The following is a 72,089-nucleotide window of genomic DNA, read 5'->3' on the forward strand; positions in this document are numbered from 1 at the left end:
AGAGGAAAACTGGTATGACCAACTAGTCATTAGGTAATAAATGCAGTTTTAATATAGTAAATGTAAAATGTTTTCTAGTGATTGAGCAACACAAGTGATTGCTATATGAAGAAAAATTCTATTTTGTGGTAATATTTTAAATATGCGTTTCTGTTGTCCTGTCAACTTAGTGGGTTATGACTCGATATGCAAATTAGTTGATGGTTGTTAGATTAGGGAAAGCTGATTTGATCGCACAACTGAATAGATTATAATAGAGAGTTGAATTAGTGGAGACTAAAAAGACTGAGTTTCTTGTTTTGGATGCATAAGTGAAGCTTGCACCCAGATAAACAGACCCACATGAAAAAAAACAAAAAAACTTGCTTGTAGAATATATGACGGTATGTCACATGCTTTATCTAGGAAAAAGAATAAAGCTAAGTTAAATCTGCAAGCAGTGTTATGAGGGCCCTCACACACCTGCACATCGAGCCACGCCCAACACCTATACCCAGCATGTCCAATCTGATGTCACATTAATGGAATTCATGCATAGAACCACGAGCTAAAATTTCATCTCGTTCAATGATGATTATAGTCGTTCCACTAGGTGGCGCTCTAACCATTACTGACAAATCGCACATCAAACATTTTCAAGCTTGACTCTGGACTCATTCCTGCGACGTTTGGGAGAGATTGGACACTGTGTTTTTGAGTGACAGCAGATTGCTGCTTTTTGGCGAGTGATTGAAACTCCACGTGCCGCCGTGAGCACCCCGTTTTCCTGAATGTAAAAAGCTACGCAATTTAACATAACAAAGGTCTTTAGAGTCCATGCACTGGAGATCGTGTCAATCTGATGAAATCCCTTGGAGAAGTTCGTCAAAGTATGAGACCTGAAAATAGTAGGGAATGTCGCCAAAATCACACTTTAATTTTAAAATGGCTGACTTCCTGTTGGATTTGGGATATTGCTACAAGAGACGTTTTTGTACATGTTGATACCTAACATAAGCTTACCAGGTTTCAGACTTATAGATGAAACACAGAGCAGGGGCTGATGTTTTGAAATTTTGTAGGGGGTGCTGTGGCACCATTTTGCAATATTCCATAAAGATCATTACATAATAAGAAAGCCTTCGTCACGTTGGAGGTTTGGGCCAAATTTTAAGAGTCACCCACCACGATACTGTACCCCAAAGTGTAAAACATGACATTTCCATTTCCCACTAGGTGGCGCTGTCACTGATGTCAAATATGGCTGTTGAAATATATTCAGAGGTGGAGCCTTATCATATGTGTGCACTTTGGTCCAGATCGTACAATGTATGATGGAAAAAGAGCAAAAAAGATTTTCATGGTGAATCATTGAAATTTGCCGTGGCGCCACAGCCACACTGTATCCCGAAAATTCAAAAGCTCCACAAAAGCCCATGAGTGTAGTTGACACTGACGAAATATGAAGCTTATACGATCAAATCCCAAGGAGGAGTTCGCAAAAGTACAAGGCATGGAAATGGCAAAATTGGAGCCAAAATGTCACCTTCAATCCAAAATGGTGGACTTCCTGTTTGGTTTAGGACATAGCCATAATAGACTTTTTTGTGCGTCTCCTATTGTTAGATATGTGTACCGACTTTCATACATGTAGGTCATACCCATCACTGGGGCTCGCGTTTTTCATTTTTCTAGATGGCGCCACTGAGCCACTTTTCCTCAGCCCTGTCTGAGGACATTAAAATACGTATAGTCTCACCAGACCTGACACGTGTGCAAAATTTCATGAGTTTTTGAGCATGTTTATGCCCTCAAAAAGCCAATTAATTTGCAGAAATAATAATAATGATAATAAACGGAGCAGATACAATAGGGCCTTCGCACTCTCAGTGCTCGGTCCCTAATAATTAAAGCTGCAAGTAGTCTTAAGAGGGACCTCGCACCCCGGCGCGTCGAGCCACGCCCACCACCTACACCCAAAAGGTCCGATCTGATATCACACTCATTGATTTCATGCGTACAACCAGGAGCTAAAACTTCTTCTCGTTCAATGATGATTATAATCACGTTGTATTTCCTCTTCCCACGCTCTAACGCTCTAACCATTGCTGACAAATTACATATCAAACTTTCCCGAGCTCGACTCTCATCATACTTGTGAAGTTTGGGAGAGACTGGACAATGTGTCTTTGAGTTACAGCAGTTTGCTGCTTCTTGGCGAGTGATTGAAACTCCAGGTGCCACTATGACCACCCCGTTTCACACAAAGCAAAAAGCTTCGCAATTTAACATCATAAAGGTCTTTAGATTCCATGCAACGGAGATCACGTCATTTTGATGAAATCCCTATGAGGAGTTCGTTAAAGTATGAGGCCTTGAAAAGAGGGGAAAATGTCACCAAATTTACACCTTAAGTTGAAAATGGCTGACTTCCTGTTGAGTTTGGGATATTGCTCCAAGAGGGTGTTTTGTTCATGTTGATATCTTACATAAGCCAGCCAGATTTCAGACTCATAGATGAAACACAGGGCAAAACATCAAATCTCAAGGAGGAGTTCGCAAAAGTACAAGGCCTGGAAATGGCATAATCGAAGCCAAAATGTCACCTTCAATTCAAAATGGTTTTTATCTTCTCGTTTCTAAATTATGACCGTGTTCTTATTTCTGGTCATTTTAATATACATATGTGCAGCAAGGGGGACTCTTTAGCCAATGATTTCCTTGTCTTGAGTGCACCGGCACATGTTAAAGGCCACATGCTGGATCTGGTCTTCTCATATGGCCTGGATATTAGCACTAAGGATATTGAGAATGTTGGCATCTCTGATCATATTCTGGGTATGTTTAATACCGACTTATGTAACACATATGAACACTGTTGATCCCTGTCGCCCTGTACGTGTAATCACCTCTGAGACTGTGGCTAATTTCACCGCTGCCTTTCTAAATTCTGTCTGTCTTGATCCTTGACCCCAAGTGTTGCACTTCCTCTTCAGCTAATGAAGCTATGGATGCTATCTTGTCCACATGCTCCACCACATTGGACCTAGTGGCCCCCGTAAAGATGAAGCGTCTCAGATCCTCCCCTCAACTCTGGTTAAATGACTCTATACGAGATTTACGTCGTATTTGTCGTAGATCTGAGAGGAAGTGGAAAAAAGATAAGCTTCAAGTATCCCTTGACATTTTATGCAGCAGCGGTACTATATTTCAGGATGCTGTTAACGCTTCTAAAGCGGCTTTTTTGTCTGACATTATTGTGACTAATAACCATAACCCCCAGGTCCTGTTTAAAATTTTTAACTCTGCAATTAATCCTTGCCCTGATAAGCTGGACTTGGCCTCCCCAACCCTCTGTGAGCAATTTTTAAATTATTTTACGAAGAAAATTTCACTTTTAAAAACCTCACTCTTGCAACTTCCAGTGGTGAACCCCCCTCCTTTTGAAGAATCTCTGTTCAACTTTTGCCAGTTTGAACCAATTTCACTTTCTACTTTTAAAAGCCTAATTGACCAATTGAAAAGTTCAAACCCGCCTCATGATTTCCTCCCATCCCGTATCTTAAAGGATAGGTTCGATGTTATTGGGCCTCATCTCTTATCATTGATAAATTTCTCTTTATTGCAGGCCATGTCCCATCTGCATTTAAACATGCAGTGGTCCAACCTGTCTTAAAAAAAAGTAGCCTCTATCATAGTGACCTTGCGAACTATAGGCCAATCTCTAAACTTCCATTTTTATCCAAAATATTAGAGAAAACTGTCCTCTTACAACTACAGGCCTACTTAAACACAAATAAAATTAACAATAAATTTCAGTCTGGCTTTAAACCTCTCCACAACACTGAAACGGCTCTGCTGAGGGTTTTTAATGATATTCTTTTAATTACTGACTCAGGTTGCCCCGCCATTCTAATTTTATTACATCTGTCCGCTGTTTTTGACATGGTAGACCATAACATTCTTTTAGACAGACTGCAACATGTTATAGGCATTAAGGACACTGCCCTCAATTGGTTTAAATCCTACCTCTCCAGTAGGACCTTTTCAGTCATGATGGGTTGCAACTCGTCTGCCACTGCTCCACTTTGTTGTGGAGTACTGCAGGGTTCTGTGTTGGGTCCGTTACTGTTTGCCTTGTACATGTTATCTTCGACAAGTATAGAATGTCCTATCACTTTTATGCTGATGACATTCAAATCTATTTCAAATTGTCTGATGACCTGCCAGGCTCTTTGAATCACCTATCTGACTACTTGAAAGAGGTCACAGAGTGGCTGTCAGCCAAGTCTCTCATTTTAAATGAGAAGAAAACTCAGATCATGGTATTTGATAGTCATACTCCATGTGATCAGCTAGCTGCTGGATTTGGTCCTTTTGCTAGCTTTCTTACCGGCAGTGTAAGTAATCTAGGTTTTCTCCTGGATAGTTCATTTAAGCTGGACAAACAGGTTTCCTCTGTGGTTAGATCTGGCTTTTTTCAATTGCGCCAAATTTCTATGGTCAAACGGTTAATACCTTGAAAAAAGTATTGAAAAAATTATCCATGCCTTCATGACCTCCAGGCTTGATTATTGTAACTCTCTCTACTCTGGACTCCAACTCATTCACCTCCAACGATTACAACTCGTCTAGAATGCTGCAGCTCGCCTCCTAACTGGAACTAGTAAATTCACCTCCATTAGCTCCTGTGCTTTCTGATTTACACTGGCTGCCTATTAAATTTCGTATCGATTTCAAAGTCCTGTTGGTTGCTTTCAAATGCCTAAACAACCTCACACCAGACTATCTTACTGACTTCCTCAGTCTTTATACTCCCAGCCATTCATTGTGATCATCTGGACAGTTACTCCTGGCTCAACCCAGCCACTGTCTAAAGACTACAGGCGACCGTGCCTTTGCCTCTCTAGCACCTTACCTCTGGAATAGTCTCCCTGTTACCATTCGTGCCTCTGACTCCATTCAATCCTTTAAAGCATGCTTGAAAACGTACCTATTTAACCTGGCTTTTCCCCATTGTTAATTCTCTCTGTTTCTTAATCGCTGCATCTTTCCCTAGATTATTATGTATTCTCCCTATCTCTACTCACAAATGATTTTGTTTGTCCTTCATTTTACTGTTTTTAATTTTTCATTGCTTAGTGTAATCATTTATTGTCTATTGCTTTGTGAAGCACTTTGTGTGCCCCTGGTTTTAAACGTGCCATATAAATAAAACTGTATTGTATCCCCACAAACTGCATGTCTTCGGACAGTGGGAGGAAGCCGGAATACCCAGAGGGGACCCACACAAACACGGGGAGAACATGCAAACTCCACATGGAAAGACCCCGGCCTGCTGGTGGAATTGAACTCAGGACCTTCTTGCTGTGCAACAACAGTGCTAACCACTGTGTCACTGTGCTGCCATTCTCTTTTGCTTAATAAATTGAAAGTTGCATTTTAGCACAAGCCTATCTCAGCTGTCACATGTCAAAACAATGTAGAGATATTTGTGAGAGGCGCTATAGAAAGGTAAAACTTATAGTATTTTTCAAATGACCACAAATATTGATTCATTCTATTTATATTGTTTTTAATTAAAGTGACATTTGTTAGTTGGCTCAAAACTAGTTGCAGTGCATTACAGAATGACAAAACAACCCTCAGAGTCAAACAATGAAGACCCATGAATGTCTTAAAAGTGGATTTATGTGTCCTTGGACAAAACGTTGTTATAAGTAGAGTTGTTTTGTTAATGGAATGTAAAGAAAGTGTCAATATAAAAATTATGATCTCCACTTAGCAAACAAATATTTCCATAACTATCATTTTAACTGAAAACTGACACAAGAACAACACTTTACAGTGGTTGCAGATGAAACATGTATCCATTCATCCCTCCATCTGTTACAGGGTTTCATGTAGGGATAGAGTACCTGGAGAGAACCCATGCAGGAATAGGGAGAACTGTTCCCGTGTAGGAACAGAACACAAGAAACTTAACTTATTTGTGTAACATTTATCTGTCACGGTTCTGGGTTATTTTGACCCAGCATTTTGAGTTCTTATGTTTTGGTTTGATTTTGCATTATGGGTTGTATTCTGATTCTCTTGTCGTGCTTTGTTGATTATTACTATAATTCTATGTTTCAGTTTATTCTGGTAAAGGGTTTAGTTCTTAGGTTTTGTTCTTGTGCCCTCATGTTTAGTGTAGGTTTAATTCAGTGTCAAGTCTGCGTCTTTGTGAATTGTTTCTTGTTTCCTGTTTTACTTTGAAGGTCCATCTCTTAAGTCAGTGTATTCAGTGTATTCAGCCTGCATTTTGGGTCCTCATTTATTCCTCCACACGGCTCACTCCGCTAGCCGTGACATTATCTCCATTATATAATTAATACAAGCCTCAGTTGTCTTTATATATACCTCAAGTTGGGAAATTGGCTTTATCATTAAAAAAGACAACTGGGGCAAAAATCAGTACATCCTTGCTTGATATATTGCCTGTATTAGATAGATGTAATTAAATAACAGGAAGGTAAGGAGAGCGGAGTAAGGTAAGTGTCACTTTCTGTAGAAACACAGTGATGTTGATATAGTGTTGAAAAGCCAAGACTCACTCACAGTAACTGTAACTATTGTTTAATTCTTAATCCTTTTCCTTATTTATCTATTACACCAGGTGGGACTAAAAAGCATATTTACAGGATCTATTGTGCGTCACAATACTGTCATATAACCAGATCATCCACTTCTGTCACTTAGGACAGGTTTTGTCTGACAGCAAACAAGCTGTGCTCAAAAGTGCTGCACAGCAAAATCACCAAAATAATTGATATGAGTAGCCGAGAAGAAAGAGGGAAAAAAAGGAAGATATTATTTCTTTTTAAATGCAACACTGTCTATTTTCTATTTGATATGTAGTTAAAATCAAACTCAATCTTATTTCTAGCTAGGACATAAGTGAACTGGTGGGCATGTATGCTGCCATGACAGTAAGCAGTCTATTTCTGAGCCATCATCAGGTGTTCACAGTCTGTGGAGATTTTCACATTAGTCAGATTCGAAAATAATTTAATTCAGCTACAAATTACAGGCTGTCTGGACATCCCTTGAAGTCAATCTGAGACATAAAGATACAGTAAAAATCAATTTATTTTACTACAGGTAGGGATAATTTTTGTAGAGAACCAGCTGATTTCAATTCATGAGGAGGAAAATAGTGGCACATTCTACAGCGTGGATATGTACAATATTTTGTTTTGTCACCTTTTAACAAAGGGGGAATCCCTCCAACATGTACAAACATTTGAACACACAGCACCCAATTAATTTTCATGTTAGCAATTTCTTTGATATGCTGATATGCTGCTTAGTGATGGCTCACAGTGGAGCTAATGAGAACCCAATGAGAATCAATAAGGAATCAAATTGCTAAGTGATATTGATAATGTTCAATTCTTATCAATTCCCCTCCCTCACTACAGATACAAGTTACTTGAAGGTGCCTGTAAACATCACACGGCAGACCAGTCCACATTTCCATGCTTTTCAGCATCTCTTTACTGCTATAACACACACAGTTTCAGCTTAATGCTCAGATCCCGACATACACACCACCACCAACAACATTCAGAACCTAGTTCGCTCTTATAGGCAGAGGAGGTGTGATGAGTTGATGCGGATGTGTCGCACAGCCACGCCCCGCGAGCGGGAGAGGGAATCAGCCCAAACCGTCAGCACCCCCCTCCCCTGGGCCAGCAACAGGGATGTGTCAGTTCTGGGGGCCGGCCGCGACTTTGTGGCAAGTGATGGCGGCGTCGCAGGCATGGTCGTCAGCTGGGCTCGCAGGTGGCTGAGCATGTGTCTGGCATGGGCACCGGAACGCTCCGGACCTCCTCCCCTGCCACGTCGTTGGGGAACGCCGGTGGGGGTGGCAGACAGGACCGGATCAGAGTGGCCAAATTCTCAATTTCCTGCAATCAATCCAGTCCTGGAGTTCTAGATGCTGACACCACCGCCTCTATTGCTATCATGTTTTGAATGTTTATGGATGAATCACCAAATGTGCTGGTGGAAGATTCAAGATTCTTTATTTGTCACTTGCATAGTTATACGAGTATAACACGCAGTGAAATGTATCCTGAAACGCTCCTTGACTGTGCAAAAGGGAGAGAACATTATACAAATTATGTGAATATATACAGGGGGTCATTATGTGCAGTAAAAAAAATTTAAGTAGCATTGTATAGAGCAAATTGGTGAATTATGTACATCAAATAAATTAAATAAAATAGACAATCTGGAAATTTTGAATGAAGATCTAAAAATGTACAGAGGGTGGGGAGGTGGGGGGCGTGTTCTGGTTTGGGACGAGGATGGCTTGGAGAGAAGCTCCTCTTGAGTCTCTCTGTCCTTGCCCAAATGGTGCGGAACCTTCTGCCTGATTGCAGAAGTTGGAACAGATTGTTGCCGGGATGGGTCTTCAATATCTGCTCTAGTCCTGCGTCTCCTGGTGTAGATGTCCTGAAGGGAGGGGGGAGCAGTCCTGCAGCAGTGTTCTGCTGTACGGATCACTCTCTGAAGAGCTTTTTGATCCTTGACACAGCTGTTCCCAAACCAGGATTTGATGTTTTGTGTGAGGATGCTCTCCACAGCACCTGCATAGAAAGTCTTGAGGATCACTGGCGAGGCTCCGAACTTCCTCAGTTGTCGGAGGTGGTACAGGCGCTGCCTAGCCTTTTGGACTGGAACTGAATGTAGACAGACCATGTCAGATCTGAGGAGATGTGGGCACCAAGATACTTGAAGGTCTGAACCCTCTCCACTGGAGCTCCATTGATTATAATGGGCTTGTAGTTTCTGTGCTTACTCCTTCTGAAGTCCACCACTGCTGGCTGTACCTTTCATGTTTAGCAGCTATTTCTTCAAGGCAACAGCAGGAAGGAAAAATTCAATTTCAGCATGAAAAAGAGAGTCAGAGTTTAATAATTGCTTATAATTCAATATAGTAGCAGTGTATGAATGCCTGAAACAGAAAAGAAATGACTGATGATGGAATGCTCAGTGAGAAGCCCTTGGCAGTCTAAGGCTATTGCAGCATAACTAAGACATGGTTCAGGGTCACCTGACTTGGTCTAAGGAGCTTGGAAAGAAAGCATCTGGACTTCTTTAGGTTGCTTGAAGACGTTTCACCTCTCACCCGAGAAGCTTCTTCAGTTCTAAGGTCAAATAGCCGAGAGTCCCAGATTTAAACCCAGTGGGAGTATCCCCCCAATGAGGGACAAAGGACCCCCTGGTGATCCTCTAATCACATGCGCCAAGGTGTGAAAGCGGGTGTGGGACCTAATCAGCCAGGGTTTCGGGTGAGCCCATTGTGAAACCTGGCCCCACCTTGTCATGTGAATTCCTGAGGTCAGATGGCCCAGAATGTGAGTGGGCGTTAAGGCGTCTGGGGAGGGAACTCAAAACTGGATTATAGGTGGCAGACAGTTGGTGTCGTAAACCACCGCCTCTGTTCAAAGATGGTCGCTCACAGTGGACATAGATGGCCTCTTTCACTCCTCTTTCAAACCATCTGTCCTCTCTGTCCAATATGTGAACATTGGCATCCTCAAAAGAGTGACCTTTATCCTTAAGATGCAGATGGACTGCTGAGTCTTGTCCTGTGGAGGTAGCTCTCGGCCATTTGACCTTAGAACTGAAGAAGCTTCTCGGATGAGAGGTGAAACATCTTCAAGCAACTTAAAGAAGTCCAGACGCTTTTCTTTGCAAACTCCTTTGACTGCCATCTATAATCCAGTTTTGAGTTCCCTCCCCAGACGCCTTAACGCCCACTCACATCCTGGGCCATCTGACCTCAGGAATTCACATGACAAGGTGGGGCCAGGTTTCACAATGAGCTCACCCGAAACCCTGGCTGATTAGGGTCCCACACCGCTTTCACACCTTGGCGCATGTGATTAGAGGATCACCAGGGGTCCTTTGTCCCTCCTTGGGGATACTCCCACTGGGTTTAAATCTGGGACTCTCGGCCATTTGACCTTAGAACTGAAGAAGCTTCTCGGATGAGAGGTGAAACGTCTTCAAGCAACTTAAAGAAGTCCAGACGCTTTTCTTTGCAAACTCCTTTGACTACGATGACCTGGATGAATGAGAACCTTCACAGACAGACAAGACGAGTCCATTTCACTATAGATGTCCACCAGAGCAAGATTAGCCAGACTCTGCAGAACCTGAAAACCCTTCTCCCCTCTCCCATCCTAGAAGAGGTTAACAAGTTTGTGGACAAGACTCTGCGGGCCCAACACTCTAAAGGAAAAGAAAGACAACGCAGGAAATTCCACACCTTGCTTTCAAAAACAGTCACTCCTCATTCTGAACCTACACAACTCAGAGAAGAACACACACCTGAGGACAGTCAGGAAAAATAGGTGAAGAACTTTTCAGACCAGAATCTCACTCAACCTGAAAAGAAAGTGTTAGCCAAAGGACTCAATTTTGCCATTTCTCCTCAACAGTTGCCCATAGTGGACCTCATCACAGCCACAGTAACCGCCATACGGATTAATAAATTACACAGACTGAAGTAGACCAAATCAGGATGAAAGTCTCAGCCACCCTCTCCAGTGCCAAAGTCCCTCCGTCTAACCTCACAACACAAAAAAAGAAGGCCGTCGCTTCCCTGAGCAATGACTACAACATCACTATATTACCAGCGGATAAGGGAAGGTGGACTGTGGTCCTAAACACTACGGATTACCACACAAAGATCACTGCTCTCCTCAGTGACAACAATACCTACGAAGCCTTAAAGCGAGACCCCACAAGCAGCTACAAAAAGAAAGTTATAGCTTGCCTTCAAGACCTTTAAAAGCACAAAATCATTGACCGCCTTACATATCACTGCCTTTACACAGGGGATGCCATACCCTGCATTTACAGACTTCCTAAGATCCACAGAGAAGGTGTTCCACTCAGACCCATTGTCAGTAGCATAAACTCAGCTATTTACAACATTTCGAAACACCTTGCTACCATCCTAGCACCACTTGTGGGGAACACCCCACACCACATCAAGAACTCCACCGACTTCACCAACAAGGTCCAGAAACTTACCCTGGATTCAGATGAATTCAGATGGTGTCCTTCGATGTAGTCTTGCTCTTCACTTGCATACCCACTGTGACAAAGTGGGTGAGAACACCATTTGTCCATATTCTTAGTAAACATTCTTGTTTTGATTTATTTATATTTGTGGATGCTTGCAAAACAGGTCTATACAGTTTAGTGTGACAATACATACTAATAATTTTTAAAAACATATTGCAGTAACAGTCATAATTGTCTGGGAGAGGGGCAGTGGTGCTTTATTTACTCAGTATTCTAATGGCCTGTGGGGAGAAGCTATTTGAGTTTCATGTTCCTCTAGTACTCCCATGCTGTCTTACCCTCTTATTTGTCTCTTACTTTTCTTTGTTTTTGTCTTTTTTCTCTGTGTGCGAACACCTAACTGCAGGACTTGTCCTGGTTTCCCACACTTGATGAACTCACCTGTTATGAACATATGATTCTCATGCTGCTATGTAAGATGGAGGATGTCACGGCTGCCGGGGCGAGCCGTGTGGTGTAGGAGGAAAAGGACCCAAAATGCAGGCAGTTGACTGGTGATGAGAGTGACGTTTATTTACAGAAGTGGCAGTGACAAAAACAGGCAAAGAACGGTGGGAAGCTAACCGAGACCTAAACTGGAGGAAACTAAAGAACAGACCTGAACATGGGACGAAGAACAGAGACTGCAGAGAGACGTAGAACACACGGCGTTACACAGAGAAACACAGACGATCCGACGATGAACAGAGGCAAACACACATTATAAATACACACCAGGTAATGAGGAGATGACATGCAGGGGTGGACACAGCTGAAACTAATGGATGTAACGAGAAGCAGACCTACAAAGTAAAACAGGAAGCACACAGACTGTTTAACAACACAAAACTCGGGGACACGAACAGAGCACACAGGGAAGACACGGATAGGGATGATAAACACGACAACCAAACCCAAAGAACTAATACAAAATCAGAATAAACACCAAACCCAAGATGAAACCAAAAGGAAACACAAAAAGCTCGGTCAACGACCCAGGACCATGACAGAGGAAGTCCATTAGTCCTCACCTGAGTGTTGAACTAAGTGTTAGTGAAGCCGGATTCTCATGTTTGTATGTTTGCTCTGTGCAGGAAGCCCTGGCCCGAGACCACAAGACCAGACTGACCAACCTGTCAGTGGAGAATTAGTCAGCCACTTCCTCTACATGGATGAGATCAAGCTGTATGCCAAGACTGAACAAGACATCAGTTCACTAATCCACACCATCAGGATCTACAGAAATGACACTGGAATGCTATTTGGAATGAAGAAGTGTAGTCAGAGGTAACGAAGAGAATGAAGGTAGTCAGAACTTAGGGGATCAAACTACCAGAAAGCAACACTGCAGACACTGAGTACCTGGGAATCCCACAAGCAAATGGGAACCATGAAGATCCTGCTAGGAACGCTGCAACCACCAAGTACCTGCAGAGGGTCAGGTAAGTCCTGAAGAGTCAGCTAAATGGTAAGAACAAGGTCTGGGGTATCTACCACACCAGGCAAGACCCCAGATGCAGGCTGTGTAAAGATGCCCTTGAGAAAATCCAGCACATGACAGTAGAGTACAAGATGCTCGCATAACCAAGTGGCCGGCATAGTATACAGAGACATCTGTGGCCAGTATGGCCTGGAAGTCCTGAGGTCAGACAACAAGCACTGTTTTGGCTCGCCCAATGCTGCCTGGCACTCACCAGTCTAAACAAATGTCTGGACACCCCTTGTATATATAATGTAATCAAGGCAGACAAGGAGTATATCAAAACTGAGATCTGCCAGCACCATACCATCAGCCGTTGTCATGTGTCTGAAGCGTTGCATAAGCCGAATGGCATCCGCGTCCATTCAAACAGGCCAAATGGTGTTGCGATGGCTGTTTTCTCCCTGTCCGCCTTGCTCATGAGCACTTGGAAGTAGACAGAGGTCAGATCCAGGGTTGAGAACAACCATGCATTACCAAGTGCAGGCAGTGCCTCCTCCATGCATGGAGGCGGATACGCATCTTTGCATGTTACTTGGTCCAGCCGCCTATACAGTGGTCCCTTGCTATCTAGTCTTTAAGTCTGACATCATTAGCCGTGCCTGGGCCCAATGGCAAAGACATGCATGTATGGCTGCCAGTGGAACCAAGCCACCAGTGTTGTCAGCGATATCACTGCTGATTTGTGAATTGTAAAGGGCAATCTGTTCAGATTCAGGCAAATGTTGCAAAACTGATTGGACAATGTAAATTGATAATTACCTAAAGCATGCCACAAAAGAAACCTAAGCGTTTCAATAGCCAGCTCAGTCACCTCATCTCAGTCCAATAGGGCATGCTTTTCAGTTACCGAAAGCAGAGAGACCCACAAACAAGCAGCAACTGAAGGCTGCTGTAGTAAAGGCGAAACAGAAAGAAATGTAATTTGGTGAGGTCTTTGGGTCCTTGAGTTCAGACTGACAGACTGTGAATGACTGTAAAGGATTTTACTCCTTGTATCAAAAATAATACATAAAATAGTGTTAGCTTGTCCAATTACTGTTAGGATGCCTGGGTCGTTGACCCAGGGCTTTTGAGTTTATTATATTATTTATCTTTTCTAGTCTTTGGTTTCTTTCTTAGAGTTCCGTCTTATGGTTTATGTCTCTGTGTTCTATAGTTGCTCTGTCTCCCCTGTCGGCTGTATCCCCTTGTTAAGTTCGCGGCTCTGTGTTATGTTTCCTGTTTTACTTTGAAAGACCGTGTTTCATGTTAGTGTATCTGGTTTTGCTTCCTTGTCTCGTTAGTTCTGATTTCTCCCAGCTGTGCCCTCCTTCTGTGTCTCATTCCCCTCATTACTTCCCAGTGTACTTAAACCCTGTGTTTCTTTGAGTCAGTGTTGCGTCGTCCCTCATGCTGTGTGGATCTCCCTGTGTTTCCCGTGAGTTTATGTTGTTTCCCAGTTTAGTTTAGTTTAGTTTGCTTTGTATGCTCGTTTTCCCGTGCCAGCGAATAAAGCTGAGTATTTTGAGTTCATCCCTTGAGTCTGAGTCCTGCATTTTGGGTCCACCACTCCTCTTTGCCTGCCTGCCACACAGCCAACCTTAACAGAACGACGCGACCAGAACATGGACCCAGCAGCACTCGCCCCGTCTGATGAGCTCAGGGAGGATATAATTTATTCAGTGGAAAAATTATGTGACCTGTGGCTGAATCATCCAGGGGAGGAATTTCAGCGTGCTGTAGCGAACCGGCTACAGCGACTGGTTTCTGGTCTCCCCTGGCTTTTGGACTCATTTCACCCACTCATACAGGAGTACACAGCCAACCTTAACAATTACTTGTCCAAAGCCACAATCTTAAAGATGGTGGTTTATGTATAAAATTGACTTTAATCCCTAATCAGCTAGTGCAATTTTTTGGGTAAAATACATTGATAGGTTGCACATCAGTCTCATCTTAATTGTTTGGTTTAAAATCTAAGATGGTGATGCACAGCAAAATTACAATGATTGTGTCATTAACTAAATAGATGTAACTGTGTGGACAATTTTTTATTTTTTTTTATTTTTTTTATTTGATAACAGCAATGAAAGATAATGGATACTTCTATGCTGGCAAAATCATGGCAATATCATTTGGCCATGGGGAACAGAGTCCATGTTTTTTGTCTGAACTCTTGTATGGGTGTCGTCAAAAGGGTCTAGACAATGTAATGGTCAACACTGACCATATTACTGATGAAGAAACAAGGTCACAGGTGCATTCAGTGAGCATTTTCCTTCGGCCCTTTTGATTTCAGTGTAGGTCTTTTCTGCTCGTGTCACATTTTTACTGACTCTAGGCTAATTTTTCCCTACATTTAAAAATCCTGCACCTCTCTGGTAAAAGACTAAACATATTATTGGCTACCAGAAGGAAGAACTCGAAAATGTCTTTTGTTAAGAATAATCAGAATCAGAATACTTTATTAATCCCTAAGAAAATTATGTACGTATATGAAGCCATAATACCCAGAAATGCAAATCTGTGTGTCAGGTTATGGTCCTGTTACTTAGTGGCCCAGAGACCCCATACAGTGTTGCAATGATCACCAGTTTATATAAAAACAACACACTTTGGTGATTTATTTAGGAGTAAATTAATTGATTTTGACAAAATACCTTAATTTTAAATTTAATTTTATCATTTTTCTCATTAAAAAACATCACACATTTTTGTTCAAGGACTATGATAAATTTCAGTATTTAATGATTGGACTTGTTTTCCAGCTTAATAACTTAATACCTCAGACTCCTGATGGGTTATGGGGGGTTTCAAAGGTTAATGTACTACCTAAACACTGAAGCAAATAGTTGTGTATCTTCTTCTAAATAGTAGAGTCAAATATTTACTATTTTAATTTCCTGGTATGGATTTTAGATGTTACAGGTTGATAATAAATCACAACTGCAAGATGCAATTGCACAGAGAGCCAGCTTGATCAGTCTTGGTGGTTACAATCTTTGCATAACACTGGAAGATTGGTATGTCCTCCAGCAGACCTGTGCACCTTTTTGTTATATCTCTTTGGAAGATATTCTTGTTTTCTGCACTATATGTGACAGCATTTCACCCTGAGTTTTTCTCCAAAGCCAAGCCTTGAGTTCACTAACTGCAGATTTCCCACGGCCAATACTTGTGAAAATATCCTTCATATACCAATTTGTGCAGTGTACACCACTTTCAAATCGGAAATGGATTTTGTAATATGGAATTCACCAGGATTTGGAAGAGCATGATGTATATTCTCAAGAATTGCAGACATGGTGATTTAGTTTTTTTCTATTTTGGGTATCCTTTTTATTATTATCTTGTTTCTTGTTAATGTTATTAACACTATGTCCAGGGTGTACTCTGCATCTCATACTATGGTAGCTGGAATAGGCTCCAGCCCCCCAACAGCATTAATAAATGTAAGGCATTTCTTTTTGGATTGTAGTCTGTTTTCCTGCCGATATGGCATGTTTTGTCTGTGTTCTCTGATATGACCCATAGTAACACTGGATTATGTAGCACCCGTGTAGGGAGCCAGAGAATGCCAAAACCTTACTGAAGACCATCACAATACCATTTTCTCAGTGGGACTGTGTCCCACTATTCCAGACAATGTGAACTGTTAGTGGTGCTAAAACCAACGTAAGCACTGGATGCAGAGAGAAGTTATACAGCTTTGTGAGTCACGTTTTGTGTTTCAGGTACTTTTGTTTTTTTAAAGTATTACCGTAACCCTACATATTGAAAGGGGGACTGACAGTATCTTCAACAATGCCACCAAAATTATCTATAATTGTTAACAGACATAGTTGACATTAGTTTTGTCGACCTGGTTTCATCAAAGGTTGAAATATGAACATTATATGATCATCATACTATATGCCACTACAGAGAGAAATTGTTACATCATAACATGATATGTAACATAAACTAACATTTTGTACTGTGACAATTATGGTTTGTCATCAAAGAAAAGTGTATTTTAAACACTTTATTTGCCCACCTTTGTGATTTAAATGACACAACTGAATATGGGAATAAAACCAGTCTTATCAACCTTTTGATAAATAATAGCCTTGGAACTTTCTCAACATGATATTTCACAATTTTTTGTGTCTGGCACTAAAATACATTTTATAATCCACACAAAATCACTAATAACTTGGAACTTTTTTTCATGCCACATGTTTTAGCTATCCGATGATTTCTATCGTCACTCAGGGGATTGATCTGCTTCAAGTCAGCAGTCAACTGCTGGCGATCATAAGAACTATGTCTGAAGTGCACATGACTGAGCAGTCTGTGATGTTGAGGAAGTTGCAACATTCCAACTGTCCACAGTTGCAGTGGGGAGCTATTTTCCCATTGTCCTTGACTGTGGTGGTTCCACTGATTTACAAAATCATTCATGGATCTGTTCATTTTTGGACGGTATACACAGTGAAGAGCCCTAATATGATGTGGGACATCTAAAATCCAAACATTTTCCATAAAGAGAAAAAGGTCTTTAAGGTATGCTGACCCAACTCTGTTTAATTCACCCCACAATCTTTCAATTCTTTGATTATATACACTTTGCCAACCATAAAGCTTCCTTTTTTTGGACCTTGATGTTCAGCCATATACCAAATAAATAGTACAATATCAATATTCTCAATGCCAGCATTACTCCTGACATCTTGTGGGACTCCAAAGAGCTCAACAGCACTCTGGAAAAGTTGCATAGCAGCTCATGCTTTGTTATCTGTGCAGCATCTCAGGTGGTTAATGCAGTGACCACTACCATCCACTCCTCCATGAAATGAAAACCCCATTGGATTTAACGTATGGTTTGGGTCAATATCCCTGACATAAGAAGAAATATATTATGAAGATGACACTGGATGTACATCAAAATAAATTATGACTTTGACATTGTACTTCTTCTATCATGTGGAATACTTCTGGACATAAACAATAATTCAACCCAGACATCATACAAAAATGTGTTCATTATAACAAATAAAATATTATATTACTGCAATGTAGGGATAATTAACATCAATCAAATAGAAAAACAAACAAAGAAAATACCACACTTGATTTGGGACAGTGATATTGTAGACCCTCTGCTGAATTCCTGCCCCAATGTTCTTAAACTTTCTTGCACATGCCACCACTGAACTGTGATCCCTCTTCCTCTCAAACAGTTGTGTTCAAAATAATAGCAACGTGTTTTAAAACATGAGTAAAGCTCAAAATCAGTATAATATTTTTTATTTCCATTCATTGGGAACCTTGCACATTATATTTTACATCAAAACATGAAGAAAAAAGTATCAATATTTCAATTACTTTACAGAAAATGTGCATGTGCAACATGTGCTGGCTTCATCCTTCAGTAAGGGCCACATGAATGACACCTGTTTCTTCACATAATGAATGACCTCACTGATTGGACTCCACACTGCTATTATTTTGAACATGCCCCTTCCATTTAATTATTCAATTACACAGACTCAGGTGCATTCATATTATGAATGTTGGGTCTGTTGGTTTATCTGACTCTACTACACCTACTGGAAAATTATTTGCCATGTAATAATATGATTTATACCAAAAACACTGATTGATCTGGTTAGTCATGCTGGACTGCTATTGTTTTGAACACAACTGTACCAGTAATGTAGGAGTCTCCTGAGACAGGGGTTTTTGTAAGAATCTCAGTAACGAGATGATCAAGATCAACATTTGAAATGTTAGTAAAAGCTCCGTGGTCCACAAACCCTAGTTGTATCCTCTGGTTGCACAGTGTTTGAACATTTACTGACAACATTCGAGAATGGACATCCAACTAAACCCTAAAGTCTTGCATGTCAGTCAAGCTGAATAACTGGTATGTTGTGCCTAAAAGAATAAGAAACAAAACAATAAACAAGTTGTGTGAAGTGCCATGCAAGTTATGAATGAATTTGCTTCCTTTTTTAATCACTTACCTTGGCCTTCCTCTTTAAGATGTAGAATGGTATAATGACTTCATACCATGTGCTTCAAAATCCTGATCTTCACATACAAGGTCTTAAATAATCAGACCCCATCTTATCGTAATGATCTTATAGTACCATATTGCCCTATGGTAATATGGTACTATAACTGCAGGCTTACTTGTTGTTCCTAGAGTATTTAAAAGTAGAATGGGAGGGAGAGCCTTCAGTTTTCAGGCCCCTCTTCTGTGGAACCAGCTTCCAGTTTGGATTCGGGAGACAGACACTATCTCTACTTTCAAGATTAGGCTTAAAACTTTCCTTTTTGCTAAAGCATATAGTTCACTTGGATCAGGTGACCCTGAATCCTCCAATAGTTATGCTACAATAGGTGTAGGCTGCTGGGGGATTCCCATGATGTCATGAATATTTCTTATTCAGTCACCTTTCTCACTCACTATATTTTAATAGTGAATTGAATTGCATTGAATCGTACCTGTTATTAATCTCTCTCTCTCTCTCTCTTCCACAGCATGTCTTTTGTCCTGTCTTCCTTCTCTCACCCCAACCAGTTGCAGCAGATGGCCGCCCCTCCCTGAGCCTGGTTCTGCTGGAGGTTTCTTCCTGTTAAAAAGGAGTTTTTCCTTCCCACTGTCACCAAAGTCCTTGCTCATAGGGGGGTCATATGATTGTTGCGTTTTTCCTCTATATGTATTATTGTAGGGTCTAACATACAATATAAAGCGCATTGAGGCGAATGTTGTTGTGATTTGGCGCTATATAAATAAAATTGAATTGAATTGAAAGTATTTACCCCAAGTGGTACCACAAGTCAGAATGTTGACTCGGGAGATGACCTGAAACAGTGCCACACTCTTTGCAGAAATGGTGCATAGTGGCAGTGCTTCCGGGTATCGCGTTGTATAATCCACCAGAAGTAATCAAAGCGATAGCTGCGTTTCACTCCTGTGAAACGGCCCAGTGAGGTCCATGCCAATGCGCTCAATTGGGACCTCCATTAATGTTAGTGGGCGCTAAAGTGCTTTTGGAATTGCTGGCAAGTTCACCAGCTGACATTCTGGGCAGGACATGCACCACTGGTGCACATCCCCTCGGATACCCGGCCAATAAAATCATATCCCATATGCCCTGCCAAGGGTTGTAATGAGCCGCCTGGAAAATCATTTCCCGGCAGCTTTTAGGCACCAACAACTGAGTGTGTGTTTCATTTGTGCAAGCACCACGACTCACTCCGTATAACCTATCATTCAATAATACAAAGCGTGGGTAGGTCTGCACAGCTTCAGGTGACCATCAATTTCTAACACTTGGTCAAAGGCTGAGCATAGGGTGTCATCATGAGACTGCTCCAGCTGGAAATCTCCCATGGCGAGAATTTCTTGAGACGGTCCCGCCGTCTCAAGAAAAGGTTATTAAACCACAGCCAATTCAGAGATTAAGGGATGTGACGGGTGAGGGCTAACTGCAGCCTTTACGCAACGTGTTCTGCCCTTGTATTTTAATATCAGTGGCAATATGAGATACTTGTGAATTTCAGCATGAATCACACTGTTCCATGTTGCTTAATAGTCTTTATTGACTCAACACTCGTTTTATTGTTCTGTGGTTTTAAGGATATATGTCAGTCAGCTTTCCAGCTGTCTCACACACCTCCTGAGGTTTCCGACCTCACTATAAAAAGGGGAGAAGCCTTATTAGTTGTCTCTCCAACCACCCTGGCACTGCACCTTGAGCTCACTGCACCATCACTCCCCTGCAGCTGACCCAGGGACCACATCCATACATGTTTAAACATTTTAAAGTTAATGACAGGCGTATGTTAAAAAAAATGGGATTGGGGTTGAGAAAACAGCTGGAAACAGATGTGGTACTAAAAGAAACACCTGGAGGAACATTTTGCAGTTAATTAACATAACTGGCAACATGTCAGCAACATAATTTGGTCTCAAAACATCTTAAAGATGCAGAGTTCATTTATCAGACTGCATTCATATTTAACGTTTTTTTTAACAGTTGTCTGAATTCACTTGAGATATTGAATATTAATCAGTTAACATCTTCGAGCTCTAAATAAGTGATACCTGCAAAAGAAACAATTAGATAAATTAGCCAGAGAGAGATTTGAAACTCATTTTTTATTTACATTTGAAATTTTGTTTTGTCAAATGAGAAAGAAAAGAACACCCTTCCAGGGAAAGTGAATTTACACTTTATTATGTGTGTATACTTCTGGAGGTGTGGTTGAGCTCCGGTTCTGGATCCTTGCTGACACACCTGATGACCATTATTATCAGTACATTTGCATCAGCTTTTCCACCCACTCTCTGCTAGGTTGTCTTTTTGGATTAATATGGAAAAAATAAATATGCATAACAGCTGCACACAGTAAGGTTATGATTATCAACCTAAGCTTTCTGTGCTATAACTACACAATTGTTATATGTTAAGTGAACACTGCACTTGTGATTTACTTTTGTGGTTATTGTTACGTCTTGTGTTTATTTTAACTTCCCATTATGCCATTTTGATTATGTTAGTTACCCTCAACTGTGTTCCCACCTGTTCCCTCTTCCCTTGTTATCATAAGTATTTATTGTCCTAGTCTCCCCTCCTTTGTCACATTCACCCTTCTTGGTTGTGTCTTTCCTTGTTCTGCATTCCCTGTGTTCTCTACTGTTTTTGATTACCTGCTCTGTATATGTTGTGGATTTTTCTACAATGTAAAAACGTTTTGCATGAAAGCTGCCCTTTATGCTGCCCTTTATGTTTACATTCTGTCTGTAAAGCCCTCAGTCTGTAAAGACCTGCATTTTGGTCCATATTCTGCCTGCCACAAAGTGAAACCTTAAAGTTATGGTCAATCTTCAAAGTGTGTAGATTCCCTGCAGAAGCTACATCACCCTTTCACTGTGCATTTTATGATAATGGCTGTGGTTATATGCTGGTAATATTGCTACTCACACACTTTTAACAGTTTTATTAATAGTTTTACAAAAAAAACACAATGTGTTTTTAGTAGAAAAATCCAGACTAAATCGATCTTCTTGGTAAGTGATAATCATTCCGTCTTCTGCATTCAAGCTGCATTGAGATGGTTGTTTTTTTTAATATATTCGAATTTGTTGTATCTTGTTTTTAATTTAATAAAACCAAGTCCCTAAAAATCATCAGTGGCAACTGTCAACCGTTCTAGCTTATTATTAGCAGTATTCTTGTGGAACATGTTTTTGAGCTCAGGTCTTGAAACCTTATGATGCAACTACAGCCACTGACTCACGTTTTACGAGACAGTGCTTCTTACGCACTAGTGTACTGTTGTGTACAGCGCTGTGGGCCACTGGGTTTTTTGTTTTGTTTTTTCAGAAAAACTTTTACAAATCTTGCCAAATTGCAAAACACATAGCTCCGTCTCTAACAAAACCTCTGTAACTTTGCTCTGCTTCACTCCAGCAGCATCAGGTAATGTTCATATGCTGTTTCATGGTTTTCTTCACTTTTTGATCTACTACAGAATATTTTTAAGGGGGTTATCTGCTATAAAAATCCAGGACAGGAAAATCTCCTTTATGTTTTTCTGTGTTTTATGCTCAGTTACTTTGACACAAAGGCATCTGCTGTGATGTTTTACACCTCGGATGAAGTCTCACAACTGTCAGCTTTATTTTTATGCATAGATGTATGGATATGTGCTAATAAATTATCAGAATGATAATATTTCTGACTGAATCAAAATAGAGATGAATTGAATTGAATCAAATAGGGACCTTGTGAATTGGAACTGAATCAGGTATAGAAATCAGTGGCGATACCCACAACTGTATGTAACTGCTAGGTCTTTCAGATCAACTCATCAGTGCTTCTTGACTGTACATAGTTCTAGAAAGACAAGAGGAAACTGTGCTTTAGAGGTTTTGGTTCACTTGCATTGGACTTAAGTTTTTTTTTCTATTTTGTTTTTTTAAAGGTATCAAAACTATCCACAGATCTTAAGACCCACCCGTGTAGGATTGCCCTTAAAGTTACAGTATGTAAATCTCACCCCTAGATGTTGGTAGATTATAGATCGCAGTCAAATCAATTCTGTTTTTTAACCCCTCCCAATTCAAGTACATAGTCCTATTTACAGTGGCCACTGTAAGACAAGCAATTCTGGCCACTATTCAGCTGTGCTGAGTGTGGGCTGTCAGTCTGTTGTTTACATCAGCTGTCCATACACCGGATGTCCACATCCATTTAATCTGGAAGAGGCTATAAAACATTGTGAAACAAGTCTGATATGAATTAATCTAGTTGGTGAAGCTGACTTTTTTCCCGATCACAGCAATCCTAAAGTGAGTTGTTGAGGATATCTTGAACTTTTCTGTTGGTAAGTGCGGCTGTTTACACTTAGCCAATAAAGTCATATGTGTGCTTCCATAAATCTGTGACTGGTTATATGTATTTTTATTGGATTAATTAAAAATTTAAGAGAGCTAAATTTCTTGTAAGACATAAAAAGACTTATCACTGTATACTTGAGCACAATTGAATTAATAAGAAATGATAGGTACATTAATACACTGAAAAAATGTTACTTTAAACCAACTTAAAAAAATACACTAGTTCGTTACAGCTAAATTTATTAGTTTTACTTAGACTATAATTTATGATTTGACTGAAACTGTAAAATTGCTTTTATAATAAGTCAAAAATATTAATTTTTCCAGAATTATAAATGTACATTGAAACAAAGCAAAAGTATAATTTAGTAGTAAGCACCAAACCATGAGAGCTCTCTTGGAATCCTTGAGAAAGTAACTTTAACCTCTTAAGACACGAAGTCTTTCATGGCATGTATTTTTAATTTCTCTTTGCTATTTTGGCTGATTGGGAACTGATAAATGTAAAAAAAACAAAAACAAAAACAAAAACAAAGAAACACCGTTTTGGGGGTTTTGGTTTTTTTTGTTGTTGTTTTTACCTGACTTTTGTTTCTGAGAAAAATGAGATCCGCATGTGAGGACGTTCTCTTTAAATCTTGATAGAATAGTGGCAGTGTAATGTCCCCGTAAGTAGATATCAGGCCCTTGTAGAGCAAAATTTAGTATTTGGTCTAGACAACCCAAAACGTCCACATATGTGGACGTCAGGTCCTCAGAGGTTAAATATCTGCCAACATCGCGTAGCCTTTCAACTCTTACATGGGCAAGACAAATAAGAAAGCAACTCAACCTCTAGAAGAACCAGAGGGAGAAGAAAATCCTCTTGCATGTCGAAAGACTAAGGCTATTATATGTTTCATTCCATAAGTGACTGTTGTGTCTTTAGTTCATTCATTCATGTTAATAACTTAGTTCAAGGAGGTATAAAGTGTTTAGTGGGTCTGACTACAGACTGCAAAAGCCTGCAGAATCATTTTTCAGTTCATTTTTTTTAATGCTCCTATGATATTGCGTCATTCGCAGTCATTCTTCCACATTACCTTGATTCCAGTTCTCCGTGAGATATTAGCACTCATAATGTCCATACGGTGAATATCATGAGACAAAGCAAAAATCACTTTTGTCTCTTTAAATGAAAAATGTGTTTATAATATGGTGAAGAGACAAAAAAATGACGATAATCTTCGTCAGTTAAACGTGGATGTTGCCTTTCTCTAGGAAAGACATCTGAAACATGGTCAGATAAAACTCAAAAAACAAAAGTGAGTTGGTTAGATTTTCCATTCCAATTTTACTGCTAAAGCCAGGGGCGCTGCGATTTTGGTACATAAAGATGTGCTTTTTCAATCAGAGGAAATAATTTCAGACCCAGCAAGGCGTTTTGTAATAGTTCGGGGTCACTCGTTCTCAACTGCCGTTATTTTAAAATCAGTATACGCTCCAGATTGGGATGGCTAGGATTTATTTCACAAAGCTTTTCACTACTTTGTCCAATCCTAACAGTTACAACATCACAGTAGGAGGTGACTTTAATTGCGTCTTTGTATATAAACAAATGAGGCTTTTTTTTAACAGTTTTATGAAACGCTGTAGACATCTGAAAGTCAAAGTGATTTCTCCCAAAAATAGTTTTCTTGACAAATTAGCTTTTCCCACCGTTATAGATTATGTGGTGAAAAGTGGTCTTCATAGCTCATTTTAAAAATTATTTTATATATCTTCTTTTATTATTGTGTATGTATTTTTTTATTTGTACAATTATGATTGTTCCATCTCTCCATGTTCTCACTGCCTATTAGTCTTTTAACGGATTGTTGTATCCTTTATGTTTTCTTAATAATAATAATAATGGATTTTAGAGACCCTCAAAGCGCTTTACAATTCCACTATTCATTCACATACTGGTGGAAGCAAGCTGCAGTTGCAGCCCTGGGGCAGACTGACAGAAGCAAGGCTGCCATATCGCGTCATCAGCCCCTCTGCCATCACCAGCAGGCAGTAGGTAGGGTGAAGGACACAACGACCAAGACAGACAGAGCTGGGGAACGAACCGGGTGTTGTGCCAAAAAGTGATTGCCTGCCAAAAATTGATTTCCAATGTTTCTGTGTGTTTTTTTATGTGTAATATCTTTACGTATGTTGGTAAATACACTTCAGTGAACAGGGTTTACAAAGGGGTTATATATAGAATTAAAAAATTATCGGTTTTTCAAGTATCTACATCTCTGTGTTATTGTACTTACATTATAACCAATCCGGTCCTTTATCCCCACGTAAAATATTTTTACTGAACTATTGTAATATTTGCTGCCATTTCTGCTGTCCTCTTGGCCATCTTACTCTTACAAAAGACATTTTAAATGTTAATGAGATTTTTGTAACTGCATAAATAAAGGTTATATAAAAGTCACTGCCAAAAACTGATTGCGGCTTCTACCTTGTTACACAAATGTTGTTTGTGGCTCAAGATGACTTTATGTCATGCATGAGGGATTCATTTGACATATGTTTCACATATTATAGCCCAACAAGTTACTTATAGCAGTTTAAATACAAGCAGTCAGTTTTTGGCAAATACCGGAAATCCGTTTTTGGCAGACAATCACTTTTTGGCACAACACCTGACAACACCAGCAACCTTCCGGTAGATGAGCGTCCCAACCCCCTGAACCACTGTCGTCCTTACCACTTCAGAAACACTCAACTGTAAAAGTTTTGTTCATCATTAAATAAAAACTGAAAACACAGACACACACACACACACTTTGGTACAACTCGATTTTTGACTTTGGTAAAACCTGATAGTTTGAGTTCCAAGTACAGTTGTTCTTTGATTTAGTTAATTTTGTTATATGCAATTTTGTTAACTTCTTTTAACTTGTACTTTTTAGTCATCCATCCATCCATCCATTCGCTTCCGCTTATCCTTTTCAGGGTCGCGGGGGGTGCTGGAGCCTATCCCAGCTGTCATAGGGCGAGAGGCGGGGTACACCCTGGACAGGTCGCCAGTCTGTCGCAGGGCTAACACACAGGGACAGACAACCATTCACACTCACATTCACTCGCACATTCACACCTAGTGGCAATTTGGATTATCCAATTAACCTATCCCCTCAAACTGCATGTCTTTGGACGGTGGGAGGGCAGCACGGTGGTTAGCACTGTTGCCGTACAGCAAGAAGGTCCTGAGTTCAATTCCACCATCAGGCCGGGGTCTTTCTGTGTGGAGTTTGCATGTTCTCCCCGTGTTTGCGTGGGTTCCCGGGTACTCCGGCTTCCTCCCACCGTCCAAAGACATACTTTTTAGTCAGTGTAATAAAATACAGTTTCTACCCAATTGCAAATTGGTTTCTCATGTCCTCCTTCAAATTAATACTTAAAAAAAACCAAGGTTATATTAGGAATAACTCGAGTGGATCCACGTAGCAGATCATACAGACACGTTTGGCAGTAGTGAAACAGATTTAATTACATTGAAAGAATATTGCAACAATTCAATACAGGGAACAGGTCAAAACTTTTAGGATAGGTTTGTAGTATTTTGTGATAACTGTTTTGCAATACTGACTTCTTAAGGAGAAAACTGTACTGGCGGACATGCACGAGCGTTCTACGGGGGAAGGAAAGAGAGAAGTGGCTAGTGCACGGCCACGGTGAGAGGGAAGACAATAGTTACACGAGGAATAGAGTTGTAGAGCGTACTTGTTACACGTTTATTTACACCCTCGGACAGGGGGTGCGTGGAGCTGGTGGCTGAGGCTACTCAAGTGCCGGTTGATGGCAGTGCGGGTTGACTGCGGTGCAGGCGGACGGGGGGAGTTTTGCGGCCAGAGAAAAGGGGGCAAGCTGAAGGAAGGAAGACAGGCAAAAAGGGATCCCTTGACCGTCGTAGACTTGGACACTAAGCACAGCTGACACATTAGTAGTTGTGGGTGACACATAACTCCAACACCAGACGACAGCTGCGCCGCTCCGTAAATAGCCCCGGCTGATAACGCCTGATGCTGCGCCTGTGTGTCGGGGAGTCCCGAGGATCAAAGCCCCGCCCCGCTGCTCCGAAAAAATGAAATGACAAAAATCAACAACAAAAAAACACGCCATCCCACCTCCTGATAGATTGTGCCACAAACAGCTTGCTAGAAATATACATGCATTTATTCGTAATAATACCCAGATAGCAAGGAAACATTGAAACAATGTTGAGTCAGTATCAGGCGACATCATTGAATCAACGTTGAAGTGTGACGTTGACCTAACGTCACTCTTGCACCCATTTTTAATGTTGAAACAACGTCAGGTTTTGATGTAGAATCAATGTTGAAACCTGACATTGATTCGACGTTGTATTTTCTAATACTGTTGACATTGAAACAATGTCAGATTCTGATATTGAAACACTGTTGAGCTATGGTGTTGATTTTCCACCTCTTTTGCACAGTTGCTTTTTATTAGAACAACAGTTAAATCATGACTGGAAATCTACCTTTCTTTATAGGTATTTTAACCAATGCTAAACTACTGCATGTTTCCATCAATACTTAAACCACCTAAACACATAACTGTACTTATTCCTCAAACTGGACACCCTTTATAAAAAAAAGTCTCACAATGTAATATCCTAAAATAAGAAAGCATTGCATGTGATGTAACAGAGTAAAAAACTAAAAAAAAAAAAAAAAGGGGTCAATAGACATGTTTCGTTTGCTAAATACTTTATTAAAAGACATTTCCCTATTTACATTTATCTTTCCCTTTTACAACTATAGCCATTTAAACTGGCTAATGTAAAATATTTCTCGGCAATTAACACATGAAGACAAAGGGCAGTTTCTACAGTGATAATTTTTTTCAAAGAGGTCATGAGATATATCTGGGGAAAAACTTTAAACCACACTAAAATATGACAGATTTTCTGACATTACACATTTTCTTTTTACACCAAAATGACTAGTTAATAAATTTTTTAATATTTTGGCAAGCAGACTGGAGCAGACGGGGATCGAATGACCAGCCTCGCAATTAGTGGATGACCTCATCTATCTCTTGAAGTATAGCCACCCACTGAGTTTGAAGGTATAGCTGTTGCTTTTATTTTGGATTTTGCCATGCTCCTTATGTTGAATGCTTAAAATGAGTGGATCTCAAACTGCATCTATTGTTGGGAAACCTGAAAAGAATAAAAGATTAATTGTTCTCACTGAGAAAGTACTTGCAAACAAAATTGAAACCATCCAAGCAGATTGAAAAAAAGCATGTAAACAAAATGAAAAGTGATATTACATCTCTTAAAGAGCCAATGAAAAACGATAAAAAATATTCAGTTAAATCACAGTTTGATGACTTAACGCACCAGTTTAAGGATGCCAGGGCATTGCATGAATCGCTGCTTTCTTTAATGTAATTTGATAAGAAATATAAGCAAAATACATTCTGGGGAGACAATAACCCAATGGAGCAGTTGCAGGAACCCAAATCATGGTAGCTGTATTTTATCATGATTCATATAATATTGATGACGGATTATTGGGCTAATAGTTAGGCTAACACACTTACCTCTCATATTTTCTTTCCTCACAAAACCGATAGATCTTCAACGTCTCATAAGTGTCTCCCAGCGCAATTCTTAGCATATTTTGGTTCCTTCAACTGGTCCGTCGGGTTATTGTCTCCCCAGAAACACCTTCCTTGTGCTTTTGGAAATCTGTTTTTTCCTATTTCTGGTGTCGTTTTTCCTATTTCTGTTTTGTTTTGTATGCTTTTGCAGCATTTTTCTTATTGCTGGTGTTTTCTTAAGTTGCAGTCCGTTTGGCCTCCCAAGGCCACCGTACAGAGCAGATAAATGTTGGTTCAAAGACAGTTTTATTAGTAGATGGGAATGAGATTTGGAGAGCAGATGAATGTCAGAGGAGAATGACTGAGTCCGGAGAAGTATAGGAGATGAGTGGCTGACTGTTATCAGAGTGAACAGAGGACATACAGGCTGGGACTGGTTGATTAGGAGCAGAGTAACCAGAACAAACTGTGATCTTGAGTCACAGACAAACTAAAGTTTCTTTATTTGTTTCAAATAACACAAAGAGTTGAAAAAAATAAGGTGGCTGTTGCATAGCTACCAGCGGAGTGGGTACAACAATCTGGTTAGAGTCAAGCAGACCGACACAGTACACACAAAGAAATGATAAGGAAAGAAACAGTGTTGTTTCCATTCTTTTCTCTGCATCTCACTCAATACAAGTAAAAGATAGGTGTGGCTGTTACCTTCAGTTCAAAAATGTTTGTAGACATTGTCATTTAGAATATGAATAGAGTTTAATACAGGCTGAGGTATTTTGAATATCATTGCAGTAAAAAAGTGTTTTGTTTTCTGAATGATAATGTGATTCTGCATGATCACGTGTTGTCACATGGGTAATTCCTGTGTTTTCTAATGTATCTACAGTATGGATCAGATCCCCATTCAAGAATATCAGGGTGCGAAGATGCTTCCAAGGAAACCATTAGTTTTCTTTGTCTTGCTGTGCGTCACTACCATTGGAGTTTTTTCTAGAGCTTCATGGATTTTAACTGTGTACCAGGATTCCTTCTTCCCTCAGAATGGAAGTGTTTGTGCCTGCAACAAATGTTTAATGGAATATGACCAATGGCTTAGTGAACGTACGAAAGAATCTCCTGAGCCATTTTTATCACCCACAAACAATATCTCAGAGGATACATTTAACTGGTGGAAGGTAAATGTCAACTTTTATATTTTAGAACACGCATAATTGTGAAGTTATAATTTATATTTCAGTTGCTCTTAAGAGAGACACTTGAATTTATTGTAATTTATTTAGAATTATTTATCAGAAACACGTAATATATATATTAAATATATTTTGCTGAAAAAAGCAAAAGAAACTATACAATGTATTCGAGAAATCTGTACAGGCAAATTTATTTTGCATAACAGAGTCAAACCTTTTCCAATATCATGACTGACTTCAAAGACAATAAGTGATTGTCATCTTTTTACTCTATGTACAGTGCTAATGGGAAAAATATTTTTTTTAATAATCTATACTCTCAGATTAATCTGGTTTTACAAAATAGCTAATGAAATCAACAATTTAAGTAATTTCTAGGTGATGTGTTACAGTGTTTGTCATTCTATTCTACAAAGTTAAAAAATATACTTTTGTTATGTCAGCGCATACAGTATGACAGACGCAACTTCGGTTTCTATAATAAAATAGTGGACAAGGTGTTTCAGATCTTCCCAACCAAAGTCAATTTTACAAGATCCAGCCCTGACCTTTGCAGGACTTGTGCTGTGGTTGGGAATTCTGGCAATCTCAATGGATCACATTATGGACCACTGATAGACTTTCATGATATTGTCATAAGGTGAGAGTAAAACACAAACACAGTAAAAGCTTTAAACCTTTTAAAGTCTTCATGCATGCATTACCTCTACTTTATATGTATCAGAGAATACATGATGAATGTGTACAATATATTCTCTATCCTATTTAGAATAAACCGTGCCCCTACAAAAGGCTTTGAAAGAGATGTTGGAAACAAAACAACATACCATGTGATGTACCCACACAGTTATAGAAATTTGGACAACACCACTCATCTTTTGTTTTTTCCATTCAAAATCTATGATTTACAGTGGTTAATCCGGTTCTTTACTCAAAGGTATGTGTATTACAGACGAAATATGTTTATTTAGCTTGTATTTGGATAAAAAATTCTTAAATTTAACATTTATGATTTTGACAAATACCTGTACGGGAAAATACAGCTTGAATGTACAACTGCAAGAATCTGTTTGAATCCTGAATTTTCTATACTTTTATATACATATGACCTAAAACATCAGCTGATTTTCTAAAAATAAAAATGAATGAAGAAAAGACAACCCAAAATAACCAAATGTAATATGTAATATTACATGCAGTTATGCTCACAAGTCTACAGAGAATTATACTTTTTCTTAAAAATTATTTTACCTCTGTACACCACCACAGTGAACTGAGCAGCCTCTGTCTACACTTACATGCAGAAGTACAGAGTATGAGGCTTAATTTGAAGGGTTTAACAACAGTATTGTGTCTGTGAAGGTTCTCGGTCATCCAGGTCATCGCAGTCTAAGGAGCTTGGAAAGAAAAGCGTCTGGACTTCTTCAAGTTGCTTGAAGACATTTCACCTCTCATCCGAGAGGCTTCTTCAGTTCTAGGGTCAAATGGTGGAGAGTCCCAGATTTAAGTCCTAGGGGAGTGTCCCCCAAGAGAGTCATGAACCCCCTGTTGATCCTCTACCTAATCACACGAGCCAAGGTGTGTGTTACGGCCTCTGGCCTCAGGTGGCCCCGCCTTCCTCTATGGAAATCACAGTGTTCCAGGACTCACGGGGGATTGGCTGGCCCCGGACCTATGCCCGCCTCAACTACATGCAGACCAGAGTGTGCCAGACCACTCACACCATTGGCTGCTGCAGGAGCCTTGAACATGACGGACCAACTGACCAACTGATTGTCTGCACCTGGGAGGATAAAAGGCTGATGATCCTTCACTCTATGGGGAACTGCTGCTCTGAAGTGAACATGCAGTGTCCTCCTCGTCTGCTTTGCATGTGAAGCTCGTGTGTTAAAAACCTGTTTGCTGTGTTGAACCTGGTATACAGCTGACCCTAGTTTTACTAGAGTCTTGTTTGATTTGAACTGTGTTTGTAACCTCTGATATTCAGCCGACCTTAGTTTTATAAGAGTCTTGTGTTTGCTGGCTCACCTTAGTTAACCCTTAGCTTTTATTTTGTGTCCCGCCAGCCTACCTTAGTTAATCCTTAGTTTTATTCTTGCCTGTTCTTTTATTGTGTATTAATTGTTTGCCCAGCGGTCTGTTGAACAGCCCTGTCGGTTTTCTGTTTAAAGTTTGTTATTAAAACCCTTCTTTACTCAGTTTGTGTTCGGGGCTTGTGTATGTTACTCCTCCCTGACGCCTAGCAGAGGGGTCGTAACATAAGTGGGGGCTCGTCCGGGATCCCCCATAGGGGTCTTTGTTCCTAGGAGGGGGAGAAAAAAAAAAGAAAGGGGATGTTTGTTTTAGAGTAGCTTTATCACTTTAGGCGCTATGTCGGCTGCGTTTTGTTTACAGCACTTTATAGATGCCCCATCTATTGAGATTATTGATAGTTGTCATAAGATTGATTTGCTGCAAATTGTGGATCACTTTCAGCTGCAGGTTTCAAAACCCTTCGTAAGCGTGATTTAAAAGCTTTAGTGGTGGACAAGTTGGTGGAAGCTGGTGTGATTCAAGCGCCTGTTTTGCCTGTGGTCTCTGGTGTGCCAAGCCAAGCTGCCGTAGTTGAAGAGGGCCAAAATGGTTCTTGTGGGGATGGTGAGGGGGATGAGCGGGGAAAAACGCCGCGCACGCTTCCTCGCTATGATCCACTCTCTTCTGGGAGTTCAGAAGGCAGAGAAGGAGCTCGGCTGAAGGTGCGGCTGGCACGTCTCCAATTGGAGGCTGAGGAGAAGGCCCAGAACAGGCGGGCTCAGTTAGAGCTTGAAATAAGAAGGCTGGAGATAGAGGCAGACAAAGCCATTAAGCTGCGAAAGCTTGAGCTGGAGTCTCAGGCTCAAGCCTCATCTGTCTCTGCTGACAATTCCGGTCCCACCTCCTCGTCCGCGTCTGCTTTTAAAATCGATAAGTGCATTTCTTTAGTGCCCACTTTTAGAGAAACTGAGGTTGATACATACTTTGCAGCATTTGAGCGTATCGCTGGGGCGTTGCAGTGGCCTAGTGATATTTGGCCTCTTTGTTACAGTGCAAACTGTCCGGCAGAGCCCAAGAGGTGGTGGCTGCGCTTTCTTTAAAGGACAGTTTAGATTACTCGTGTGTTAAAACAGCTGTTTTGCAGGCATATGAGTTAGTCCCCGAAGCCTATAGGCAGAGGTTTCGCCAGCAAAATATATTGCCAACCCAAACTTATGTGGAGTTTGCTAGAGAAAAGGGATTCTCTTTGATAAGTGGTGTGTTGCTTCAAAGCGGTGACTATGACGCACTCTTGTAATTAGTTTTGTTAGAGGATTTTAAGAAATGCATTCCTGAGCGTATTGTGCTATATTTAAATGAACAGAAGGTGACTTCTCTCGCATCTGCTGCTGTTCTTGCTGATGAGTTCGTGCTCACTCATAAAGCCTCGTTTACTGGCAGTGAGAAGCCACGGGTTAGCACTGTGCAACACCCCCCACACGGCTAAAGTGTCTGGTTCCAGGAAAACCGTGAATGTTTTTACTGTCATAAAACTGGCCATGTGATTGCTGACTGTTTAGCCTTAAACGCAAATCGTCAAATGCTCAGCAACCAAAAGGGTGGGTTTTGTAAAAGCTGAGGCCCGTAATGAGGTCCATGGTTGTGGTGGTAAGGTGCGGACCCCTGTTTTGAACCATTCATTTTGATGGCTCAATATCGCTAACAGACAATCCATGTGAGTTAAAACCTGTGCGTATTTTAAGGGACACTGGAGGTTCTCAAACTGTCATCCTCTCAAGTGTTTTACCTTTTTCTGCTGACAGTGAATGTGGTTTTAATTCTGTTCTCTGGGGGATAGAAATGGGTTACGCTCCCAGACCTGTTCACAGAGTTTTATAAAATCAAAACTTGTTACAGGATTTTTCCTGTTGCTGTTTGCCCGGCTTTGCCAATAGAGGGTGTGGCCATGTTGTTGGGCAATGATATTGCGGGAGGGTTAGTGCTCCCTCGTCTGGAGGTTTTAGATAACCCCCTGAATCAGAAAACCTCTGATGTTTCCATGCACCCTGGGCTGTATCCAGCCTGTGCGATTACTCGAGCACAAGCTCGTAAAGATACTGATGTTGACCTCTCTGATTCGGTGATGATGTCTTCATTTTCTGAGGAGAATGATGTACCAACTAACAGAAACAATGTTTTGTCACCCCCGGACTCAGTGGAACCTGAGGAGCCTGATCCATTTCAAAGGTCTCTTCGCTGCCCTTGACTAGAGACCAGCTGTCAGCAGCTCAATTAGCTGATGAAACACTGCAGAGCTGTTTCAAACGTCACGGTAAGTGCTGAGCAAGTCAAGAAAGAGCAACAAGCCTATTTTGTAGAACATGATGTTCTAATCGTCAGTGGTCTCCACCAGGTGCAGCAGGTGCAGAATGGAGTAAAGTCAAGCAGATTGTCGTGCCCTCTGTGTACCGGCAGAAAATCCTGGCTCTTGCCCATGAAAGCCAGTGGTCAGGACACTTGGGCATCACTAAAACGTACCAGCTACTATTAAAGCATTTCTTTTGGCCTGGTATGAAGCGTGATGTTTCTAAATTTTGCCGCAGTTGCCATGTATGTCAGATTGCAGGTAAACCTAATCAGGTCATTCCCCCAGCTCCGTTGTGTCCCATTCCTGTAGTGGATCAGCCATTTGACCATGTCATAGTAGACTGTGTGGGTCCACTACCTAGAACAAAATCAGGAAAGCAATACCTTCTCACGATCATGTGTGCGGCTACTCGTTTCCCCGAGGCTGTCCCCTTACATAAAGTTACAGCAAAATCAGTTGTTAAGGCGTTGACAACCTTTTTTTCAGTGTTTGGCCTGCCAAAGGTCATACAGACTGACCAGGGCTCAAACTTTCAGTCTAGGTTATTCAAACAAGTGGCTAGCACTCTAGGTGTCAAGCATGTTGTGTCCTCTGCTTATCATCCTGAATCGCAAGGTGCATTAGGCGGTGGCATCAGACCTTAAAGCGATGCTACGCAAATACTGCCTAGAGTCTGAAAAGAGCTGGGATGAGGGAATTCCATTTGTGTTATTTGCTGCCCGTGATGCTGTTCAAGAGTCACTTGGTTTTAGTCCTTCTGAGCTCGTATTTGGCCATAGGCCACGCGGACCCCTCAAAGCTCTGAAAGAGGCATTTTTGAGCCCACATGGGGTTTCCAAAGTAAATGTAAGCAGGTATGTAAAACACTTCCGTGAGCGTTTGAACCAAGCCAACGCTCTGGCTAAACAGCACCTTGCCATTTCACAGGGAAAGATGAAACGCCATTATGATAAGGCTTCTGTTAAAAGAACCTTTCAGGTGGGTGACCAGGTTCTTGTGCTCTTGCCTGTTCCAGGCTCAGCCTTGTCTGCTAGGTATAGCGGTCCCTTTAAAGTCTGTGAAAAGAGAGGGGAGACTGATTATGTAATTTGCACTCCCGACCGCAGACGCAAAACACGCGTCTGCCACATAAACATGTTGAAATTATACCACCCTCGGTCAACACCAGAGCCTGCTGGGGTCTGTGCTCCTATTGTAGCCTCAAGCCACCTAGAGGAAGGAGGGGTGGACGAGGTTGATGGGTTAAAGCTAAGTTATCCCACCTGTTCTAGACCCCGTCTGTCTAACTCAGAAATGCTGAAAGCGTTGCCGAGTTTGCTCGAGCATCTGTCTTTAGAGCAGCAAGAAGACATAACTGTCTTGATTGGTGAATACACCTGTTTATTCGGGGATGTGCCAACTCGCACTACAGTGCTAGAGCATGATATTGATGTCCAGGGAGCTAAACCTATTAAGCAGCATCCTTATCGAGCCAGCCCCCATAAACGCTTGCTCATGAGACAGGAGGCTGACTATTTGCTGCAAAATGGCTTAGCGAAGCCCAGTCAAAGCCCCTGGAGCTCACCTTGTATAGTGGAATCTAAGCCAGATGGCTCACCCCGTTTTATTACAGACTTCCGGAAGGTGAACTCTGTGACTGTGGCTGACTCACATCCTCTCCCAAGAGTTGAGGATTGTGTGGACAGTATTGGGACTGCTCAGTACGTCACCAAGTTAGATCTTCTTAAAGGTTACTGGCAGGTCCCTTTAACTGAACGTGCCTCTAACATCTCTGCCTTTGTGACACCTGATGAGTTTCTACAGTACACAGTCATGGCATTCGGCATGTGTAACGCTCCTGCCACCTTCCAGCGGCTGGTAAATAAAGTCCTCCGTGGCCTGTCCAACTGCAGTGCCTACCTAGATGATCTAGTGATTTACACTGAAACGTGGCAAGATCATTTGGGAACTTTACGCCAGGTATTTCACCGTTTGGCTCAAGCTACTCTAACTCTCAACTTAGCTAAGTGTGAGTTTGCCAAAGCTACAGTGACGTACTTAGGCAGGGAGGTGGGACGTGGACAGGTCCGGCCCATTGATGCCAAAGTGGCAGTGATTAAAGAGTTTCCCACACCTACCACCAGGCGTGAGTTGCGTAGGTTTCTAGGGATGGTGGGCTACTACAGAAACTTTTGTAAAAATTTCTCCTCTGTAGTCAAGCCATTGACTGACCTACTCAGCCCAAAGGTTGAGTTTATATGGTCAAGTGAGTGTCAAGATGCTTTTGAGAGTGCGAAAGCCCTCCTCTGCCACACTCCTGTGTTAGCTGCACCTGATTTGACGCGACCATTCAAGCTTGAGGTTGATGCCAGTGCTGTTGGGGCTGGGGCAGTGCTGTTGCAAGAAGACTTGCAGGGTTTGGACCACCCGTTTGTTACTTTTCCGCAAGTTCAATAAAAATCAGTTAAACTACTCCACCATTGAAAAGGAGACCCTGGCTTTGTTGTTGGCTCTTCAGCACTTTCACGTATACCTGGGGTCCAGCATGTTACCTCTTGTTGTGTACACTGACCACAACCCACTCGTGTTCCTTGCTCGCATGTTTAATCATAACCAGCGCCTTATGCGCTGGGCTCTGTTGTTGCAGGAATACAACTTAAGCATTCACCACAAAAGGGGTCTGAAAATGTTTTAGCTGATGGTCTGTCCCGGTTGTAAACAGGTATTGCTGTGTTTGTTCTTTGTTTTTTTGTTCACACTCTGTAATGTCTGCTTCTGCCCAACATAGTTGGTATTTTTAAGGAGGGGTGTTACGGCCTCTGGCCTCAGGTGGCCCCGCCTTCCTCTATAAATCACAGTGTTCCAGGACTCACGGGGATTGGCTGGCCCCGGACCTATGCCCGCCTCAACTACATGCAGACCAGAGTGTGCCAGACCACTCACACCATTGGCTGCTGCAGGAGCCTTGAACATGACGGACCAACTGACCAACTGATTGTCTGCACCTGGGAGGATAAAGGCTGATGATCCTTCACTCTATGGGGAACTGCTGCTCTGAAGTGAACATGCAGTGTCCTCCTCGTCTGCTTTGCATGTGAAGCTCGTGTGTTAAAAACCTGTTTGCTGTGTTGAACCTGGTATACAGCTGACCCTAGTTTTACTAGAGTCTTGTTTGATTTGAACTGTGTTTGTAACCTCTGATATTCAGCCGACCTTAGTTTTATAAGAGTCTTGTGTTTGCTGGCTCACCTTAGTTAACCCTTAGCTTTTATTTTGTGTCCCGCCAGCCTACCTTAGTTAATCCTTAGTTTTATTCTTGCCTGTTCTTTTATTGTGTATTAATTGTTTGCCCAGCGGTCTGTTGAACAGCCCTGTCGGTTTTCTGTTTAAAGTTTGTTATTAAAACCCTTCTTTACTCAGTTTGTGTTCGGGGCTTGTGTATGTTACTCCTCCCCTGACGCCTAGCAGAGGGGGTCGTAACAGTGTGAAAACGGGTGTAGGTCATAATCAGCCAAGGTTTCTGGTGAACCCGCTGTGAAACCTAGCCCCATCCTATCACATGATTTCCTGAGGTCAACAGGCCCAGGATGTGAGGGCCTACATACAAACCTTCTGAAATGGCCTTCCCAAATCCTGAACCTCAACCATATTGAAAATCTGTAATATGAAGCAGGTCTGTAGTTGGAAACCAATTAATTTAAATGAACTATACCCCTACTGCCAAGAAGGGTGGTCAAATTAGACAAAATTATAGCAGAAGCTCGTGATTGCTGTCAAAAGCATCTGCTCATCCAACTTGCAATATTATAATACTATAATTATAATGTCATAAATTATAATATTAGTAGTGGTGTGTTATCTAAAATTTTACCCGATATGTATTCTTTTAAAACTGTGAAATAGAGAAAATCCCAAAATAAATGCAAACTTCTGTATCTAATTCTTGTTTTTCAAAATCATTAAAGATGTATACTATACAATCATTCCACCTTGGAAAAAGAACAGTTCAGCAGGGGCGGAGCTAGAGAAATTTTCTTCGGGTGGCAAGAGGGTGGCAAAGTAATCAAATGATTCAAATGCAGTAATTAAACACTTTTTTCATATAAATATAGTCTATAACTTAATTATTTTCTGTAGCCCACATAATTAAACACTTTAGTTACATAAGACATGTAAATTTTTATTGTATGTACTGTATAGCCTCTATAATAAGTAAATATGTAGCCCAAAAAGTATAAAATCCAGAAAGCTACACAACATGGGGCGATTCATTTACAAACACAAGTCTAACTTAAGTTTCACACTGTTATTTGTTAGAAAAAGAATCAAATTGTTACATGCTTAATTTAAACAAAATGTCAGAAATCTGCAATGTGAAGAACAAAAATTTAAACCTAATTTTTCATGATTTGTTGGATTAAACCTCTGAGGTCCGAAATACAACTGGCCATTTTTGACTCCTTTTGATTTTACATTTGTATTTCACCCTCAAATTGTTTCATTTTATTTTTTCCCCTTGCCTTGTTTGGTATCATTCTTTTCAGCTCAACCTCACGTGTCTGAATTTAGTTGATTTTTTATTGACATACTGTATTAATATTACTGATCTGAACTCACACAAAATACTTAAAATCTAGTAGTATTTTTTACTGTAAAAAAAACCCCACAGACATTTTGAGTCAATTATTATTTTTATAACTTGAAATGCAAATATAAATTGTACATTTTAAAAACTTATGCACACATTTTGTAAACATATACAACTATTTATCTAAAAAATGCAGCCAATACACCTGCCTTTTTTTGTTTTCTTTTAATTTTGTACAACCATTTAAAAATATTACTAAAACTAAAATGAGAGAAAAATCAGGTGTCACAAAAAGATATACCACAAATGATGTGTGCCAGTAAAAAATATTGTTGATCCACCAAAAGACAGAGGAGAACATCACAGGGATAAACCTGCAGGCCTGACAACAGGAGGTGTATCACTCCTCTGGTTTTCTACTTAGTGACAGTGTTTACATTGCAAATCTGCCTTTGTGACATTCATTAGTGCCCTCACTGACACACAAAACAAAACAACGACTACACAACAGACTAACTACACAAGACAACACACCGCACTAACTATACACTCCACGCTAAACGTCACAAATCTCCCACATTTAAAAACTCTCTCTCTCTCTCTCTCACTCGCTCGCTCTGTCTCCCTGCGTTACCTTCACTCCCCAAACTCTCCCCTCTTCCTAAACAACCAAATCCTACCTGACTTTTTTTTTTTAAATTGGTCTACATGGTACATTTTTCCACCGACAGGAAAGAGGTGGCTTTTTTTTTTCTTTCTTTACCGTGTTTGCGCTGTCTTTAGATAACTCTTTAAAAAACAAAAACAAAACGTGAGGACAGTATTTAGACAAAAACAAAGCTTATAGATTTTTTTAATCATAATTCTAGATTTACTGGCATGTGATTAAAATTTAAAAACCGGTGTATACTTTGAAGTCCGAACTTTCAACACAGGCTTGAATAGAGACTCAGCGTGGCTGCAGCTTGTTGCTGTGTCAGCTTAAATCAGTCATGTGATTTGGAGGTGCAGCGTGTCCGTGGATCCCAGAGGGTTAATAACACTCACCTTCATTTCATTTCCACAGTGTAACATCCAACCACCTGTTTGAAATCTGAAATTCCCATGGTGTTCTTCAAAATGTGCTCTGGCACAATCATAGGCATCAGTTTCTACTGAAAACAAGAAAAAAGCCGGTCCTGCTATGGGCTGAACCATTTGTAAATGGTGGAGGGGGGTAACAATATGCAATATATTCAGTTTTAGCATTTATATTTACTGTTAACTGTAACTACACTCAAAGTGTTAATGCTATCTTATTTTAATAAACAACACTGTCATATGCAAAACTAGGGTGGCACTTGGGGTGGCAAGGGATTATTTTAGGGTGGCACTTGCCACCCCATGCCACCCTTCTAGATCCACCCCTGCAGTTCAGAGAAAACAAAAGCCCAAACTTACCATGGGATTCATGACCATGATGGGTGTGTGTAAACGAATGAGAAAACAAACAAACAACAGGCTCCAACACATTTTGAAGTGTAGTTGTATTTTGAAGTTTGAACTTATCCCGTGGTATATTCAACAGGCAAGAAGAAACTGCTAAATCGGGTTTAAACTCTAACAAGGATTTGGTGAGTAGTATGACTTAGAATAGATTCAGATTATGATATGTTATTAAGTAAGAATAGTATTTTTTTTAACTGTCACACTGAAGTCTAATATTAACCTTTAACAGGTGATGATCCTTAGTCCAGCTTTCATGAAATATGTCCATCAGGTCTGGCTAAAACAGAAGGGCAGGTATCCATCCACTGGCTTTATTACTTTGGTCCTAAGCCTGCACATGTGTGATGAGGTAGGTTCATGAAGCAGATACCATAATTCATAATTACCCGTTAATAATTAGGTCCATTGGTGTTAAATGAGAGCACAGACATGATTTCTAACTTAAACACCCTTTCCAAAGGTTACATCTCACACTCTTGTAATAAGTCATTTCCTATTATAAAAACAGCATTGAATGGGATTGAAACTGACTGGGAAACTGAACTACAAATCAACATTCTGTATGCTTTCTGGAAAGAGACTCTGAGTGCTGTTAACTTGTACTTCAGTTGTGCCAGACTCTTTTAAAAAACAGTTTACATATTGCATTATTTTTGTGTCTCTATTCTTAGTGCACGTAAAAAATAATTTGCAATAGCAAATGTTGCATTTTGAAGTGAAAATTATTTCCAAATTATCCATTTTCGGTTATTATGTTTAATTATTTTATTGTAAAATATATACTTTTTCAAGACCACTTTTGGTTTTAATCTCGTTTAAACCAAACCACTCCACTGGATTTAGCTACATTCTGGACAGTGTTTCCAGAATGCAGTAGCTAGTGAGCTGATTGGAGACCACAACAGCCAATCAGAATTTTTGAATCAGAATACAAGTCTGTGATTGGTTGGCTTTGTGGCGCACTTATAACGGAGTACAGAGAGTTGAGCGTGCGTGGAGCAGAGATGTTTTGAGCACAAACGACACACTGAGAACAGGTCCACAGATGTCTGTCAGCACACAGAGCAGAGATATGAGCAAGAGCAAATGCCAACAACTAAGCGAGAGGAGCTGTTATTGTGTGTGTATATGGATAATAACACTGAAATACATTTCTTGCATGCAGCAATGAATTTTGTTTGCTCAAATTAAACTTTTCTTTGCTCAAAATAATTTTTTCCTCGAAATGCAACATTTGCCCTTGCAAAATATTTCTTTTTAATTTTTCTTTTAGAAATTTTTCAAATTTATTTCTGACATTTTGGGCTCAGTCTATCTCCTGACATAATTTTTGGTATGTCCCCTGGTGAATTAGTACATACATCCATTCAGGATAATATTATTACCTTTCCCTCTCTGATAGCTCAGAGGACTTTATTTATTTATGTTCTTGTGGAAATCATCTCTGCCTCCCTTACCGCTTGGCTGCATGACATTTTATTTCTATTGAATTGAGTTAGAGGCTGCTCATGTTTTGAATTGAAATGCAGTTTAACTGCTTTTTATTTTTTTCCAGAAATTAAAATAGCTTGAGTTTACAATATTCATGTCCATGTCTATTATTTGTTTCTGTCCCACACTAAAACCCTTTAATAAAAATAAAAAAACAAAAAACATTTGCGATTAATTGAGATCAATTAATCACAAAGCCTGTAATTAATTATTGTATAATTAATTCATGTTGTATTTATTATTTTTAAATCGAGTCCCACCCCTAATATATGTATATATATATATATATATATATATATATATATATATATATATATATATATATATATGTATATATATATATTTATATATATACATATATATATATATGTGTGTGTGTGTGTGTGTGTGCGTGCGTGCGTGCGTGCGTGCGTGTGTGTGGAAAAAAAAATCGCCAACACTACATTAAGGTAAAGCATTGTAATGAAATCTATAGTGCCTATAATCTATAATGATTATTAAGCTAAAGAGATCTGAGATTGATTATCTTCTTTTGTGCATCTCCAGGTTAGTGTGTTTGGATTTGGAGCAGACAAGAATGGAAACTGGAACCATTACTATGAGCCATTAAGAAACAAGCGTCTGCAAACTGGACAACATCCCGGAAAGCTGGAATATCAGTTCATTGTGAAACTTCATGAGCAACAGAAAATAAATTTTTTCAGAGGATGGTAATCGTTCCTCTTTTTTGTCTCTCTCAGGAGCATTAAGATAAGCAGTCCTCAAAACTTTAGAATTAAAATACTTTAGAATAGTAGATGTATATGTCTCTTCTTTGGTTGTTACTGAAAAAAATAATCAGTGGGATAAACATAAAAAAATTATTGTAAGTGGTTGCACGAAATTAAGTTATGTTTGGTTAACCTTAGTTTTTTATGTTATACCTGCACACATTTTTCTGGTAACATGAACATGACTTTTTTATGTTGTTGTTACGTTTTTCTTTCGGTCAAATATTTATAGAAACCACTTGTTTATCAAACATGAACTTTTTGTGTTAATTGTATTGGACTACTATGTGTTATATTGACAAGATTATTTTATGGTAAGCTTATTTTATTTTATAACAAATTTCTAATATATAATATATAATCTAATATATAATTGAGTGTTCAATAAATAAAACTAAATTAAGGCTGATCTTACTGTATGTACTGTACACTTTCTCTTCAATCAAAGAAATAAGCAAAACATTTTTGAACAATGACCTGTATTTTTGAAAATACTACACAGTTGTAACAATGGACTTTCAATTCAGGCTTCCAAAATATACATGAGTCATATTTGTACAATGCATCTCTTGAAAAACATTCCACAACATTCCTCAAAGTTATCTGCTGTAACCTGGATTCAACATTGTGGGGCCTTATGACATCACGCTTATGTAAAAAATAGTTTTTTAAATGTAAGAGGCATAAGGTAATATGGCAACAGGGGTGTAATTATTAAAATGACACAAAGAAGAGACTTAAAATAACATTATAACCCACAGGCACAAAACCAAGAGACCTAAACTGATTAGTATTGGCTTGCTTCTATCACTAAACATCACAATCACTAATACTAGACCATGCAATCTGTTTGTAGTGGTGCACCTTGGGAGAGAAATTGCAAACTGGTGAAATTGGTGCAAGGCACCATTTCCATTGAGAAAAATGGACATTCAAAGTTTGAATTTTTTTTTTCAAAAGAGCCATGGCTTGAAAAGTGAACACTGAACACTGCAGTAATAAAGGCCCCAAGTTGAAAAGTGCCAGAAAAATAAGTTTCAGTATGTACTGCAACTTTACCAGTGCTGGCTTAAAAGAAAGGATGGTACATATTCGAAGAGGTAAACATGTTGTTCCCACATCATAACTGGAAAACTGTTCAATCGTACAGCCTGGTCCTGAAAACCTGGGCCTTCTTTGAAAGGCTGTTCCTTTTGAGCTCCATAACCAGTTTCTATAATACCTCGAAGGTATACTTTTCCAGTGGGTAGGTGAGGTTCAAAGTGTACATTAGTCCAAACAGCACTGCAGCTGCTAGGGTATAGTTATCCAAATCCTGCCAGACTCTCTGGCCTTCAAGGACTATCCCGATGTCCTCAGGGCTGCCATTGGCATCTCTTGACTTTATGATGTAAATTCCCATGGTTTCCTTATTAGATCGTTGGATAATGGCTTCATCTGTGGCCTAGAAAATGCAGAATTCCAAAATTTAATTAAACAGAACACTGGTCAAAGAACATTATACCAAATCTTATTTTAATCTGTGTCACTATTCCAAAAAATGTTAACATTAACACATTAGGTGAACAAAAATGGATTCATTACAGCATGTCCTCAGAATGCTTAAAAAGGTAATGCATTTCTGAAGTGAAATCTCCATGCAAAGAAGCAGAATACTGTCAGAGCATAGAGAGGTGTTCAACTATGAACTCCACACATAGTTCTAATGCAGGTAAAAGAAAAAAAAAACAAAAAAAAAAAAACGCACCCATGGTAAATTGTGAAAATCCCAGGTGATTTTCAACATACTCCTGGCATAGAGTGACAAGCAGCATTTTGTTAAAATTATTATTTTCCCTAAAGTGTATACAGAAATTATTTTTTTTCTTACCTGGGCCGTGGGCTCCAGAATGTTCTGAAGTCTTCTTCTTATTTGTCCTCCTTGCCTTTTGAAGACCTTTATTAGTTTGTCAGATAGCACATCTATCTGCGAGAGTAATCTGGACTGCAGTGGCATGGTGGTAATGCACTTAAACTATGCATTTATCTAAAAAGAGAAGTTGTCACATAAAAATGCTGTCAAAATCTCAGATCTCACAAGGTTACATCCACACAAAGTTGTTATTTTTGTCAAATTACAATTTATTAGCTATGGGTCCCATGTTGCTGAGCAGTTCCATAGTTGCCCTTACTTCCATACCACCCAAAGCCTGTTTGCAACCACAGCAGTTGCCTCCTTCTGGCCATTTTGCAGTTCTGAAAATGACCCAGAAACTACATCTATTATTGTCATATACACATCAAGGTCTTTCATTAATACTTAGTTAAATTAGTTAATTTGACCTTTCCAGAAAATTTACCTTACAGAATGTGAGATAACATATGCAAATCTTCACGAGTAAATAAAATAATGTTATTAAAACCTTAACTGTAACACCTCTACGTAACAGCGCTAGAGAATTGTTCTGAAGCAACACCAATCTGCCCTTCAGCAGGGATAAGCACCATATATCGATACAGAAAAAATAAATTTAACATATTTATATTGTCATTTTTTTCTTATCTCTTTAAGCCCTCCTCTCAGTCTCTCTATAAATCAGTTAAAATAAATTGTTGGGTTTTTGTGTGTCTTTAACATGTTATCAGTACATTACATTCACTGCCCCAGAACATGAAATAAAGCCCCACGTCATGCACTTCCTCTCCTAATGAGTATTGCATAGGTGTCATGCCCTAAGTAAACCGACTTTAGTGAAGACACCCCCCCCCCCCCCAACACACACACACACACACACACACACACACACAGCCCACCCCATGGAATACTAGCTTGTTTAACTGTGTAACTAAAACATTTTAGGTACAACCAGTTAACTAAATGGACACAAGTTTGTTAGTCTGTATTCACTGAGAAAAAACAAGCGAATGTGACTGGGCACACACTGAAAAAAAGCTAATGCACATAATATTGTCCCGCAGCTTAAGCTAGCATTATCGTTAGTTAACTTAAGGAATTACTTGTTTTTTCCATTATGTTGCTCAACGGCAATTCATGAGAAAAACTTCCCCATCTAATGGATGTTCTCTTCATTTCCTCTCAAACATGTAGTTTTCAGTTTACCTCGACAAAGTAAAACTCAGCACCAAAGGTAAACAAAGCGAAGACAAAAAATGGCGGATGGCACAGTGAATTTTCCCTCGCAGAACACACCCTGGGGGGTGGAGTTTCAACAGAAAACAACTATTTTCTGTTATTTTGATATGACTGGTTTTAAAAGACTGAACATCCTTCTAAAACAAGTGAAAGGCGTGAGACTTAATTATGTTTAGACCAAAAATATAAATGATTCATGTTGGATATATTTACTGTATTTTTACTAATTTAACAACCTCATCATTGCATTAGCTTTATGCTATAGCATTACGCTTACATTAGCTTGAAGCTCAAGGTCGTCATTTTATTTAATTTCTTTTTCTGGGCTTACAAACAGGACACACAACATTTAGATAACCGTTACACTGAATCTTGGGTCTGTGTTGAGTCTTCCAGCTGCTGACTACAGAAGCTAGATTGACCTTTTAGCATGTTTATAGCGGCTGTGGCTATGTGCTGGTAATGTTACCATGTGTGCGCAGTCACATTAGCAGCAGACATGTTTCAACAAACTAGTCATATCCCGGCCCTACATTAGCTTGTTTAATGGTTAAGACACTGCAGGTACCACCACTTACTACAGACACCGATGCAAGTTTGTAATAGTCTGTTAATTTAGACTGAAAGAATATACAAACAATATTAACTCACATTATATATGTTAATTACTAATTTGCTTATCGCATAATTTCGGTTACCATTAGCTAGTTGGAGCCTAACATTGGCCTTTCATGGTTTTCGATAAACAGCCCACATACCTGTAAAATAACAACACCCCAGTAAAAGTCCACATATATAAAGGGTCTACACTCTTTCTCACTGGTCTGTTAGCTTTAAAATCTTATTTACCTTCAAGTGTAAAACTCCAGATGGTAGTAGATTTTCCAAAGCGAGAGACAAAAATGGCGGACAGTGCAGCCGATTTTTCCTTTCCAGGGGGCGGAGCTTGAGCATAAAACACGACTAACTTGTTTCTTTTCAACATGATTTGTTCTAAAAGAATGAATATTCTTAAAGAATATGTGAAAATTAAAAGACAAAGATATGTTTAGACGTGAAATTTAAATTAGTCATGCTGGATATATGAAGTAATTTTATGCAAATTCAACAACCACCCTATTGCATTTTTTTCAGTGTGTTTGCAGAGAATAAAGTCTTGTCACTACACTACCACACAAAACATGTTGTCCATTCTGTTTAGAAAATGTTTTTTCTCTTGTCTGTTGAGTTATTCTTTAACATTCTTTGTCCAGTATATCCACTATCTCTCCTCTGCACCTGTTCAAATGATTTCAATCTTGCCTCTCTAACTGCTCTACCTGAACTGTCCGTCTCATATACTCAGTTCTAATCCTGCCCTACTGTGTTTCTCCCAACATCATCCTAACATTTGAAGCTGGAGTACCCGAACAGAACCCATGGCATACATGGGAAGAACATACACTCCACACAAAAGCACAGTGGGCCACATGGTGACATGGTGGTTAGCAATTTGCCCAAAAACATGAAGATTGAAGCATAAAGGGCTTGAATCCATCTGGCCTGGGCCTTTCTTTGTGGAATTTGAACAATTCAGTAAAGACAGTGGAAAATCACACTGCCACTCCATACACCCAGACAATGAAAGATTTTGAATTCATAAAAAATATCCTTTTATTCTGCAAACTCACCACAGAGCATCATGTACCCCCAACACACTCTGTCAAGTGTAAAGTGCTGGGTTGTTTTTCAGGAATTAGGCTTGGTCCTTTAGTTCCAATGAAAGGAACTCTTGATATTTTAGCATACCAAGACACTTTGGACAATTTCATGCTTCCAAACTTTGGGGATGGCCCCTTTCTGTTCCAAAATGAATGTGCAAGCCAGTCAACCTCTTCTACACAAAACTAAGTCTTTATGGAACTTGTTTTGTGCACAGACTGCTGACCCCAACAAACACCTTTGGTGTTTTTCCAGGGGAATCAGAATGGGGACTGCAAGCTAGGCCTTCATCTCCAACATCAGTATCTCACCTCACAAATGTGTTTCTGGAAAAATGATCAACAGTTCCCCAAAAGATACCCCTAAACCTTGTGAAAAGCCTTTTCAGAAGAATGGGATGTCACTCAAGTTCATATGCATGTGAAGGCAGACAGTGGACAGGGAGTGTATGTAGTGTATGTTTTATTATATTGCTTTTCATTGTTCAGTCGTACATTTTGGGCTGTATAGTGTAACCATATTTTGAAAAATGTTATAAAAATGAACATTTTTAGTGTTGTACCCTACTGAAAGCATTATGTTAATACTTAGCAGACTCATTTTTGGAAGTAAGGTCCGTATGCTTTCCCCACATTTGTCATTACCGGTAGGTGAAATGAAAACATGTTCCTTTTATTGTATACTTGTTATGAGGCAATGACTCTGTTATCTTACAAGCCGAGCAATAACAAATAATCACACACACATAAAAGCAACAAACACAATTTTCTTATACAAAATAACTAAAATAACTAATAATTTAAGTGACTTAAATATATAAAGTACATTCCAGGGTCTATCTATGTCAGAGATGATTAAGATGGGTGGCTAATATGTATTCCACCATCCAGCTGGGGCCTTTCGTGCAGAGTTTGCATGTTCTCCCCATGTTTGCCTGGGTTCTGTCTGGGTATTCCAGCTTCCTCCCACAGCCCAAAGACATGTATAGTGGGGTTAGGTTAACTGGTGGTTCTAATTTGCCCATAAGTGTGAATGTGATTGCAAACTGTTACCTGTTTCTCTGTGATAGCCCTGTGACAGACTGGCAATCTGTCCAAGGTTAACCCCCCCTCTCTCCAACTCCCCCGCAACCCTGATAAGGATAAGTGAGAATGGATTGATGGAAAATTGGCACTCCCAAAAAGAACACAAATCAAACACACTGCTCTCAGGCACATCTGTTTATTTAAAGACTTGTTCAATCTTTATTATGGAAAGGTTTCACTTGTCTTGAAAGGTATACTTGAAAGGTATCCAGTATGACTATCAAATGTATTCAATAACCCTTTAGCAACAAACATCTATACGTTTCTATTTTTTTCATGAACAAGTTACAGGGTTTAATGTGACTGCACTTTGGATTTTGCATTGCATTTTCTATTATTTTGAAGGCAAAATGTAGATAAGATTACTAGTGATAAAGTCAGATATAGATAAAGTTAGTATATAGTGGTATTTATTTTGAAGGGGGGGGGGGCAGCAATTACCATCACTTATTTATTTTTATAACACAGGTTTATGGTTAGATGATTTGCAACTGATAAAAAGGGAAATGAAAACATGAAAAAGAAATTACCATCCTTTAAAAAAAACAATTGTCTTCTTTTTGTGTAATTTCTCTATCATTTTATATTCTTCTTCTCCTGGATGGGCTCCTGTTTTTAATTTTTTGTTTCTGAGGATTTCAAAGTAATGGCTCCAGTTTCCCTCGCTGTCTGCTCCGAACCCAAAGATATTGACCTGGGGAAAAAAAAATTGAAGTAAAGATTTAATGTAAAACCTAAAGTATTGTTGCCACTGAGAACATTCTATTTATTCATTCATTCATTCCTTTATTCATTAACTAATAGCTTTCTTAAAAGAAATTATTATCATTATATTGAGGACATGGAGAATCTTTCTCTTAGTAGCCTGTTCAAGTTATACCACAAAGCTGACTGAGGAGTTAATGAAAATCAGCCCATAGAGCACTTTATGCATAAATGCTGTGATGACAGGGATTCTGCAAAAGGAATAAGGATGGGTAGTATCTTCACTGACAGTTTTAGCATTAATGAGAGCACTCACTGGAGTGAAGGTTCTTCTAACAGTACAACAACCCTAAGCATGCAACCAAGATAACAAAAAAGTGACTTCTGGACCACTTTGTAAATGTCCTTGAGTGGTACAGCCAGATTCCAGACTGGAACATGACTGATAATCATTGATGGATCCCCTAAGTGTCTTGGTTCAGGGTCCTTTTGACCCAGTTTTTGAGGGGTTTTGTGCATTTTTGGTCATTCTGTATTATTTTTAGTTCACTTGTATTCTATGGTTCCTAGCTTATTCTTTTCAATATGGTTTATTAGATCTCCCCTTGTGTCTTTGTCCTCTGTCTCCCCTGAGTGTCTGTGTTTATACAGTGTGAGTCCTTGTGCCTTGTTTCCCCTCCTTGTGTTTTATTCCTTCATGTTTCCCTAGCCCATCATGTCTGCTCTTTCTCTTTCTCGCTCCCTCTCGGCTGCCTCTCCTCCATACTTTGATAGTCTCCTGTCAGTGTGTGTCATGTTGTGTTTGCTCTTCCCCTGTCTCTTTATGGTTATTCATGTCAGCTGTGCTTCCCATGTGTTCTCGCTTCCCTCATGATCCGTCTGTCTATTTATGTCCACGTCTCCCTCAGTTCCGTGTCCTCATAGCTGTGTGACTCTCCCTGTGTTTCCCTGTGTGAATGATCATTAGAATTCCCCAGTTTAGTTCTGTACCATTTTTCCTTTTTCCAGCAATAAAGCTGTGTTTTTTGAGTTCACACTTCTGTGAGTCTGCTTTTGGGTACTATTCCTGCCTACACACAGCGAGTTCATGACACTGGCCGAGCCTGCCCAGAATCCTTCCTCACTAGCTCAGCCGAGCCTCCAGCTGGCACCTACCAAGCCACTTCTGGGGCACCCAGCACCTCCTAAACCACATCCAGCACATCGACCACCTGCAAAGCCACCTGAGGGCCTTCAGTTTCACCCACTTCATTGAAGGCCATCTGTCAAGCCCCCTGAGAGGGTTCATCATTTCTGTTATGCCTCTGTGAGGTACCGTTGGCCACATTGTCGACCACCAACCACAATGTCCTGCCACCGCTGGCCCCGCAGTCGGTCTCTCTTTCGTCTGTTTTTGGCTCCACTCCAAAACACACCGATCACCTGACCTTGACATGCCCAGTATTTCACAGGGTTTTCTAAATGTTGTTCAGCAGACTTTCAATGCATTTCAACATGCCTTTTCTTCAGCAATGGAGTCCTGAGAATGAGAATGAGAACAGGCCATGGTGGGCGAGTGCAGCTGATTCCATTCTGTAGCTCTCCACAAGTGACTCTTGGGCAACTCTTCTGATAAATCTTTTCACTCCTGTCTGAAATCCTGTGGGGAGCACCTGGTTGTGGTAGGTTTATGGTGAAATTATGTTCTTTCCACTTCCGGATCATGGCCCCAACAGTGCTCACAGGAACCTTCAGCAGTTTAGAAATTCTTCCTCAAACAATGACATCAGTATGCTTTCAAAAATAAGGTTGTGGAGATCTTGAGCGAGCTTGTTGGTTTTACACATCATGAAATGTTTCTTGTGTGACACGTTGGTAATGAGACACCTTTTTATAGTTTACGAGTTGGAACTGAACCAGCTGATTTTAATTTGCACTAAGTGGCAGGATTTCCAATTACTGATAGATTTCATCTGGTGTTATGACTTCATGATTATTTTTTTAATACATTTGGGAGAATTTCAAGCAAACTTTTTCACTTTGTCATTATATTGTGCATATTGTGTGTGAAATTCTGAAAAATGAGTTGGGAATAATAACAAATGAAGGGCCGTGATACTTTCCAAACAGCCTGTATATTTTGGTATGAAATAATGTTTTAATGTTTAGATTGAGTTAATGTTAATTTTCAAGGTGTAAGTGATCATCATACTTGTTACTTTAGCATATTCAGACATTTAAATATATTCAGCCAAACTGTTAGATGTTAAATAAAATATTTTATTAGAACTGAAAAAATATGTACATCAAACATAAACTAAGGAAATTTCTGAATGTAGTAACCCTTGATTTTTAAATGTCAACTTAATTTTATTTATATAATACATTTAAACAGAAGCTGACACAAAAATTGCTTTTCAGGCAAACAAACACATTCAGCTCAAAAATCATGTTACACTGTTCTCGCCAAGTTAAAACTAATTGTTGAATCTGTTTGACTCCAACACTGGCCCTGTACTTGGCATTGGATCAATACCAAGTTTGGCATTTTTACACATTGCTATTCAAGAGTTATGTAAAACTACTTTCAGCTGCTCTGTTGACACAAGCGGGTAGGCTCTACATGTTTGATTTGGCAAAACTTTTAACACTTGTTATCCCTCATGGTACCACCTTTAAACACAACCCTAAAAGAGGATGTGTCTTTAGCTAGAGTACTTGCTGCCTTTGGTTTGCAGGTAAATGTGTCAACCATCAGATGTCCACTCTTCTTGACTCTTCTTGAAATAACCATAGATACATTTCTGTTTTAGTCATGTAGTCTAAGGCAGATTTTGTTCTCGACTTTCCTGGTAAATCAGTGTTTTCTCAGTGTTTAACTACCATCACTGTCAGTCAGATGCATAATGTACAAATTGTTTAAAGTGAACATACCTCATCACACATCACTAGGCTGAGAACCACAGCAAGAAAGCCAGTGGATGGATAAGCACCCTTCTTTCCCAGCCATACTTGATGAACATATTTCATGAAAGCCGGATGGAGGATCAAGATCTATTATGAATCAGACATAGCCTTAAATCTGAGTTTTATGAACTATTACTTTCTGCAATGAATTCACAAAATACTTTAAATTAGCACCACTGTAGCTAAAAGAAGCCAGTATTTGTTTTTGGTGGTATGGCTTTGTTCATTGACCTGCATGACCTTCCAGGCACATAAATGCCAAGATGAGAGAGTGGGAAAACCATAACAATACCCAATACAGAGCAGAGTAAACAGCAAATACTACAACAAAGAAAAAGCTGAGGTGCAGTGACTTGTGAAATGGCTTGCACATCTGTAGCAATGGTGGATAAGCTAAATCAGGTTAATAGTAAAACCTACTGTATATGAGATTTGCCAGTTCAGTGTGTAAAATCAGCTGACTTTGTCGCCTGCCTGAATTAAGGGTAGCTTAAATTTATTACTTATTATTATACTTCTTAGATATCATTATATGCCAGTTTTGTTCATGTAAACCTAAAATACTCACCAAATCTTTGTTAGCTATCTTCTGTAAGTTTGGAGCACCATTTTCCCTGTTAAAAAGATGAAATGTGTCTTTGAATTTGAAAGAGAACTGACTGTTTACATAAATAAATGCTAATAATTACCTAAGACTAGCGCATTACAACAAAAGATTAAGTTGTTCATATAACAATTCATATAACTTTCTGCACTTTTTGCTGTTTAAAAAAAGAAAGGCTGACCTCTGGTGGGTTGTCTCAAAAACTGTTTTGTTTAATTTGGTTGTTCTAACAAAAAAAAAACCTAGACTGCATTTTTCCTTACAATTAGCTAAAACTATGTTGCAAAGCAGTTAAAATGTGATGTTCAGAGCAAAACAGTTGCAATACAATTTCTAGCAACATAGGTTTTAAGACAGTAGCCATGTTTAGCCTACCCTCGATTTAAGTCCTTCATGAGCCACAAAAAGTCATGTGTTTTGAAAGGAAAAAACAAGAGATGAGTGGTATTGTCCAGTCTAGCAGAACTCTCTGGATACATGACATGATGAGTTGTTTTGGTTCCAACATCTGTTTCATAGCCTTTGGTACGCCCCCGATTGATTCTAAATAATACAGAAGGATACATATTTAGCACACATTTTTCCATTTTAGATACATAGATATACATAGACTTATATTATATCATATTATATTATATTATATTATATTATATTATAATATTATTATATTATGTTGTATTATATTATATTATATTATATTACATTATATTAGATTTTTTGTCTCGCAAGAACATTGTTTATATTAGATTTTGTGTTTGTGTTAAATGATTATTACCTTATTACGATATCATGGAAATCAATCAGAGGTCCATAATGCGATCCTCTCAAATTTCCAGAATTCCCCACCACAGCACAACTCCTGCAGTGATCAGGGCGAGGTTCTCCAACATCTGCCATTGGTGTTATTGTCTGAAATAGCCTCTCTAGAGTTTTATTGTACAAAGTCAAGTTTTGAAGTCTTGCCCCCTGTAAGTTCTGACAAAGAGGAGAAAGTTATTGAAAAAAATTTCCCACAGAACAAGAATATTATAGGATTTCCGAATGATTACAAGTTCATGAGTCACCAGTAAGTCTGGAAAAGACCCTTTCAAACATACACTCCTCTTGATTAAGCTCACAGCTCACAGTTAGATCTTGTCTAAATGCCCACCCCTGTGACTTTTTCCATATCAGCATCAATATTATGATGCACCATTTACAACAAGTGTGAAAGATCACTGAAACTCATGAGTAAAAAATGCATACTGATTTAGGCAAAAATGTTATTAGGCCTGAAGTTTATGCCACTACTTTCATTTGATAGTTAGAATTGTTCTGAAAAGTTTAAGACTGATCTGCAAGATACAACATCAGCATTAATCTGTAAGTTTCTTCAAGCATATGAGTTGTGCACATTTATGCAATGATAGATTATGAATAGTACTTACACAAACATATACTGTAGATTCAAATAATATTTTTTGTGTTTCAATTTAGATAGAGTCACAGTTTTACCTCAGAGCTCTAAGTTATCTTTAGTGAGAACCTCAACCCCTGGGCCTGAACCCTACCCCTTTCTTGAGAGAAACAAAAAAAAAAATACTCATGGCCATATTAAGCCATTTCTTTTATGGAGTTTTTTTATGGAAAAACTCCATAAAAGGTTGCAGACCAAAACAATTGCCTTACTGATTGTCTTACTGATGAGTGGGAATTCGCTCACATGCTATTTTGCCCCATTTAGTAAATCTGGCCCTTTAAAAAAAAATGCCAATAATCCAGTTTTATGCCTGAGGCACTTTCATATTGTGATATTGCAACTTTCACTAAAGGAACTAAAAAAGTTTTCCAGAACTCGTCATTGCCAGTAAATGATAAGGATTTTACCATTCTTCAGGTAGAAATACAGGAGGGTGAAGAGTGCAGTATATTTAAAAGAATAAAAGATAGGTAGTACAATATGTACTACCTACAGCAACAATATGTTGTTAAATGTCATGACATACTTGAATATACTGCTCTTTAATAATAATAATAATACCTTTAACATCACCACAGTAGCCAAAAAAGTGATATGTTGATTTTTTTTATTATTTACCTTCCACCAGAGGAAATCTTCCTCTGAAGGTATATGTTTCTGTGACAGAAAGGGTTCAGGAGCTTCACTGATGATGTCATTAAACCAAGGATCACTGTCTCTTAGACATTTCTGACAGCCACAAAGACTCGGCTCGCGATGACAGAAGGTATATCCAGAAAAACTCCACAAAAGATTGGAGACCAAAACAATTGCTGTGATACTCAGTAGTGGGAAAATGCGAACTCTGAATCTTCCCCATTTGAAATACATCTTGGCAGAGTTCCAATCTGAGAACAAATATATGTGTGAATGTGAAAAACAGGACTAAGCCTTTAGAATACAGTAACAGAAACAATAGCTCTTTACTTATAAATAAGTTTGCAGCATATTAACAGCATTGCACTGGAATGCACAAAATCGGATAAGTATAAAAAGTTGGTTAGTGTCCTCTTGTATTCATGGCATTTGAACAGATAGCATTTACCAGCATAAATCACCTCCCACGTTATTAGTTCATGTAAGTAACAACATCTGTTGTTAGAAGTTGAATAAAACAGTATGACACCCAACAGAAAGGAAAACACAGAGTACAAAATATTTCCAGATCTTGGTCAGATTCTTCATTTGCATGAATTGTTTATCTCATTGTTTTCTCTGCTTACCTCTGTTGCTGTTGAAAAACTCCTGTTCAGTTAAACTTTCATCGTGGTTCTGGTGCTGATTAACCTAAAATGAAGTAACATAGCAACAAAAACAACACAATGATTAAAAAACAAAACAATTCAAAACGGCACTCATTAAAATTATCCCATTTGCTTCTGAAGAATTTGACTACACAATATGAGGCCACTCTATTTGAGGCAGAACAAGATAAATTGCTAAACTGTTAAAAAAAATAGGAAAAAAAGAAATCTGGGAAATGCATACTGAATAAATGCAAACACACTACACTACAGATCAGTGTGAGATAAGACAGTGTAAATTCAATGCATCTTACCAAAAACACATTAAAAAACCAGGAATATGAGTCAAGAAGAACTTGTAGGATATATCTATTAAGCTATCTATGTAGCTATCAAGTAATGAGCAACTGTTCAGTGGGAGAGGAAGGGAGGGAGGGAGTGGTTGTTGACTATGTGCAAATAACTATAAAGGTTGTGTCTGACTTGTGCATTGCCACACAGAGAATTTGTGGCACTAAATTTTATTTTATTATGACAACCTACAAAACCGACACACATGCAAACACATATGGATATACATAAATACATTTAAATATATATTCTATTAGCCTCTTACTCAGCACAATACAGCTGATATTTGAGTCCATGTTTTACACCATAACATTTAACGCATAACTCTTACTAGAGGTTCTTTCTTATTAGCTGAAAACTTAAGATTCCACCCTCATATATGGTCATATCTTTAAAACCTCTATCTCTAAAACACTATGCAACATGGTAGCTACAAATACTAACACTGACCATTCATTGAGGCTACTAAGAACACAAATGAACAAGTAACAAAGTAATAGAAAACCCAACATAAGTTGTCTAAATAATGCTGCCAAGACAGCCTCAAGAGGATAGTGTCATTGATATTTGGGCAGGACCCCTTCACATGTCATTGTCTGATGTCATTTTTTGTGTCTTTTGCTGCTAGTATTACCATGCAAAGTACATAATAACCGTAATAAAAAATAAATGGAGAACCTTTATCGTTGTGTAATATCCAGTGTATAATGTGAAAAAGTGTTTCAATAAGAATTTCATTTCATTTTCATTTCATTTCATTTCTTTATTTATTTCACACATGGTTCAACAGTTTTTCTTTTCCTACATACAGAACCTCCTTCCCTTAATATGACACTGCACCCATGGGTGAAAAGGAGCAGGAAGAAGAATAAATTCTTATTAGCACCTGCCCCTATCTGCAATCCAAATATTATTACAAGAGGGCCAATAACCCCAAAAACCCTCTAACATGTAACTTTTTGTAACACTGCAAAACTAAACAACAAATCAAAATAATCAGCAATATACAGCATTAAATGGCAATGAGAATTTTTTTTTGTTTTTTTCTTCCACGTTTAGCCCAAATTACTTTCATGTTCTTCATATTGATTTATCCTTTTAAATATGTAACACATTTTAAAACGGTGCATGTTTGTACAACTCTTAAGATTATCTTCGAGAGAATTCCATATTCTTATGCCTTTGACTCTCGGACACATTTGCCTTTGGTGTGGTCCTAGCAAACTTATGCTTAAAGTCAAACTTCCTCCTACTGTCCCCACTTCCTGAACACAATACAAACAAACTTTGTAACTTAAGAGGTAATGTATTATTTTTTGCCTTGCACATGAATAATAATGTCTGTAATTTCACTAAATCTTCAAATTTCAACAATTTCGATTTTATAAACAATTTATTTGTATGTTCTCTATATTTAACATTATGAACCATTCGTACCACTTTCTTCTGTAACAAATATAGAGGATGTATATAAGTGATATGTATTCCCCACACCTCAGCACAATAACTGAGATAGGGAAAATTAATGAGAAATATAAAATACGCATTGCCTTATAATCTAGTATATCTCTGACATTACCCAGAATATAAATATTTTTAACCATCTTTTTTCTAACATTTTTTTTAATAATAATAATAATAATAATAAGAGGTCTTATTGTTGTTGTAATTGTTATTGTAATTGTTATTATTATTATGATTACTTGATAGGACTAAATGTTACAATCCCTAAAATAATTAGCACCATTCTTGAGTGGGCTTGATGAACGGGTCTGTTTTCATACATAAGGTGCACCGGATAATAAGGTGAATTAAGCGAAACAAAACAGTCAGATAAGTCAAATTTTACTCAACTCATTCTCCTTGCTTCCTCCACTTCCGTACCATTGCTTGATTAATGGTGAATTCTCTCGCAGCTGCTCTATTCCCATGTTGTTGCAGTATATTAATGACTAACCTGGTATTGTGGATGGATTATCTCAGTTGTTCTCCCGACTGAAGTATGGTTTGTTTACAACATCCTGCCATGCGATTGCATTTGTCGCTAACCATCAGGAACCCTCACATTAATTAATGAATCAATGGTATGGAAGTGGAGAAAGCAAGAAGAATGAGTTGAATAAAATTTGACTTATCTGACTGTTTTGTTTCGCTTAATGTGCCTTGTAATCCGGTGCGCGTTATGGTCCGAAAAACACGGTACATTGGGCCCCTTTGATGCAATTATTTCTGACCTCTGCCACTGTTCTTACTCTGATTTTTTTTTTTTTCACACTGAAGTCTTCAGGTGAAACTTTGGGTATTTATTCCAACCAATTGTGTGTTTTTGTCCTCATCCAGCATTAAGCCATTCTTTATGGATGTCTCTCTGCCCAGAGTGTGTCACATTTTGTTTTTTAGTTTGCAAAATACTTCTTCCAAAACCTAATCTTCTTTTTCTTTGACATGCTTCATAAGTGGCTTCTATCATCCAGAAAAATACCATCCATCCATCCATCCATTCGCTTCCGCTTATCCTTTCCAGGGTCGCGGGGGGCGCTGGAGCCTATCCCAGCTGTCAATAAAATAGTTGTTTGGGGGGGTTTTTTCAAGTAAAATTTAAAAGAACTATTTGTTATACTAACTAATTTGACTTAAACACTGGAAAGCAGTTTATTTAATATTTACAAAACAGTAGTGTTATATGATATTTTTGAATTAAGATACAGATTATTATCTTTGCTTACAATGTGTCAGCTGATTCGGATCAGTAGAGGATCATGTGAGTGCAGCTGGTTTGCAAAAGACACATGATGCTTAATATTTATTTTTCCTCTCAACTGAAACATTACAAATAACATCACTTAGAAATGCTTGCTTGCCTATCCCATTTAAGTTTATTCTTAAATGGGACTAATGGCAATATTTTTCTCTCTTGCAAAATTTAGATTTTCGTTTTATAATTTAGTTGAAAGGAAGGTGTAGGGAATTTTAGGGGTTTATCTCTGCCATTTCCACTATGTGGAAACAATTGGACATAAACTTCTTAGACAAGTCACTGTTTTTACAATCACCAGCTGTGCCCTGAGGCATCAGTTTTGTTGATACTGAAAATAATGTTGACAGAGAAGGCGTGGACACAACCTAAGGTTGTCAACACATGAAGTGTCAATAGTACAGAAGAAAGGACTGGTAATAATGTGTTAAATTTGCTTAAGTTCTAAACTTTTACTTTATTTTGTGACCAGTACAACTGCTGACAAGTTAAAAGGTTTGTCAGTTGCTTGCAATAATAATAGCTGTTAACTGCTGACTAACGAATACAATATTCATATTTCATGGTGTGTGAGTGATTCAGTGGTTTAGTAGACAAAGAAGTCAGCAGTGACTGTGATGTACACATATCATCACTATAAAGAGGTCTCTAAATAAGTAACAGTACTCTATTATTAAAACTGATGATGATGTGTATGCTATTTACGACACTGACAAATGTTCAAATCCATCACAATATTGGAGTAAAAGAAACACTTCCAAAAAAGGATACTAGCATACATTTCAATACTTACTAGACAATGAATTTTAGAATAAAAATTAATAACACTGGTATTAAGTCATTTATTAGTTGTGTAGCAATGTATATACAACTCCAATTACACTATGGATTACATTTTTTAAGGTACTGTGAAGAGTAGAAAGATATTTTGCTGCTATTATTTGCTGCTATTTTTTATAATCATCATTACTATTTCATTAATAACAGTTTTGATATTGCATTCAGATGTTCAAACATACTGGTATCATATCAGCCTTTATTACAGGTCCAGTAAGAACCGCGTTAAACTGTTGAGTTGAATCTATAATTCTAAAGGCTTTTGAATGCGTTTATAATCTTAAATGTTTCCATGCAGACTGCATTGTGACAGGAAGTATACTCTGTGCCAAAATGAGATAGGAAACTGCAGGTGTGTAGGGCTTGCTTTGCAAAAGTGAAACCGAAAGCAGAGTCTGAGTGCAAGTATTTTGAGCAGGTTATGAACAGTCAGGTTATTCTTTAGTATCTTTTATGTATCTATATCTTTTGATTAAGCTTTTAGTAGAGGTTCTTGATTGAAACAGTTGTTTAATACATTTTACATATAAGTCAAGATTAGTACACACAGGATGGCCTTAGCCTGGTTGCCTAAGCTGAGGTCAATTTAAGTGCACCGCGAGGATCACACATGCACAGACATACACACACACACACACACACATACACCCACATACAGTTAGAGAGGTTCATTTGTAGGTGAAAGTTTAAGCATGTTTTGCTAGGGTTGCAGTTTTATGTTGGTGTACGTGACTGTTTGATGAAGAAGCAGGTGCACGATGCGAGAGCTGAGCTGGCTTGTGGGAAACCACCGGGGGGAAGATGGAAGCCAGTGTCCTTTTAATTGTGTCACAAGTTGTCAAATAGAACATTTGTGGTTTTGAGTTGACGTATCATGTATTGTATTGGTGAACGCAAGAGGGGGCGTTATACCCCGATGTATAAAACTGTGTTCTGAAGTTTTGGAGATGAGATCTGATGCTGTCTGCGTACAGTGTCCATCTCCCACGCTGCGTGTGTTTCATTAAAATCTTCTTTGACTCCACCTGACAGGCTCAGGGTGTTATTCTGATCTCCCACATCTCTCTCTCCTTAAAATGAACCTTAACAGTACTTATCTACCTATTTATTGAGTCCTGGAAGATGATAACTTTGTCACAGACGGCACAGAAATTGACCCAAAAGCAGACACAATGCACAGAAGCGATCGAGTTTACAATCAGTTGAGAGCGGAATTGGTACACAGAGAGGTTAGTGATGGAGAGAGGTTAAACAGTGAGAATGGAGCTTTCCTTACTTTTTGTGCAGAGGCGCTACAAATAAGGCACGATGTACTCCCTCACATCCTTCTCCAAGGTGTCCCACCAGAAGTAGCGTTTGAGAAGAGAAAGTGTTTGGCTTACCCCCAAGCGAAGTGTGTGGTGTGGCCCCAATTGATTACAGCTGCGCAGGCTTCCACTTGCATAAAGCACCAATTGGGGGGCCCAGTAACTGTGTTAGGATCTCCCTGTAGATGTTGGACTGTGAATTCAATATCCCAGGTAAGATTTCTGTAGAATAAGCTCTGGTGTAGTGCTAACTTAATCGCCAGAAATTTGCAATCTCTGACATCATAGTTGCGTTCTGCAGGGGAGTCCAAAGCGCTGGGAAAAGAGAGCTTCAACCCCAGCTACCCAGGTGTCCACCTCTACCACAAAAGGTAATCTAGTGTCGGGATGTACCAACAATGGCGCTGAGGTGAACAGAGTCTTTCATCTTGAGAATGCTGGATCCGCCTCTGTGAACCAAACAAACTGAACTTTGAGAGACGTAAGTCTAGAAAGTGGCACTGCTACCTTACTGTAATCTCTGATGAAGCATCAGTAAAAGTTGGCAAATCCCAAGAAGCATTGGAGCTGTTTCTATGAGGCTTGGACCAGCCACTCAGCAATTTTCTGAACCTTGGCTGGGTCTGTCTTCACCTGCCCTCCTTAAATAACAAAAGCCCAGGAAAGAGACTGTGGAGGCGTGAAATTCACACTTCTCTGCGTTAACATATACAGTGGATTGCAAAAGTATTCGGCCCCCTTGAACTTTTCCACATTTTGTCACATTACAACCACAAACATGAATCAATTTTATTGGAATTCCAGGTGAAAGACCAATACAAAGTGGTGTACACGTGAGAAGTGGAACAAAAATCATACATGATTCCAAACATTTTTTACAAATAAATAACTGCAAAGTGGGGTGTGCGTAATTATTCAGCCCCCTGAGTCAATACTTTGTAGAACCACCTTTTGCTGCAGTTACAGCTGCCAGTCTTTTAGGGTATGTCTCTACCAGCTTTGCACATCTACAGACTGAAATCCTTGCCCATTCTTCTTTGCAAAACAGCTCCAGCTCATTCAGATTAGATGGACAGCATTTGTGAACCGCAGTTTTCAGATCTTGCCACAGATTCTCGATTGGATTTAGATCTGGACTTTGACTGGGCCATTCTAACACATGGATATGTTTTGTTTTAAACCATTCCATTGTTGCCCTGGCTTTATGTTTAGGGTCGTTGTCCTGCTGAAAGGTGAACCTCCGCCCCAGTCTCAAGTCTTTTGCAGACTCCAAGAGGTTTTCTTCCAAGATTGCCCTGTATTTGGGTCCATCCATCTTCCCATCAACTCTGACCAGCTTCCCTGTCCCTGCTGAAGAGAAGCACCCCCAGAGCATGATGCTGCCACCGCCATATTTGACAGTGGGGATGGTGTGTTCAGAGTGATGTGCAGTGTTAGTTTTCCACCACACATAGCGTTTTGCATTTTGGCCAAAAGTTCCATTTGGTCTCATCTGACCAGAGCACCTTCTTCCACATGTTTGCTGTGTCCCCACATGGCTTGTGGCAAACTGCAAACAGGACTTCTTATGGTTTTCTGTTAACAATGGCTTTCTTCTTGCCACTCTTCCATAAAGGCCAACTTTGTGCAGTGCACGACTAATAGTTGTCCTATGGACAGATTCCCCCACCTGAGCTGTAGATCTCTGCAGCTCATCCAGAGTCACCATGGGCCTCTTGGCTGCATTTCTGATCAGCGCTCTCCTTGTTCGGCCTGTGAGTTTAGGTGGACGGCCTTGTCTTGGTAGGTTTACAGTTGTGCCATACTCCTTCCATTTCTGAATGATGGCTTGAACAGTGCTCCGTGGGATGTTCAAGGCTTGGGAAATCTTTTTGTAGCCTAAGCCTGCTTTAAATTTCTATATTACTTTATCCCTGACCTGTCTGGTGTCTAAATCCAATCGAGAATCTGTGGCAAGATCTGAAAACTGCGGTTCACAAATGCTGTCCATCTAATCTGAATGAGCTGGAGCTGTTTTGCAAAGAAGAATGGGCAAGGATTTCAGTCTGTAGATGTGCAAAGCTGGTAGAGACATACCCTAAAAGACTGGCAGCTGTAACTGCAGCAAAAGGTGGTTCTACAAAGTATTGACTCAGGGGGCTGAATAATTACGCACACCCCACTTTGCAGTTATTTATTTGTAAAAAATGTTTGGAATCATGTATGATTTTTGTTCCACTTCTCACGTGTACACCACTTTGTATTGGTCTTTCACCTGGAATTCCAATAAAATTGATTCATGTTTGTGGCTGTAATGTGACAAAATGTGGAAAAGTTCAAGGGGGCCGAATACTTTTGCAAGCCACTGTAAGTCATGTCCACACTAATACGTTTAGCTTTTCTTCAAATTCTTTAATTCTAACTTGCTTTTGCAACTTTGTACTTTTGTGTTAATCGCAGCAACAACTCCACCTCATTGTCAGTCAATTTAAAAAAACTCTTAGTGTAGACGTGGCCATAGACGGTTCTCCAGAAGCAGCTGTAGGACACTGCGCACATGGGTCTGGTTTTCAGGTCTACTTCTACTCATTGCCCTCGTGGTTGTGGACTAAATATTATGCATTACGTTGGTCCAATTTTGTGAACACAGTGGCTACCTGGACCATTGTTTGGTCTCCTGCTTATCAGGTTGTGATTATGTTTGCTATGTAATGTACTAGCTTCATAAAATTTCAGCCTTTCCTTTAAATATAAGGTTGATACTAGTACCTAGACAGCATTGCTTTCTAGTAGACTGGTGTGGCCGTCCCCAACCCCCGGGCCACGGACCGGTACCGGTCCATGAGTCGTTTGACACCTGGCCGCGAGAGTTGAGGCTCAGGTGTGAAATTTATGGTTTTCAGGGTTTTTATCATTAACTTGGTTTCCCTGGGTCTTTTCACGTGTTGTAGTTGTACGTCTTATTTTGAAAGAAATGTTTACGCATTACCATAGCAACCAGAGAGCATTAAGGGGCAGAGAGGAGGATGTTACTCTCAATGTTGTTGGCCTTTTCAGGGGAATGGTGCCAATAAAGTTACACAATTACACAGTGAATTTGAGTTTATTATGTATACAAAACACCACAGTTTTTGTCTTGGTCGTATCATTTTATTTTGTTGTATTTATCTGGGTCACCCCAAAGGCTGGCCTGTGAAAATATTGTCTGACATTAAACCGGTCCGTGGCGCAAAAAAGGTTGGGGACCGCTGGGTTAGATCACCCCACCTGCTATTGCTCTAAAAGTACAACATCAGCTAAACTACAGCACAATTAAAAAAGATGTCCTTGCCTTGTTGCTTGCTTTGAAGAGCTTTCAAGTGTAAATAGAATCTACTTTGAAACCTATTCAAGTTTTCACTGACCATAATTCAAAAACAATAACTGTGACCAGTGTTTTTTTTTTCTTGTGATGCAAAACACAAACAAGAGAATTGTGCACTGGTCTGCTCTGCAGGATTGTAAGCCATAGATTAATGTTAAAACACTGACAATGTAACTGCAGATGCGTTATCTAGCTCTAATTATGAGCCGCCTGACGGTTTGCCAGAATCTCTTCGAGGCAGTCCGAAAGTCTTTTTCCATGGCTTCTCCGAACTCCTCCCACACCCGAGTTTTTGCTTCAGCCACTGACCACACATAAATATGTAATCAGCAGAGGTGGGACCAAGTCATTGTTTTGCAAGTCTCAAGTAAGTCCCAAGTCTTTATCCTCAAGTCACAAGTCAAGTCTCAAGTAAAGTCAAGCAAGTCAGAGTCAAGTCGCAAGTCAAGACAGACAACTTTCAAGTCAAGTCCCAAGTCCGAAACTTTGAATTTCAAGTCCTTTCAAGTCTTTTTTTAACCCTCTGGGGTCCGGGTATAATTGGCCGTTCTTGACTACTTTTGATTTTACTTCTATATTTCACTTTTAAAATATATGTTTTTCTTGCCTTGTTTGGTATCATTATTTACAGCACAACCTCAAATATCTGAAATTTGAGTTATTTTTTTCATTTTGGTATACTATATTAGCACAGTTGATCTAAATTCAGACAAAAAATTCAGAATCCGAGTAGAAAAAAGTTATATTTTTTTACATGTTTAACGAATCATTTTCATAACTTGAAATGCAAATAGAAATTGTACATTTCTCAAAATTATGCACAAGTTTTGCAAACAACAAAGTTATATGGTACTATTTACCTAAAAATGCAGCCAAGGCCTCAGGCGTTTTTTATATAACCATTTAAATCTATTTACAGAACAATCAGTGTGCTGCATCAAATAAGAAGGCACACAAATTATTTGTGCCAGTCCAAAAAATGTAGTTTGTGTTCAGTATAAGACAGAGGAGAACACCACAGGCCTAAACCCTGCAGGTCTGACAACTGGAGGTGCAACAGTCCAGTTTTCTATGTGGAGACAGCGTTTACACTGGAATCTGCCTTTGACAGCTTTTTAGATCAAATATGAAATTCAGCAGTCTAACCGACACACAATACAAAACAGTAACTACACAACAAACTAACTACAGCCTCCAAACACGCTAAACGTCACTAATGTCTCACACATGAAAACTCTCTCTCTCTCTTTCTTTTCGCTCGCCCGCTTTCCGTCATGGTGTCACTCCTAAAACTTCCCCTTCTCCCTAAACAACCAAATGTCACATGTTGCCTTATCATTTTTTGATTGGCTGACATGGTAAACTCTAACACCAATAGGGAAAGGGTGTTTTTCTTTTTTCACTCGCAAGTGGAGAGCGTATGCTAGGCTGTCTGTAGAAAACGCCGTTTTTGTCTAGCATCCCTGTTGAGAATAACCTTTGCAAATAAACAACAGCTAATAATATAAGATCAAAGTATTTTATTTGATGTATTGACATAAATGACAGAAGAAAAAGGCCATGTATAGCAGGACTACTCAATTACACACTAAGGTGGGCCAGATTTTCTAACCAAAAAAAAAAAATTTTCCCTGGCTCAGACATGCAAAAGTTAAACACGACCATACACTAATTGCAAATTAAACACAGTGATTTTGAATTGTGATGTGATGGTAAAATAAATATTTGTCAGTCTAAACTGGGTTAAATCTACGGGGTTAATGATGGGGAGGAGACGGAGAGACTGAGTACAGCTACAGAACCCACTTTCTGAAACGGACCCTGCTCACCATTCACCGACAATTCTGAGCTAACAAGTTGCATGTTATTCTTGGATGCGCTTGCAGGACCGGATTTAAAATAGCATGACAAACATATCATACCTGTTAAAGCCAAACAGTATCATCAACGTAGCCCGAAGAACATTTGCTAATAAGATGAAGTTAGCTAAGTCAGCTGTCTCATCGTAAAAAAAAAAAAAAAAAAAAAAAAAGCACCACCTACCGTTCTTTATGCAACTTCAAATGTCGGACAAAGTTGGAAGTTGTTCCATCTCCATCTGTGATTCTCTTCTTGCATGTTTTGCATATTGCATTTCGTTTTTTGTTGACTACTTCGTAGTTTATGTACCCTAAAGAAATTACTCTTGGAAGCATTTTTGGCTCGAGCGTTTTTGTTCTTGTTTTTTTCAAATCTGGTTAATTTGATTGGCTGTGCTACAGCCCACGCTCACATACATACGGAGTGTGGTAAGAATGAATGAATGAATAAAGTGAATTAATGGTCCTCACTTTTTATATAATATGTATGTTAAATTTTAGATTTGGGTAAAATATCAAGTCTTTTCAAGTAAACAGGTTCAAGTCCAATTCAAGTCCCAAGTCACTGGTGTAAAAGTCCAAGTCAAGTCACAAGTCTTACAACCTTTTTTCAAGTCAAGTCTAAAGTCATAAAATTAATGACTCGAGTCCAAGTCATGTGACTCGAGTCCACACCTCTGGTAATCAGTTGCGAGTTAGTATGTGTTGGATTCAGTGCTTCAATGTACAGTAAGAGTGCATGTTGATCAAAATCATCTGGGATGAAATCATGTTCACTTTCAATTAGCCAATTAAAACATGTTAAAATTAGCATGATTACAGTCTGTATAAGTCATCATTTGACAGTTACCATCAGGGTAATCATAACAGCTGTGCTGTGATGGAACATTCCTATTGACACTGAAATGAATGTTGACAGAGAAGGTGTGGATGTGCTAGCATATGAACGGCCAGTATTAGCCAGATGTAGTCATAAACTGATTGCAGGTTACATTTTAGATTACTGTTTGATTTTACAAAGCCAACCGGCAAGAACAATGAATAACTCAGTAGTTTAGTGCTCAGTTGTTTAGTAGAAAAAGGAATAATTACAGAAACACAAATCTCATTAATAGAAAAGGCAATCTAAATACTACTTGACAGCACTTTATTATGGATTAAAACTTTTAAAATTTACAACTTTTAAAATAGTTTGTACTGATCCCATATAACACGATGCTACAGACAAAATTACTTTTGAGAATGTGGTGGAGTGTGGTCTGCGGCTCCACTGCAGAGGACAGGTGGTACAGTGGATTCCAGGGGCAGTGCCAGAAGGTTGGCAGAGCCACTGGGACTGATTGTGTGATCCGTATTTCAGTAGTCAGCTTGGACTGGAGGACAGAGCTAAACAAAGCTAAAGACACAGCCAGTAGCGGTTTTTGATACGGGCGACACGGGCGGTTGCCCGGGGAGGCATCGTGGTGGGGGGCGGCATCACAGGCATCGGCAAAAAAATTTTTTTGCTCGTACTCATGCTGCCCCGACATCAGCCAGCGCATTTTGTGAATGGCATAGACACCGATCGGCTTTCTATCGCCCATTTGCTGGGAGTAACGGTCTGTTCACACCGAACGCGATAGGCGCGAGCGAAAACGCCCCTAATTTGACGCGTGCACATTCGCACCTCAACGCGTGTCCAAGAAAAATCCATCGCGCGTCAAAATTGCATATTTTGACGCGCGTGAACCGGAAATGTGGGAGGAATGTGGGAGGTAGTTTTATTATGCTGTGCTTTTTCTCCGTCTGCGCGCCACTTTCGTGCGCCTTTTTCCCTCCCGGTGCAGGTGTGTATCTCCGAATGAGGGTCATAGTTATGAGTGTTTTTGTGCTGTTTTTTCTATTGGACGTGATGGTTATCAAAACCAAACATGATAAGTTTGGCAAGCGCAGGAGACACGACACGGAGGAGATTTGTCAATCAGGCTGCAGAATGCAATGCGCATTGTTGAAAGCTGTACGGTGCAATAACAAAAATCAGCGAATTGTGACGGGTGAACAGCGGGACCACTGTATACTGTTTTATTAATAAACAAAATATATTCCTATATGACAACACGCATAAATTAACTGCCTACATTAATTCACTGTAAACCTTGTCCTTCTGACTGACACTCCCCTGCTGCCTCTCCGGGCTGTCCCTGGTCCTCGGGGGGGAAGTTCTCCACGGTCCGCACCATATTGCCGCTAGTCTCCCGCGGGGTGAGGAAGGGGTCCAGAAACCCCATGACCGCGAAGAACTTCCATCTCTTCCCCAATCCTGCTGCAGACCCACTCCTCTTCTCCTTCTCTGTCCTCTTCTCCTTATTATATGTGTCCCTGAGGCTCTTCCACTTTCTCCTGCAGATGTCCTCTGAATAAACACATTATCTTGTTAGCGGAAAGGTATTTGTACATCAGTGTGAAAATAGCGGGATAGTACGCATCAGTACCTAGGTCAGAGCCACTTCACCAGCCTCCTGATTGGTTGTCGCGGCGCGAATTGACGCCGGAGTTCAGATTTTCCAACTCGATCGGTAGAGGCGAAACACGCGTATGCACAAAATGCAACACAAAAACTCACGCGCGTGGTTTTTTTCGCGAGTCAAACGCGCCAGACGCGGTACACTGACGGGCGTTTCACAGGTTTTGGCGTTTTCGCGACGCAAATCTGCTTCCGAATTTTCGCCGGACGCGCAATCGCGTGTCATCGCGCTCTTTCCATTGACTTTACATGTAAACCTGACGCTCTGGCTGCCTCTATCGCGTTCGGTGTGAACGCACCTTAAGGGCGCCCTCCGTTTGCGAGGTGCGCCTGCTACTTGCGGCACAGGGAGGAGAGGGCGGGGCGGTGGGGGATTCTCTGGCTGGATGGAGCAGCATCTAATAACCAACTCGCAAAATAAAACAAAATAAAAACAAAACAACAAACACGAAAACACCAGACATTATGATACAGACTTATAATTTGCACCGATGTTTTTTCGAAATTCTGTATGCGAAAAGTGAGCGCGAGAGCCCTCGGTGCGCCTGCTTTCTGCTGAAATCAAAGTAAACTTTATTGTCATCTCCGCTACATACAGTCCAGTATATAGAGAGACGAGACGACGAGGCTCCAGTTACAGCAGTGCAAGAAAACAAACAATAAATATAAGAACAGTAAGAAAATAAATATACACTTTAGGACTAGGGGTAAAGGGATCAATACCAATTTAAAGTTTGTAATTTACAGTTTGATAATTTAAAGTCTCACACAATCCGTCGAAAGGGGAGGGGAGTTTCCAAATAGAGCACATTTCATTCATAATGTTGTAAATCCAAGCCCATTATGTATTCATGATTTGAATCCTGGGTTGTGCGAAATCCCAGAAATACATCCTAGACAAAGTGAATCTGTGAACTAAGGTGTAGGTCTGTTAGGTTATGTTGTGGTGATCCTCGAGTTGGGGGATGGGTGTTCATACTGGAGTGCAAAATTAAAACCAATGGAAGATAGACAAGAAAAGTTCAAAGTCATCAGGTCCTCAGTTTAGAAAAAAGAGAAAAGAAGAGGAGGAGAAACGAGCCAAAGTTACAGGTAAGCAGATGTGTCACTGGATAAAGGCAGGTCATGTATCCTGAAACAATCAGAATCATATTCAGAATACTTTATTAATCCCTAAGGAAATTATGTGGATTACAGTTGCTCCAAGAAGAAATGGTAAAAATAGTAACAGTAAAAGACTAAACTCCAAACAATACATTATGTTACAGATTTTACACAATTAAGAAATAGCACTAATATATACAGGTCACTCAGTTATAAATATCAAGGATTAACAGAGGTGATTATAAATAAATATCAAGAAAATTGACAAGAATATTCCAGAGTAGAAAAGAGCGTGTGTAAAAAGGATGTAACTATTGCAGTGTTCACAGTGTGTTAGATGGAGGAGTTGTACAGGGAGATGGCCACAGGCAGGAATGATTTCCTGTGTCGGTCAGTGGTGCTTTTTGGTCAACTCAGTCTCTCACTGAACGTGCTTCTGTGACTAGTCGGTATGTCATGGAGTGGGTGGGAGGTATTATCTAACATTGTCTTTATCTTGGACAACATCTGCCTCTCAGACACCACCCTAATGATGTCCAGCTCCATCCCCACAATATTACTGGCCTTGTGGATCAGTTTATTTAGTCTGTTGGAGTCTGTGACCCTCAACCTGCTGCCTCAGCATGCAACAGCATAGAGGATAGCACTGACCACAACAGAGATACAACAAGATAACATTAATTAGTAGGGATAGTGAAAACGTCTGTTTACGTTTGTTAGTCACTTGGCTATGATAGTAAACAGTAGACACTGATGTAGCTTACTGAATCTTTTGGACTGTGTTCAGCACAATATTAATTAGTCATTGTCAATTGTTGATTTGTTCTATTTCATTATATGACAAATTATAATGGCTGTTTGGTAGCTGTTTGCATACTATACATACTCTCTCTCTTCATATATGTGTGTGTGTATATGTTTCTCTGGTGAAATTCATTATCGTTCCGACAACAGTTTTATGTTAATGTACAATCCTTAATATGTTTTATGGGTGTCTGTGTGTGTCGGGAGGGGGGCGCCAGAGGGAGTGTTCGCCCGGGGCGCCAAACAGGCTAGGACCGCCACTGGACACAGCAACTGTAAAGTCTGCAAACATTCCAATCCAAACACAAATGTTAAAATATTGAAAGAAATTAATTAATTGTTAATTCTGATTCACATCTATAGTACAACCAAAATTATATTAGAATGTCATAGTCAAGCATGTCTTTTATTCTCTTTCTCCCTCTGTGCCTGTTCTCTTCTGCTCTTTCTCTCTTTCCCATTTCCTTACCTGCAGGTTGGTGTATGTATGGATGCTGGCACACCTCTCCAATCACCCCCTTCTGGAGAAGTGGCTGTACTAGCTGTTTCAAGAGTTTAGCACCAGCACCTGTTTTTCATCAAACAAGGATAGGTTCCTACCTCTACTCTCTGTCAGATCCTTGTTACTTGAATTTTCGTCATCAGGGTCCTGATGAATTTTCTTTCTTTTCTTTTTTTTAATTCCAGGTGTCAAGTTTTCTGATCTCTCATTCCCTTCTAGTCTTCCACAGTTGTTTTGGTGTACTTCCCAGAGTCAAAGGTCAAAATTCTCGCAACTTAATTTCTGCTATCCATTTCCCTTTCTACTAGAAAATAAGTAAAAACAACCTGCCTGCTAAAAGCAAAATTTTAAGCTGTTAGTCATATGTGACAATTTAATGATCTAAATGCAATTTAGAACATCACAAATGTTTCACTTCAAACAAATGAAAAAACATTCCAAAATGTGCATCTGAAAAAATATTAAAACTTTAGCTCAAATTTTTTTCTAATGTTTGGTACAATATTGTATGGTTGAACTGGCCCAGGGAAACTTCAGGCTCTTTAAATTGTTTTAACTATAGAGGTGGCTAGACCAAGCCAAATAACGATAATGTAGAGACCAACACTGGTATTGGTGTAATATTTTAATATAATTACCAAGCTCACGGCATTGTTCCTGTTTATCAGATCATAGGCATCTCTGTGTAAACACTGCTCCTCTCATGCAGGTACATGCTGCTCCATCCCCTCCTCCATGTTCTGCTGTGTTTAACTATCACTTGAGTCTATGGCACTGAGCAGTGAAATGCAGGCTGCAATGAGTGAGAAAGCAGCGCATCATGTAAGAAGTAATTTACAGTTGTAAATGCTGGAACAAGCAGCAAAAGATGAAGATGGGAGGAAGGAAATCCCTTCGACAGACTCAGACTGTGGCACAGAGCCCACAGACAGAGCCCAGTCTTACTGTCCTTTCTAACAGGCAAAGAACAACAAGGTACTTCATGTAGTGGTTAAAATAATTTTTTATTCGGTTCTTCAGCATTACTTAATGGGAAGTTATTATTGGCCATCTAAGTTGTTAGGTAAGCAGACTGATTGCCTGTAGACATTTAGATAATATATTCAGGCCACTGACTTGTGTTAAATAAATTATTGTATTGGAGCTGAAAAATATACCTAGAACATGAAGTATGAAAAATGTCTGAATATAATAACCTTTTTGTGTTGACTGTCAAATATATTTCATGTATGTGTTTTATTATGTTAACTAATTATTCTGGAGTTCAGGTGGTCATTAAAATGTGTTCAGATTTGTCAAACAAGTGATGATTAATTTCATAAACCATGACATGCCAGTCTCTCCTACATAAAGTGCCTTAAAAAATTTGTAGCATTGGTATCA

The 72,089-nt window shown here is 39.4% G+C and overlaps 1 protein-coding gene and 1 pseudogene across 1 annotated transcript; one reads left to right on the plus strand and one right to left on the minus strand.

Annotated features, from left to right (window-relative positions):
* The first annotated feature begins 7,639 nt into the window (after nucleotides 1-7,639).
* Nucleotides 7,640-42,369, plus strand: LOC120432746 (annotated as a pseudogene).
* A 6,106-nt stretch (nucleotides 42,370-48,475) lies between these two features.
* On the minus strand, nucleotides 48,476-55,711 carry LOC116324655 (CMP-N-acetylneuraminate-beta-galactosamide-alpha-2,3-sialyltransferase 1-like). Its single transcript, XM_039605467.1, has 8 exons — nucleotides 55,656-55,711; nucleotides 55,321-55,384; nucleotides 54,677-54,945; nucleotides 53,375-53,574; nucleotides 52,975-53,142; nucleotides 52,564-52,609; nucleotides 51,963-52,082; nucleotides 48,476-49,038 (listed from the first exon to the last, which is right to left on the minus strand). The coding sequence occupies exons 3-8, from the start codon at nucleotides 54,926-54,928 to the stop codon at nucleotides 48,871-48,873; spliced, it is 954 nt and encodes a 317-aa protein (XP_039461401.1). The 5' UTR covers nucleotides 54,929-54,945; nucleotides 55,321-55,384; nucleotides 55,656-55,711; the 3' UTR covers nucleotides 48,476-48,870.
* Nucleotides 55,712-72,089: the final 16,378 nt, after the last annotated feature.

This window comes from Oreochromis aureus, linkage group 22, assembly GCF_013358895.1.
Source record: "Oreochromis aureus strain Israel breed Guangdong linkage group 22, ZZ_aureus, whole genome shotgun sequence".
NCBI lineage: Eukaryota > Metazoa > Chordata > Actinopteri > Cichliformes > Cichlidae > Oreochromis > Oreochromis aureus.

What these genes read in the sequence shown, in the direction of transcription:
- LOC116324655 (XM_039605467.1), bottom strand. Translation starts at nt 54,928, where the DNA reads ATGTATTTCAAATGGGGAAGATTCAGAGTTCGCATTTTCCCACTACTG. An exon ending in AGATAGCTAACAAAGATTTG is followed by an intron (nt 52,083 to 52,563) that starts GTGAGTATTTTA and finishes GATTCATAATAG; the next exon opens with ATCTTGATCCTCCATCCGGC. An exon ending in GCCTAGTGATGTGTGATGAG is followed by an intron (nt 49,039 to 51,962) that starts GTATGTTCACTT and finishes TTTTTTCCCCAG; the next exon opens with GTCAATATCTTTGGGTTCGG.